Genomic DNA, 70,243 nt, shown 5'->3' on the forward strand with positions numbered 1-70,243 from the left:
TGACCCATGTGAATTGAGGTTGCACATAAGATACGGAGTACCACTTGGTAAAATCTCAGTGAAAAAAAAAAAAATCACAGCCAGCAATTTTCTATGAAAAATATCACGATACAGCTATTTACTAAGCTCCTCTTCGTGAAGCTATCATAGGGCAAAAAAAACCAACCCTCATTAGCACATTATTGCATGATGAATGCAGCAACTTTGAACCAGCACAGCAAAAAACTTCTTGGGAGTTCAGACTATTTAACACCTGAGTGCTGCTGTGAACAGAACTGGTTAAATTTGACAACAGAAGCCACAGCAGCAAATAACTCTTTGGTGAGGCCCCTGGCAGCTGGGGATATTTGAATCTGCCCTGTTTTTAAGTATTATTTCTGTTATTACTTTTGAAGGGACAGATTGATTTTCTCCAAAATTCTGTGATAGGTTTGCCCCACTGCCGTTACTGAGCATTGTTCCTATGTACATTTTTGAATGGAAGCAATTTTTCCCCACCAGTTAAGCACTTCAGTGACAAAACTGCCTGTGCAGAGCAGCACAGATAGAGAGGAGCACCAGCAAGGAGGGACAGGAACATCACTAATCAAGGCTTATCCCGACCTTGAGCATCAGGTTGAGTTTTCACTCCTGAAATAAATCACACAACTGTTAAGGCTGGAAAGGACCTCTGGAAATCATCCAGTCGCAGCCCCTGCCAAGGCACAGTCACCCAGAGCAGGTGACACGGGAACATGTCCAGGTGGGTTTGGAATGGCTCCAGAAGAGTCGGGACATGTCTCCACGCCCTCCCTGAGCAGACTCTTTCAGTGTTGTGCCACCCTCATGGAAAGTTCTAATGTAAAATCATAAAAATACAATTTGATGGGCTAACACCTTCATCTCAAACCGACGGAGCCGTGCCGGCATGAGGCCCCCGGCAGCAGCTGTGGCGTGCCAGAGCCGGGCCCGGCTCTGTGCCACCAGCAGCCCTGCCAGGGAACCCGCCTGTGCCGAGTCCTGAGCCGCCCGTGCCGAGGCAGGAGCCACTCCTGCATCGCCCCGAGGGCGGCCAGAGCTCTGGACAGCCGCTGCGGGTCACCCCGGGGTGCTGCGCCCGGGTGCGCGGCCAGCCCCGAGCCCGCCCCGGCCGCGATGTGCCCGTGTCACAGACCGGGGCAGGGCCGCCCTGGCACCGGGGCCTCGGCTCCCGACCCACTCCCGGCAGAGCCGCGGGTGAGGGAGCGGGCGGGAGCGGCCGGGACAGGGCCCGGGAAGGCTCAGCCCCTCGCCAGGTGATGGTGCTCGATGGAAACGACGGCCCCGAGCAGCCCCCGGGCCCCCCGGCACGGGCTAGGCCGCTAAGGCACTTCCACCTACTTCCTAAGGGATTTTCTTCACCTTTCGCCCCTCGGTGCGAGCTCAGTTCCCGCTGCCGCCCTCTCGGTGCCGGGGTAGGGCCGAGTCCTCCCAGCCCCGGTGCCGGGGGGTGTCCCCCGGCCAAGGTCCCCCCGGCCCCGGCAGTGACGTACCTGGCACTGGCGGCTCCCGGGGGCGGCACTTCCGGACCTTCCAGTGAGCCTGGAGGAGAGCGAGGGAGAACGGGGGGATAAGGCATCGATGAGGGGAATAAGGACAATGAACCGGGCCTGCGGCAGAGGCGGCGAAGAAGCCGGGCCGAGGCTCCCGCGCCCGCTCGTACGGGCCCTTCAGCTCAGTCCCGCCGCCCCCACCCTCTCCCCAGCGCGCCCCGACCCCGCGGCCGCTCCCGCGCCCCCCCCCAGCCCCGCGGCCGCCGCCCGGCCCCGCCACCCCGGTACTTGCGGGACCCGGATGGAGTCGCGGCCGCTGCGGCCGCCGCTCCCGCGGCATCACGGGAAGGGCGCCGCGCCCCGCCCGCCGCAGCCACCGCCCGCCCGTCCATCACTCGGCGCCTCCCATGCCCATTGGCTGTGGGGCCGCGAGGGCCCGCCCCCGACCGGGAATACAGCTCCTCATTGGTCAGCTATGAACAGGGCTCCGCCCCCCTCCGCCATTTATTTCAGGCGCGTTCAGCTACGCTCCTGTAATGGCGCCCCCGGCGGCCGCCGCGCCGCGCCGCGCCAGCCCCGGGCCGCGCCCGCCCTTCCCCGCCTCCACCTCGGCCCTGCCCTGCCCGCCTGTGCCGGGTGTGCGCCCCGCGGCCCGGCCCGGCCCTGCCCTGCCCGCCTGTGCCGGGTGTGCGCCCCGCGGCCCGGCCCTGCCCTGCCCGCCTGTGCCGGGTGTGCGCCCCGCGGCCCGGCCCGGCCCTGCCCGCCTGTGCCCCGGGGCCCTGCCCGCCTGTGCTCGGCCGTTGTGTGGAGCTTTAGCGCCATCACCGGCCTTAGGGGCCAAGGCCTCCCCGTGGCCCATGGCACAGAATCGGAGAATCATCAAGGGGGAAAGAGCCTTTTAATGTCGCCCAGCACTGACACTGTGATCCCTAAAGCACCCAGCGCCACACGCAGACACCTTTTGCACACCTGCAGGGATGGCGATTCCCCCGCTGCCCTGGGCAGCCCCTCCAATGCCCGAACACCCGAACAGTGAAAACCATCTTCTGACATGTGAATCTCCTCTGTCTCAGCTCACATTTCCTGTGATCCTCTCACTGCACAGCACCACCTCACTGAGGTCCAAAAAACCTTTTCTGGTTACACTCCTGATGGGTTTTTGTAACGTTTGGGGAATGCACGGGGTCTGTAAAGAGCATCAGAGCCTTTCAGAGGAGGAGAAGTGGTCCTACACCTTCTTAGTGTGTCTGCAATATCACGCTCATCAGGACTAATACAAGCTCAGGGAGAGAAATGCTGTGTTTAAAATTGAACTTCAAACATAGCATTTGTTTTCCATGTCTCTTAATTTTCACAGGAGTTTTGGGTTCTTGATTTTATGGGAGGATCTTGATTCTAATTGTATATAACTATATATATAATTATTTTCAGTGTAACGTATTGAAGTAAATAAATAAAACTGGGTGAATGCACAATGTATTCTTGTCAGAATTTTTCAAGAAATTTTTTAAATTATGAAACTTGTCAGGTCTTAACAGTTTCTAAAAAGTTTATAGAGTTGGAATTATGAAGTTTCTGTGTGCCTTGTGTCCTGCCCCCACTTCAAAAGTAGTAATTTTTATCCCAGATTCAGAAAGGGAACGTGTGCCTTGGCGGTGGTCAGGACAGCAACGAACAGACGCAATGATGACCCAGCTACTGACTGGATAAGGCAGACGCTTTTCATGTTGAACAAACTAAATCGTGATGCCTCAAGGGCTGCATTGCAATTTTTAATCTTGCGGAGGTAAAGCTTGATGAGGTGAATTCAGCTGAGGGCTGCACTGTGTGTCGCCCGTGATGTGGCGTGTCTGTTGCCTCTCTCAGGGCGAGGAGCCGAGAGGAGCCCGGGCCGGCGGCTGCACTTTCCCTGGAGCTCCGGGGATGGGCCTGGGGCCCTGCTGCTCACACCCCGCTCGGAACCATCGCTGCCTCACAGGCACAATTGACGTGGAGGAATTAAAACGGAGCATTTGCCAGGAGTCCTGCTCCGAAAAGGGCAGATGTTTTTCCTTTCAGCCATCATTTTGGAATAAACTTCTGTACCTTGATGCTTTTTTTTTTATTATTATAATAACTTCGATATTAAAAGTATAAATATATATATGAAATATAAAATATATAGAGTAAGGACTTTGTGAGGTATTGATTAACAACTAGGATGGCCAATAAATACATTTTTTACTTAGTAGGGAGTTAGCAATTATAGGATAGAACGTGTGCAGATAACTAAAATAAAAAGAGACATGCATAGCAAAATTATGTTTTCTCCATGTTCTTTAAAGATAAAGGATGACTGTCTTTTTCCCTGAGTACAGATTTTTCAAGCTCAATTTTAAATTTCCCTGGTGTACCTTCAATTACACTATTTCATACCAGGTCAGCAGGTTCCTCCATCCCTCAAATAAATTATTTACAAAGGAAATAATACTTAAAATAGTTTGAGTGATGCAGGAACACTTTATTTCTGTGAAAATTCAATGTAATGTAGAAAAACACTTGGCTGAGAGTTGAATAGTTATCAAGACAGTACATTTTGGATACTACTTTTAGCAAGGGGTATAGAAACCATGTGAATCATTCCTCGTCTATTTTAAATACACCATGTGTTGTACAGCAGCTAGGAAATTAGAGTGAATACATTTATGACTGAAAGAAAAGTAGGTAACTGGACAGGTGTAATCTTGAGCAACTGCATGACCTGTGCCCACACACATTGATCAGACATTGTTTGTGGGGATGACAAGGCCTGGTTGTTATGTCAGTCATGCCCCAAAACCGAGCACTGAGCACACAGCTAACATTTGGTGTCAGCGTGACAGGGAAGCTGCTGCCTGCAATAGTAGGAATCACCAACATGAGCTGAATTTGGGACTTGACATTGCTATTGCAGGTAGAACCATGAAATGTCTCATTTGTCCAATGTCATATAACTCAATTCTTGTGAAGAAAAACAGACAGGCAGGATATAGCTGCCTGGCAGGACATGCTCTCCTTACTGGGAGGGCACCTCTTCAGATCCATTCCCACAAAATCTTGCCCCAACCTTGAGCTCACAATAGGCTCTGAGGTGACAGCAGGCTCAGGTCACAGCAGACTGAAGTCAGAGCAGGCTCTGAGGTCACAGCAGGCTGAGCTGACAGCAGGCTCTGAGGTCACAGCAGGCTCTGAGGTCACAGCAGGCTCTGATGTCAGAGCAGGTTCTGAGGTCACAGCAGGTTCTGAGGTCACAGCAGGCTCAGAGGTGACAGCAGGCTCTGAGGTTGCAGCAGGCTCTGATGTCATGGCAGGCTCTGAGGTCACAGCAGGCTCTGAGGTCACAGCAGACTGAAGTCAGAGCAGGCTGAGCTGACAGCAGGCTCTGAGGTCACAGAGGCCCCAGAGCCTCGTGGTTACAAAGCACCACAAGGACCCAGCAGTCAGTCCCTGACCACAACTGCTGTGGCAGCAGCGGCGGCGGCAGCAGCAGCGGTGCTGACATTGGGACAGCGGTGTCAGGACAGTGGTGGCAGCAAGAGCTGGGAACTGGCACAGGGCAAGGCACCATGGCCCTTGCTCTGCGCCTCTTCCTCCTGCTCCTGCTGGCAGTGGCCCTGCCTGCCAGGGCAGCCCAGGCTGCTCCATGGCCAGCGCGGGGAGCAGGTGAGCCGGGGCCTGGCTCCCCTTTCCCGGGACAGCGCTCCCTTCTCCTTGGGACGCCTTGGGGATGGTTTTCCCCAGGCTTTAAGGGTGGGTTTCCTCTGGGAGGCAGAGAGATCCAATGGGGCCTGGCCTGCTCCAGTTTTGTCTCCAGGGATGCTGTACAGGGGCTGCAATGAGTGTGGAGAGTGAGCAGAGGCAGCCCAGAGCTCCCCAGGCCCCTGGGCAGCTTTGGCCATGTCCATTGACATCTGCCTCCCACGGCCTGACACGACCCCCTTGCAGTGCCCATTTCCCTATGGCAGAGGGGGATCCCAGAACACCATGGAAATGGTTCTGATCTCTGCTCCCTTCTAGACTGGGATCACAACATGGAATATCTGGAAACCCTGGCTCACAACCATTTTCAATTCTTGGAAGATGCTGAAGGCAAGTTCAGAGGGTGCCTTTCCTGACAGAATAATCCGTGTCAGTGTGGCAAGAGCTCACTCATGTGCCATTGCCCTTATCATGATCTCTGGGTTGAAGGATTCTGGAATTTTTGCCCTGCTCCCTTCTGGAGCCCTGAGTGATCCCACAGCATGGCTGTCAGGGGCAGGAAGGAGCATTTAGCTGTCAATGCTCTTGCCGTGTGCAATGCCAGGGTGTCCTTCCGTGTGCTCTGTGCAGCCACGGAGAAGAGCAGAGAGGGAAGGGGCCGGGCCCAGGGCTGTGCCCCGGGGCTGTGCCTTGGGCAGCTCCTTTGGCAGCCCCAGGGAGCCTGAGGATCTCCTGCAGTGCCACGGGAGCTCTTCTCTCCTGCCTTTCTTTGCAGCCAAGTCCCTTCGCCAAGGTGATCTGGCTTCCGAAGCTATGTCCAAGACTGAGCCTGTAGGAGATGCTGAGGGTAGGTCAAGGCTTTTCCTTTTGGAAGAGCTGCCACCTCAGAGCCCAAAAGTCAGCCAGTAGAGCAGAGGTGATAGAAGCTTCTGTGGCCGTTCAGTTACAGGTGTGTCCACAGGGAAGACTTCTGCAGCTCCTTTGGTGGATGCTGCAGGCAAGTCCAGCTCCCGTCGCAGGGGTGAGTCAAGTTTCCCTGCTGACCCCACAGGCTGAGCCCCGGGTCTGTGGGATCTCTTCCTGGAAAATGGAAATACTTTGCCTTAAGGTCCTCCAACAGGGAAGTACAAATCTATGGGACCCAAGAGACCCCAGGAGTCACCTGAACTCATGAGGCAAACATTGAAGGAAATGCTGCAGGGAGGACCAGGTGGGTGCATGTCCCTGAGCCTTCCCCTGACACTCAGCACCCACGGCCTTTCTCTGCACATCTGGACACACCGTGCCTGGCACAGTGGGAAGGGATCCATGGCAGCCTCGCTGCCCCACTGCTGCTTTCACACCCTGCAGGGCTGTTTCCCAGCCTGGCCTGGCTGCAGCTTCTCCCCAGCTCAGCAGGAAGGCATTGGGCATCAGCTGACAGGGAGCCCAACCTGCACCATGGGCCATGCACACCCTGAGATCCCTGCAATTTCCGGGGCCCCAGGAAGATAGGAAGGGTGGCTGTTTCAATGAGGGATAGTCTTTGGTCTGCCTGAAGATCCTGGGAGTCTTCCTGATCCTTATCAGTGTCTTTGACAAGCATTGCCTCCTGAAGATGCCCCCTGTCCAATGGGGAGCACCTCCATCTGATCCGGCTGTGCTTTTCCTTCCTCCAGAAGTGGACAGAGAGGATGTGCTGAAGGCAAGGTCTCCCGGAGGAAGCAGTGGCTCCGTTCCAGCCTCTGCTGCAGGAAGGGAGGCGATGCCAGGCACAGGCACAGGAGGTAATTGCTGCTCTGGGCCTGAGCCCTGCTGAAGCTTGAGCTGGCACCTCTGCTGCTTGGTAGTGCCTGCCCTCCAGGGATGCTGCACAGGGGCTGCAATGAGTGTGGAGAGTGAGCAGAGGCAGCCCAGAGCTCCCCAGGCCCCTGGGCAGCTTTGGCCATGTCCATTGACATCTGCCTCCTATGGCCTGACACGACCCCCGTGAAGTGCCCATTTCCCTAAGGCAGAGGGGAATCCCAGAACACCATGGAAATGGTTCTGATCTCTGCTCCCTTCTAGACTGGGATACTGGGAATGTTTTTTCAGAACCTTGGCTGGAAGATAGTTTGGATCCAGTGAGACCTCCCACAGGTAAGAAATCTATGTTCCTCCATGGAATAGTGATTGACAACCTAGCAGGAACTACGTAACAGAAGATTCTGTGGCTGTTGAGTTACAGTTGTGACGGCAGGGAAAACACTTCCAGCTCCTTTGGTGGATGCTGCACACAAGCCCAGCTCCCATCGCAGGGGTGAGTTGTGTGTCCCTGCTGACCCCACAGCCTGAGCCCTGGGTCTGTGGGATATGTTCCTGGGAAATGGAAATATTTTCTGTTAAGGTCCTCCAACAGGGAAGAACAAACCTAGAGAAGAAAATAGATCTCTGAAGCCTTCTGAACTTCTGGACCAGATGCTTACTGATCTGGAGAGACATCGTGGTAGGTGCATGTCCCTGAGCCTTCCCCTGACACTCAGCACCCACGGCCTTTCTCTGCACATCTGGACACACCGTGCCCGGCACAGCGGGAAGGGATCCATGGCAGCCTCGCTGCCCCACTGCTGCTTTCACACTCTGCAGGGCTGTTTCCCAGCCTGGCCTGGCTGCAGCTTCTCCCCAGCTCAGCAGGAAGGCATTGGGCATCAGCTGACAGGGAGCCCAACCTGCACCACGGGCTAGGCACACCCTGAGATCCCTGCAATTTCCTGGGCCCTGGGTAGATCAGAAAGGACAGCTTTTTGGAGATGGATGGTTCTGGCCAATCCAAAAAGTTTATAGGGATTCCTGATCCTTATCCATGTCTTTGACAAATACTGCCTCCTGAAGATGCCCCCTCTCCAATGGGGAATACTTCAATCTGACAGAGCTGTCCTTTCTTCCAGAAGTGGACGGAGAGGATGTGTTGAGAGCGGCGTTTCCTGGAGGAAGCAGTGGCTCTGTTCCAGCCTCTGCTGCAGGAAGGGAGGCGATGCCAGGCACAGGCACAGGAGGTAATTGCTGCTCTGGGCCTGAGCCCTGCTGAAGCTTGAGCTGTCACCTCTGCTGCTTGGTAGTGCCTGCCCTCCAGGGATGCTGCACAGGGGCTGCAATGAGTGTGGAGAGTGAGCAGAGGCAGCCCAAAGCTCCCCAGGCCCCTGGGCAGCTTTGGCCGTGTCCATTGACATCTGCCTTCCACGGCCTGATCCAACCCCCTTGCAGTACCCAGTTCCCTAAGGCAGAGGGGCATCCCAGAACACCATGGAAATGGTTCTGATCTCTGCTCCCTTCTAGACTGGGATCACGACATGGATTATCTGGAAACCCTGGCTCATAACCATTTTCAATTCTTGGAAGATGCTGAAGGCAAGTTCAGAGGGTGCCTTTCCTGACAGAATAATCCGTGTCAGTGTGGCAAGAGCTCACTCATGTGCCATTGCCCTTATCATGATCTCTGGGTTGATGGATTCTGGAATTTTTGCCCTGCTCCCTTCTGGAGCCCTGAGTGATCCCACAGCATGGCTGTCAGTGGCAGGAAGGAGCATTTAGCTGGCAATGCTCTTGCCGTGTGCAATGCCAGGGAGTCCTTCCGTGTGCTCTGTGCAGCCACGGAGAAGAGCAGAGAGGGAAGGGGCCGGGCCCAGGGCTGTGCCCCGGGGCTGTGCCTTGGGCAGCTCCTTTGGCAGCCCCAGGGAGCCTGAGGAACTCCTGCAGTGCCACGGGAGCTCTTCTCTCCTGCCTTTCTTTGCAGCTGAATCTTTTCATCAAGGTGATCTGGCTTCCAAAGCCATGTCCGGGACTGAGGCTCTGGGATCGAGGAGTGATCCTCTGGGAGATGCTGAGGGTAAGTCAAGGCTTTTCCTTCTAGGAGATCTGCCAGCTCAGACCTCAAAGTCAGCCTCTGGGAAAGGGCACTGGTGCCCAAGGTCCCTCCTGATGCCAAGGGGTGGCAAGGTGCCTGCAGGCCCCAGCTCTGGGGGAAACAGAGAACGTCCTGCCCATGTGCACTGTGCTGCCAGCTCAGCAGTTGGGCACAGCACGGCCTCACGCTCCCCATTGCTCCCACAGATGCAGCCCTCACCACAACACGTGTTCCCGACTCCCAGAAGGGCATTTTAAGCGGTGTCTGTCAGGGAACACGGTGTTTGCTTGAGTTAATGGCCATTGTGGCTGGTGGGGAGCTCGTCATCATTTTGTGCTGTGTTGGAATCTGGTATTGCTGGAAGAGGAAACGGTGAGTGTTTTGTTCATCTGTCCCTCAAACAGCTTCTTTTGAAAGTCTACTGTAGGCAGGAAACATTCCCAGTTGAGAATGCTGTGGAGTTGTGGATAGTCAGTGGTTGTCCAAATAACTGCTGACGGTTCTGCTGCTGCCCAGTGCTTTCATCGGCCTTTTAATTGCTGGGCCTTGTCCTGGGGAGCCCGCTGGGGCTGTAGCCTCTGCTGGCTCCCACTGAGGCTGCCTGGCCAAGAGCAGCCCCAGGGGCAGCGGGCAGAGGCAAAGCAAGGTGGGCAGGAGAAAGAGCAGGGCCCAGATTGCCCTGGAAAGGCAGAGGCGCTCTGGGGCCCGCTCCTGGCCAGGGACCCTGCCCAGAGCCATCCCCTGCTGGCCGGGGCCTTGAGGGGCAGCTGTGCAGCTGGGCCAAGCTGTGCCAGCAGCTGCAGCCATGCTGGGGAGCTCTGCCAGCCCTGGGCCCTGCTGTGCAGGAGGGTCCCTGTGTGCCAGCACCAGCTGAGGCTTCAGACACCTCCTCTCTTCACAGACACCTCCTTGAAGAAAAGCTGAAAGCTGGTGGCTGGTCCCGAGATCTCTACAGCCAGAAGAGCTACAGCAGCAGCTCTGAGTCTGACCAGCTTATATTTGCACCTCCAAGCTCTGTGGTTCTTTGAGGCCACAGGCCCAACCTTCCATCCAGGGCCGAAGGTGAAACCCCCAGGAAAGGATTTGGATGCGTTCAACTGAACCTCGACTGAGAGCTTCCAGGATCAGCTCTTCTGTTCCAATAAAGACATGGAGTTGCTACCCCAGTGTCCGTGTGCTGCCCCCAGCAAATCCTAGAGGACCCCGGCACTGGCTGAGCTCCATGCCCGGGAGCAGCCCACGGTGTGGGCAGGCAGGAGCCAGGCAGGGGCTGCTGTGACCAGCGGCGGGGCCCCGAGGGGCTGGGGGAGCCTGTGCTGAGTGTGCCTGAGCTGAGGGTGTTGGAAAGAGGGAGACTGACTCAACCGATGCTGATCAATCAGGCTCAATTTTATTTGTTTCCTCGCTTACATTTATATTCTAAGTAATCAGCTCATACATATTGCAAAAGCCAACCTCCTGATTGGTGGTGACTAAACAATAGCTTACTTCATCTTATATCAGCATATAGCGACAGTTGTATTGCCTTGTAATGTTCAGTTCCTCTTTTCTCATGATATCAGTTTCTCTCCCTCATCCTATTCTTTTCTAACAGTTCTGCCAGGAACATGCTGGCCTTGTCCTAGCTTCTAATTACAAGATTAATCTGAGAGCTATTGTGTCCCTTATCCTCTAACCATTCCTCAGCTATCTCCTCTACAGTTCCCCCTTTTTCTTTAATGGTTGCAAGCACTTGGGACTGATGACGAAAAAAGCAAGCAAACACCAATCTCAAGCATAGAATAACAATTAAAATCATAAGCAAAAATCGTAGCTCTTCTTTCAAAAGCTGAGTTAGCCATGGTGTTAGACCAAAAGTCTGGGTTAGCCAGTCATCTAGGGGATTTTGTGAAAGTTTAATCTCTGTCGTGTGCCTTTTTAACCAGTCCAGTTGCACATGTATTGATTGGCTATGATCGGATAAATTAAAGCAACACATCCCTTTGAACTCTGAACACCCATGTCCTTGGGCAAGAAGAAGAAAATCGATCGCAGCTCTGTTTTGAAGGACCGCGTGTCTCAGGCTGTTTACATCCTGAGTGAGTGCTGATATGACCTCCGTAGTAACATTTGCCTGCTTTATAGCCCAACATGCAAGTTTATTAAGTGACACCAATGCATGAGCTGTGCCAACTCCAGGGGTTATAGATGCAAAAATACGAGCTGCAGGACCCCATAATTCTACTTTGTCATTACAATTCTTATCAAGGGCCCGTAAAGATCGTCGTTGCTGTACCTGAGTGCTATTGATCAAAGAGGGCAGTGCGTGGCAGTCAGGGGCAAATAATGTAAGCTGACCTAGATAACAGGGACCTCCTATAACTGCTTTAGGTATTCCTTGCCATGCTCTATCCCCACAGATCAGGAAAATTCCTGCTGGCAATTCTTTCGCCGTATTATTGTTCCAAATCCTGTTTCTGTTACTGTTGGCTATTACACCATATGCCCCAAGCCCTTGGTGATCACTCTTGTTACCACAGTACCCATTTCCTTGATAGCTGTATCCCTGAACATGGGAGGACACATTGGTCCGGGTTGACCGATTGATGTTTTTGAAAGGGTTCTGCTTTTGTTGAATATTACCAAATACAAAGCATGTTTGGGTCCAACCTTCAGTATCATTTCCAATTGCTATCGATCCTAACAAGTCTATTTCCTGTGGGTCCCAAGGCAAACTGGTATTTAAATTGCTAATAATGCAGGCAGCAATTTGACTGCTGTAACCTTGAGTACAACGGGCAAGTTTACTGTAATTGCTAAACAATCCTTTGCCCTTTGGATTAGTAAGATTAAGGGGTAACCTTTCAGGCAGGTTTTGAAAGGCTGTGAGACACTGGCTAATGACAAACAAAAAGTATTAGTCCTGGTTGCATTTGCCCAAGTAACCCACACATTATCATTTTCACAAATTGGAGGCATTGTGTCTACCCCGCTTTCTCTTTTTAGATTTATGCCCCATCCTAGCAAACGAGCACAAAGATCATCCCAGTCATTTTCTGGAATTGCCCACCTTCTGGGGACACCTACTGTTTTACCACAGCAAGTAGCACAAATTTTTGAGTGTGCAGCAGCAAGCAAGCGTACAGCGTGATGCTTTATCTCCCACCGTACTCCGGCTATTATTCTTTGTTCCGGAGACTCAAACAACTGGCTTGCCAAGTGGGCGGGAAGCCCTGTATCTTTTTCTAGTGCAGTAACGGGTGTCTCCCTGCGGTACCGGTCAAAGCACAAGTAACAAATTCGATCAAACAATACCACTTGGTTAACCCACACCCTACGACCGCATCCAGCACAGTCCAACAACAACCAAGAGGTACACTTCCAATCTTTACAAATTAGGCAATGTTCTGTCGTACTTGTTCTGTCAAAGGTAGATGAGAGGACCCACTGCAGTTCTCCGATCCCTCCAGGGGATGTAATTTGATTTATAGCTTGGTCTACCCGCTCATTTATTTGTCCTTTGAGGCTATCCAATATCGGTCTCAGCGTGATTAATATCATTCTCTCGTAGTCCTCCGACTGCTCATTCAGAAATTCTGCCATAATATGGCCTGGCATTTCTTGCTGGGATCCACTGTGAGCCTGTAGGGGTAGAAACACACAGATAACCACGCTCCCAGAACAGCACTTTTGCTGGTTCCAACCAAATGCCTGTTTTAGGATCTTTGTATTTAACCCATACATTGGTTTGATATTCCTTATCTGGGCCTTTAGCATGCCTCACGGCTGCTGGCTCCTTTAAATCTCCAAACACACACAAATGATTTATTACAAATAACACAGTGGTCAATCTCTGCTGTAAATCTGTCACTGTCTCCTGTTTCTTTAAATATGCTTTAAGCATTCTATGTGTGTGCTCTACCACAGCCTGCCCAGTGGGTGAGTGAGGAATGCCTGTTTTATGTTCCACCCCCCAAGTTCGCAGGAAGGTTGTGACACGAGAGCTAGTATATGAAGGGCCATTATCAGTTTTTATTGTCTTCGGCACTCCCATGACTGCAAAGCAGGCAGTAAGATGTTGAAGTACATGACTGGCCCATTCTCCTGCCTGAGCTGTAGCCCATACATACTTGCTGTATGTGTCCACTCTAACATGCACATATTTTAGTCTACCAAATGATGGAATATGAGTAACATCCATTTGCCATATTTCATTTGGTCCCTGTCCCCGGGGGTTGACTCCCACTCCTATACCGACCCCTCCATTGTGGTAACTACAAATGGGACAAGCTCTTACTATATCAGTAGCCTCTGTTGAGGTTATCTTAAATGCTCGCATCAACCCCTTGGCATTCTGATGGAATATAGCGTGTGACTCCCTAGCTTGGTTCTGGGGGGGCAGGGGTGGTGTTCCTGCTACTGCAACCAGCTTATCAGCTCTATCATTTCCTTCACCTAACCCAATGTCCCACTTATGACTGCGAATGTGAATAACTGCATAGGGGTGTGTTCTTGTCTGAATTGCCAATCTTAACTGAATGAGAAGGTTCCCTAGTCTCTTGTTATCTATTTGTCTTATTTCTGAACCCTCAATTCTCTGCACTATCCCAGCAACATATAACGAATCTGTAACAATGTTCACTGGTTCTGACAAATTTGTCATGACCCATACAACAGCTGACAATTCCAAAGTTTGTAAAGAATCCCCCTCTTCAGCAGGCAATATTACTTCTTGCCATTCATTTCCCTGCTGCCATGTAATAGCAGCTTTTTGTGACCTTTTCCCAGCATCTGTGAAAACCGTGATTGCTTCTGGGATGGGCTGTTCACTCCGCAGAGGTTTGCTCAGCCACTATTGTTCTCCCACCCATCGCAAGGGTAGGACCACTTTACCGTTGTCACAACTGTGGCCCCTCCTCCCAGCAGAGCAAGGCCCACCTCCTCATGATTTTCAATGTACCACTGCAGTATATCTCGAGCTATTGGCAACAGAATAGTGCCTGGTTCATTCCCCGTAATCTGTCGTGCACGCTGTCTGCCTTTATGGATAAGGACTGCCAACATTTCTGATTTTTGAAAAACAGTTTTACATTGTTGTATGGGTGGCTGTAACCATTCTAATACCCGAATGTCTTTCTCCTCTCCCCTATTTTCCCCCCTTTTCTTTAATTGCTGAACAAGGGCTCCAAGAAGATAGCGTTTCTCGAGCCATATAGCCAAATCAATAGGCAGGAGAGGATCACAGCGAGAAGTACTGCCTTGCTGAATGATTTCAGCAAACCAAGAGCAATATTCCCGTTCTGCTGTTGTCTCATTTTGCCAATGAGAAACGTAACTTTTCCACACTTCCCTCGCACATTCTTGTTTTCCAATTAAACAAGTGCGAAATGGATTGGAAGGCGTGGCAGGTGATAAATACAAACTATCTTGACCAGATTGATTAACCCAAGTGACCCACATGTTTTGCCTTTCGTCTATTTTTGGTAGCTCTGTGAGCCCAGCGGCGACAACACACATCCCAATCAGCAGGATCCACCTGATGCATATGAGGTATTCCCACCCCATATTTGCAGGTTGTCTGCAATATGCAAGTAGTCTTTTGTGCCAACAGGCGGCACACCTCTCTTTCTAATAAAAATACCAATTCCAGCCTATCTCTTTGACCTAAATCCTGAACAAGGTTTACTGCTTCTGGCACAGTACTGCACCCTGTATAATTTTTTATGGCGGTCTGCCAATTATAATGATGCCAATAAAAGGAGTACCGTGGGCACCATGGCTGTGCAAGCTGCTGTTGAAAGACCCACCACTGTCTGCAACAAGCCCCACAATATATTTTTACCCAAGCACCACAGTTAGGCTTGCCGCAGTGCAGACAGAACTCTTAATTAATCGTAGTCAGGTGCTTTGTAGTTCATGCAACAATGTTAGTACATCAGTTCTATTTTCTACTACTAGAGGATTAGGCCACACTGGCTGGAGCCGAGCTATCACAGGTTGAAGGATCAGGAGCAGGCGATGCTGCTCTCGTTCTGCTGGACTGCTGGGTGCTGTCATTCACTGCTCGCGTCCAGCGGCTGGGAATCCACACAGGACCTGTGGGTGTAAGCACACACGTGACCTCAACCAATATATTGTACTTCAGCGGGCCCAGTGTTAAGAATGCTGATCTTCCCATAGAGTCAAAACCATAGTATCCTCTTTGTGTTTCCGAGCGATGTCCCGGAGCCAAGGTCGAAAATGGTAACAATTGAGCTATCCAGGTGCCAGCTGGAATGAGCACTGGAGGATACAGTGCCCAGGCTAAAATACAAATCTCGCCCGTGAAATCAGCATCAATAAATCCCACAGCAATATGTCCAATCCTTTTAAAAAAGTAGAAGATCATCCCAAAAGTAAAGCAGGAACCGACTGTCCCTGATAGGATACTGGTTCCTTTACTCCAGTGGGAACTGGCACAGAGCGATTGTCCTTATGTTGTGGTTTGAAAGCAAAATGAATGAGAGGCTCCAAGTCAGAGATATAATTTAATAAGAAGAAAGGTAAAAAGGTAAAAGTAAAATAAAATAAATACAATAACACAAAGGATCACTGACAGAGTCAGAATACAACCTGAGCAGGATGGTGGAAGCAGTCCAGGTGAGGTGCTCTTCCTGAAGCAGTGATTCTGTAGAAAGGTCTGGGAGCTCTGGTCCTCTGGGAATCCAGTGGATAAGTGCTACTTGCACTGTCCCAAATCCCAGCTTATATCCAGGTGAGAATGCTTGGCTCCTCTCCCTGGGCAGAGCATCTCACAATAGCATGAGAAGTGTGAAATGGGTCCTTGATGGCCCATTAACAGAGATAACCCCTGGAGGGAGTTACCTGTGACTCATGGGCCATTAGCAGAAGACATCTCAAAAGTCATTAGCAGAAAAACACCCCAAATGCGTTAATGGGCCATTAGCAGAAAAAGGCAGGGGGCTTGGGAAAACACTAGCCCACCTGGTTTCAACAGTTCATGAAGATGGTGATAGAATAAATACTTTGTGTACATCCTACACTGCAACCCAAGGGCACCTTAATAGATATGTCCACTGTGGCTGCCAAGTCCAGTCCGGCTGATCCTGAGGTGTAGGCACGAAGAGAGGAGACAGGGCGAAGAGACTGGTGACTCCTGTTGCTAGGGCTGCTGTCCACAATGAAAGCAGGTTATCTTTCTGGCTGGAGCTGGTCCAGTTCTCGCTGTACTTGCTGCTCGCAGCGGTGCCAGGGCGGCCAATACCTGTGTTTGCTGCTCCTGCCCTCCTCGCAATGCCTCCCCTTATTGCTTAACAGCTTCCACTGACTCTTTCACTGCCTCAACTAACATAGCCTGGGGCCCAACAGGGACTCTACTCATCCGCTCCAGCATCTCCTCAATAGATGCATTACCTGGGAGCGAGGCCAAAATTGTCCTAGTGGCCGGATTACAGTTTTGCAACAAGCACTGTCTTAATAAGGCACGTTTCATCCACTCCTGCACATCTGGAGTCTGATCTATGGCAGCTGACACCTTATCCACAAATTGAGCAAATGATTCTTCCCTGCCTTGTTTAATATTTATGTAGGTGGGCATCCCTACTGTTATTTTAACTCTCCCCAATGCTTCTAAAGCAAGTTGCAAGGCCTCCCTCAGCTTATCAGGACCTCACAGAGCTTGAAGATCTGAATTAGAAAATGGTCCAGTTCCCATCAGCTCCTCAGCAGTGACCCCAAATAAGGGATGTCCCTGCCTTCTTTGTGCATTAGCACTAGTAATACACAAGTCTTGCCAGTGAGCTTGCCAAAGCAATTGCTGAGACTGGGTCAAAATCATTTTCATAATGGTTCGAATATCATTTTGTAACAAAACATTAGCACCCCAGATATAATTTAGTAACTGTTTAGCAGGCTCACTACGAATACCCGAGTCATTCACCGTAGCACGCAGTTGGGTAAGAATTTTCCAATCCAGGGCAGTAATAGTACCCTGTGTCAATACTCCCAGTGGGGTCTGTTGTTGGGTATAAGTGACTGGAAAGGCCTGAGCTACTGCTTCATGCAGGACTCCGGCAGCTTGCATATCTGCATATCTCCAGCAAGAACTGCCTCTCGGTGAATGACATGCAACATAAAGCCCTTTTTTTTTTTTTTTTTTTTCCTCTGGGGTAGATGTATGCAGGAGGCAAGGGAACGTCTGACTCTGATGAATATGTCAGATTCTTTCTCTGGGCTGCTACTGCCTGCTGAGCTGCTCATTTTTCTACTTGGTGTTGCAGCAGAGCATTATGTACTGCTCGCCACTGTTTCCCTAACTTCTTAGCTGTTTTATCATCATCTAAACTCGCCTCCCATATCTTATCCTCAAATTTTTGCCATTCAGAAAGCTCATGTACTGTATGGGGGTTCATAAAGCACCCCTTAGCATACCCATTTGCTAGCACGCCTGGCAACTCTTTTTTAATATCTATACCCTGGCCTTGCCATTTTTCTAGCATACAAGCAAATAAGTCATATGCTGCTTGCCTCTCCATGTTAGTCAGCTGTGCAGCTACCCAAGGTCTCGGCAGCACGTATCAGCCGGCCTCACCGATGTGAGCACCGGGGCGCGGAATTTCTTCTTTCGCCGTCCCTCTGCTTGCAGGACCTGAACTCCTACTCCTGCAACCGTGGTGCGGTATCACGTCCTGGGGTCACCATTTGTTGGAAAGAGGGAGACTAACTCAACCGATGCTGATCAATCAGGCTCAATTTTATTTATTTCCTCGCTTACATTTATATTCTAAATAATCAGCTCATACATATTGCAAAAGCCAACCTCCTGATCGGTGGTGACTAAACAATAGCTTACTTCATGTTATATCAGCATATTGCAAAAGTCATATTGCCTTGTAGTGTTCAGTTCCTTTTTTCTCATGATATCAGTTTCTCTCCCTCATCCTGTTCTTTTCTAACAGTTTTGCCAGGAACATCCTGGCCTTGTCCTAGCTTCTAATTACAAGATTAATCTGAGAGCTATTGTGTCCATTATCCTCTAACCATTACTCAGCTATCTCCTCCACAGGGGGCATGACCTGGACAATTTGGAGGGCTGGACAATCACCAACTCAGTGAAGTTCAACAAGGGAAAGTGCTGGGTTCTGCACCTGGGATCGGGCAACTCTGGCTGTGTGGACAGGCTGGGGAATGAGATGCTGAAGAGCAGGAAAGGGACCTGGGAATCCTGATGGATGGGAAGTTGGATACGAGTCAGCACTGCCCTGGCAGCCAGGGGTGACACCCCTCTCCTAGGGGGCACCAGGCCCAGCAGGACCAGTGGGGCCAGGGATGGGATTGTCCCACTCTGCTCTGCACTGGGGCAGCCCCACCTCAAATAATGTCAGAAGTTTTGGTCACTGCAGTATGAGCAAGAGTGTTCAAAGGAGGGCAGTGAAGATGGGGAAGGGCCTAAGGGGAAGCTGTGTGAAGAGGGGCAGAGGGCTCTCTGCCTCTTCTGCCTGGAGGAGACTGATGGGAGACCTCATTGAGGTCTCTGACTTGCTCTTGACAGGAAGAGGAGAAGCAGGCACTAATCTCTTTGTATTGTCCCCAGTGATAGGGAGTGGCCTGTAGTTGTGCCAGGGGAGATTTAGGTTGGGTAACAGAAAAAGGTTTTTATGCAGAGGATGGCTGGGCACTGAAACAGGCACCTCAGGGCAGCACCAAGTCTGAGAAAGCTCAAGCTGCATTTGGACAATACTCTCAAGCACATGCTGTGACTCTTGAGGACGCTCCTGTGCAGGGCCAGGAGTTGGACTTCATGATCCTTGTGAGTCCTTCCAACTCAGCTTATTCTGTGATACAATGATTCTGTTTATTACAGTAGACTCTCTGGTCATGGGTCTTCTCAAAAAGGATATCCAGGAAAAGAGGGAAGCCATGAAGAGCATTTCCAGGGGCACAGCCTGACCAGCAATGTCAGCAGGCAAAACAAAGGTTTTGCTAAGCCATGGCCCTTTGATGAAGCCAAACAGTTACAATCAAGGCAACCTATTAGTACAGATGGCGCTACACACTGCGAGTACAGCCAAGGCCATGAGGTCACAGCAGGCTCTGATGTCGCAGCAGGCTGAGCTGACAGCAGGCTCTGAGGTCACAGAGGCCCCAGAGCCCCGTGGTTGCACAGCACCACAAGGACTCAGCAGTCAGTCCCTGACTACAACTGCTGTGGCAGCAGCGGCGGCGGCAGCAGCGGTGCTGACATTGCGGACAGCAGTGCTGACATTGGAGACAGCGGTGCTGACATTGGGACAGCGGAGTCAGGAAAGCGGTGAAGGACAGCGGTGGCAGCAAGAGCTGGGAACTGGCACAGGGCAAGGCACCATGGCCCTTGCTCTGCGCCTCTTCCTCCCGCTCCTGCTGGCAGTGGCCCTGCCTGCCAGGGCAGCTCAGGCTGCTCCATGGCCAGCGCGGGGAGCAGGTGAGCCGGGGCCTGGCTTCCCGTTTCCTGGGACAGCGCTCCCTTCTCCTTGGGATGCCTTGGGGATGGTTTTTCCCCGGGCTTTAAGGGAGGGTTTGCTCTGGGAGGGAGAGAGCTCCAAAGGGGCGAGGACTGCCCCTGTTTTGTCTCCAGGGATGCTGCACAGGGGCTGCAATGAGTGTGGAGAGTGAGCAGAGGCAGCCCAGAGCTCCCCAGGCCCCTGGGCAGCTTCGGCCATGTCCATTGACATCTGCCTCCCACAGCCTGACCCGACCCCCTTGCAGTGCCCAGTTCCCTAAGGCAGAGGGGCATCCCAGCACACCATGGAAATGGTTCTGACCTCTGCTCCCTTCTAGACTGGGAACGTGATACCGATTATGTGGAAGCCCTGGTGAAGAATGGTTTGCAGTTCTTTCAGGATATTGAAGGCAAGTTCAGAGGGTGCCTTTCCTGACAGAATAATCCGTGTCAGTGTGGCAAGAGCTCACTCATGTGCCATTGCCCTTAACATGCTCTCAGGGTTGAAGGATTCTGGAATTTTTGCCCTGCTCCCTTCTGGAGCCCTGAGTGATCCCACAGCATGGCTGTCAGTGGCAGGAAGGAGCATTTAGCTGTCAATGCTCTTGCCGTGTGCAATGCCAGGGAGTCCTTCCGTGTGCTCTGCGCAGCCACGGAGAAGAGCAGAGAGGGAAGGGGCCGGGCCCAGGGCTGTGCCCCGGGGCTGCGCCTTGGGTGGCTCCTTTGGCAGCCCCAGGAGCCTGACGATCTCCTGCAGTGCGACAGGAGCTCTTCTCTCCTGCCTTTCTTTGCAGCCAAGTCCCTTCGCCAAGGTGATCTGGATTCCGAAGCTATGTCCAAGACTGAGCCTGTAGGAGATGCTGAGGGTAGGTCAAGGCTTTTCCTTCTGGAAGAGCTGCCACCTCAGAGCCCAAAAGTCAGCCAGTAGGGCAGAGGTGATAGAAGCTTCTGTGGCCGTTCAGTTACAGGTGTGTCTGCAGGGAAGACTTCTGCAGCTCCTTTGGTGGATGCTGCAGGCAAGTCCAGCTCCCGTCGCAGGGGTGAGTCAAGTTTCCCTGCTGACCCCACAGACAGAACCCTGAGTTTGTGGGATCTGATCCTGGAAAATGGAAATACTTTCTGTTAAGGTCCTCCAAAACGAAAGACCCAAGATATTGGAGCCAAAATGCCTCTTGAGTCAAGCAAATTCCTGAGAGAAACACAGAAGGAAGTGCTGCAGGGAGGACCAGGTGGGTGCATGTCCCTGAGCCTTCCCCTGACACTCAGCACCCGGGGCCTTTCTCTGCACATCTGGACACGCCGTGCCCGGCACAGCGGGAAGGGATCCATGGCAGCCTCGCTGCCCCACTGCTGCTTTCACACCCTGCAGGGCTGTTTCCCAGCCTGGCCTGGCTGCAGCTTCCCCCCAGCTCAGCAGGAAGGCATTGGGCATCAGTTGACAGGGAGCCTAATCTGCACCATGGGCCATGCACACCCTGAGATCCCTGCAATTTCCCGGGCCCCAGGAAGATAGGAAGGGTGGCTGTTTCAATGAGGGATAGTCGTTGGTCTGCCTGAAGATCCTGGGAATCTTCCTGATCCTTATCAGTGTCTTTGACAAGCATTGCCTCCTGAAGATGCCCCCTGTCCAATGGGGAGCACCTCCATCTGATCCGGCTGTGCTTTTCCTTCCTCCAGAAGTGGACAGAGAGGATGTGCTGAAGGCAAGGTCTCCCGGAGGAAGCAGTGGCTCCGTTCCAGCCTCTGCTGCAGGAAGGGAGGTGATGCCAGGCACAGACACAGGAGGTAATTGCTCCTCTGGGCCTGAGCCCTGCTAAGGCTTGAGCTGCCACCTCTGCTGTTTGGTAGAGCCTGCCCTCCAGGGATGCTGCCCAGGGGCTGCAAAGAGTGTGGAGAGTGAGCAGAGGCAGCCCAGAGCTCCCCAGGCCCCTGGGCAGCTTTGGCCATGTCCATTGACATCTGCCTCCCACGGCCTGATCCAACCCCCTGGCAGTGCCCAGTTCCCTAAGGCAGAGGGGCATCCCAGCACACCATGGAAATGGTTCTGATCTCTGCTTCCTTCTAGACTGGGATACTGGGAATGTTTTTTCAGAACCTTGGCTGGAAGATAGTTTGGATCCAGTGAGACCTCCCACAGGTAAGAAATCTATGTTCCTCCATGGAATAGTGATTGACAACCTGGCAGGAACTACGTAACAGAAGATTCTGTGGCTGTTGAGTTACAGTTGTGACGGCAGGGAAAACACTTCCAGCTCCTTTGGTGGATGCTGCACACAAGCCCAGCTCCCATCGCAGGGGTGAGTTGTGTGTCCCTGCTGACCCCACAGCCTGAGCCCTGGGTCTGTGGGATATGTTCCTGGGAAACGGAAATATTTTCTGTTAAGGTCCTCCAACAGGGAAGAACAAACCTAGAGAAGAAAATAGATCTCTGAAGCCTTCTGAACTTCTGGACCAGATGCTTACTGATCTGGAGAGACATCATGGTAGGTGCATGTCCCTGAGCCTTCCCCTGACACTCAGCACCCAGGGCCTTTCTCTGCACATCTGGACACGCCGTGCCCGGCACAGCGGGAAGGGATCCATGGCAGCCTCGCTGCCCCACTGCTGCTTTCACACCCTGCAGGGCTGTTTCCCAGCCTGGCCTGGCTGCAGCTTCTCCCCAGCTCAGCAGGAAGGCATTGGGCATCAGCTGACAGGGAGCCCAACCTGCACCACGGGCCATGCACACCCTGAGATCCCTGCAATTTCCGGGGCCCTGGGTAGATCAGGAAGGGCAGCTCTTTGGAGAAGTGAGGCCCAGCCCCAAGAACCTCGGCCTTTCCTGATCCTTATCAGTGTCTTTGACAAGCACTGCCTCCTGAAGATGCCCCCTGTCCAATGGGGAGCACCTCCATCTGATCCGGCTGTGCTTTTCCTTTCTTCAGAAGTGGACAGAGAGGATGTGCTGAAGGCAAGGTCTCCCGGAGGAAGCAGTGGCTCCGTTCCAGCCTCTGCTGCAGGAAGGGAGGCGATGCCGGGTACAGACACAGAAGGTAATTGCTCCTCTGGGCCTGAGCCCTGCTAAGGATTGAGCTGCCACCTCTACTGCTTGGTAGTGCCTGCCCTCCAGGGATGCTGCACAGGGGCTGCAAAGAGTGTGGAGTGTGAGCAGAGGCAGCCCAGAGCTCCCCAGGCCCCTGGGCAGCTTTGGCCATGTCCATTGACATCTGCCTCCTATGGCCTGACACGACCCCCTTGCAGTGCCCAGTTCCCTAAGGCAGAGGGGCATCACAGCACACCATGGAAATGGTTCTGATCTCTGCTCCCTTCTAGACTGGGATCGTTATACAGATTATGTGGAAGCCCTGGTGAAGAATGGTTTGCAGTTCTTTCAGGATATTGAAGGCAAGTTCAGAGGGTGCCTTTCCTGACAGAATAATCCGTGTCAGTGTGGCAAGAGCTCACTCATGTGCCATTGCCCTTAACATGCTCTCAGGGTTGAAGGATTCTGGAATTTTTGCCCTGCTCCCTTCTGGAGCCCTGAGTGATCCCACAGCATGGCTGTCAGGGGCAGGAAGGAGCATTTAGCTGTCAATGCTCTTGCCGTGTGCAATGCCAGGGTGTCCTTCCGTGTGCTCTGTGCAGCCACGGAGAAGAGCAGAGTGGGAAGGGGCCGGGCCCAGGGCTGTGCCCCGGGGCTGTGCCTTGGGCAGCTCCTTTGGCAGCCCCAGGGAGCCTGAGGAACTCCTGCAGTGCCATGGGAGCTCTTTTCTCCTGCCTTTCTTTGCAGCCAAGTCCCTTCGCCAAGGTGATCTGGCTTCCGAAGCGATGTCCAAGATTGAGCCTGTAGGAGATGCTGAGGGTAGGTCAAGGCTTTTCCTTCTGGAAGAGCTGCCACCTCAGAGCCCAAAAGTCAGCCAGTAGGGCAGAGGTGATAGAAGCTTCTGTGGCCGTTCAGTTACAGGTGTGTCCACAGGGAAGACTTCTGCAGCTCCTTTGGTGGATGCTGCAGGCAAGTCCAGCTCCCGTCGCAGGGGTGAGTCGAGTTTCCCTGCTGACCCCACAGGCTGAGCCCCGGGTCTGTGGGATCTGTTACTGGATAATGGAAATACTTTGCCCTAAGGTCCTCCAACAGGGAAGTACAAATCTATGGGACCCAAGAGACCCCAGGAGTCACCTGAACTCATGAGGCAAACATTGAAGGAAATGCTGCAGGGAGGTCCAGGTGGGTGCATGTCCCTGAGCCTTCCCCTGACACTCAGCACCCAGGGCTTTTCTCTGCACATCTGGACACGCCGTGCCCGGCACAGCGGGAAGGGATCCATGGCAGCCTCGCTGCCCCACTGCTGCTTTCACACCCTGCAGGGCTGTTTCCCAGCCTGGCCTGGCTGCAGCTTCTCCCCAGCTCAGCAGGAAGGCATTGGGCATCAGCTGACAGGGAGCCCAATCTGCACCACGGGCCATGCACACCCTGAGATCCCTGTAATTTCCCAGGCCCTGGGTAGATCAGGAAGGGCATCAGTTTGGAGAAGACAGTACTCTGTCCCAGCCCCAAGATCCTGGGCCTTTTCCTTATCCTTATCCATATCTTTCACAAATTTTGCCTCCTGACAACGCCACCACCCCAATGGCGAATGTTTCCATCTGATCCAGCTGTGTTTTTTTCCTTCTCAAGGTATGGATCAGAAGGTGGTGCAGAAGGAAGAACTTCCCAGAGAAAGCAGTGGCTCGGTGGCAGCCCATGCTGCAGGAAGGGAGGAGAACGGAGACACAGAGAGAGAGACAGACACAGGCACAGACAGGGACACAGATGCCGAGATGGACATGGACATGGACACAGGCATGAAAACAGACCCAGACACAGTTACAGAAGGTAATTGCTGTGCCAGGCTCAGCCTTCTCTGGGGCTGTGTGGCAGCAGCTCTTCCCCCAGCACCCACCCTTGCATGGCCCCGCAGCAGCCAAAGCTGGAGGCTCCTGGGCTTGGAGGTCTCTGGAGCTTGTTCGCAGCCCCTGGGAAAGGGCACTGGTGCCCAAGGTCCCTCCTGCCACCAAGGGGCGGCAAGGTGCCCGCAGGCCCCAGCTCTGGGGGAAACAGAGAATGTCCTGCCCGTGTGCACTGTGCTGCCAGCTCAGCAGTTGGGCACAGCACGGCCTCATGCTCCCCATTGCTCCCGCAGATGCAGCCCTCACCACAACACGTGTTCCCGACTCCCAGAAGGGCATTTCAAGCGGTGTCTGTCAGGGAACACGGTGTTTGCTTGAGTTAATGGCCATTGTGGCTGGTGGGGAGCTAGTCATCATTTTGTGCTGTGTTGGAATCTGGTATTGCTGGAAGAGGAAACGGTGAGTGTTTTGTTCATCTGTCCCTCAAACAGCTTCTTTTGAAAGTCTACTGTAGGCAGGAAACATTCCCAGTTGAGAATGCTGTGGAGTTGTGGATAGTCAGCGGTTGTCCAAATAACTGCTGACGGTTCTGCTGCTGCCCAGTGCTTTCATTGGCCTTTTAATCGCTGGGCCTTGTCCTGGGGAGCCCGCTGGGGCTGCAGCCTCTGCTGGCTCCCACTGAGGCTGCCTGGCCAAGAGCAGCCCCAGGGGCAGTGGGCAGAGGCAAAGCAAGGTGGGCAGGAGAAAGAGCAGGGCCCAGATTGCCCTGGAAAGGCAGAGGCGCTCTGGGGCCCGCTCCTGGCCAGGGACCCTGCCCAGAGCCATCCCCTGCTGGCCGGGGCCTTGAGGGGCAGCTGTGCAGCTGGGCCAAGCTGTGCCAGCAGCTGCAGCCATGCTGGGGAGCCCTGCCAGCCCTGGGCCTTGCTGTGCAGGTGGGTCCCTGTGTGCCAGCACCAGCTGAGGCTTCAGACACCTCCTCTCTTCACAGACACCTCCTTGAAGAAAAGCTGAAAGCTGGTGGCTGGTCCCGAGATCTCTACAGCCAGAAGAGCTACAGCAGCAGCTCTGAGTCTGAACAGCTTATATTTGCACCTCCAAGCTCTGTGGTTCTTTGAGGCCACAGGCCCAGCCTTCCATCCAGGGCCGAAGGTGAAATGTGGTAGTGCTAGGACTCAGTCCCAGTTGAACTTTTTGCAGTCCCAGTTCGGTTTTATAAGTTGTATTCAATGGTTGTTTGAATTTACATTTATTCCTATTGTTCAAGATGGCCTCCCCTTCCCTCACACCTTCCCGCCAATTCTTGGTTGTCCCGGTAACCCCATCCCATAATAGTTGTTTACCCGATTTCTGTTAAATGTCAATCTTTTGGTTATGTAACTTCCCCACCCCCTCGTTATGCATTCCTCCTCCTCCAGTTACTTGTTATTGGTCCAAAGTTTGTTCACCCCCTCGTTACAAGTTTGAAAAAGTTTATGATTGGTCCCACTCGTTCCCACCCCCTGTAACCCACTCAATAAAGAGCCGTGGCTTTTCTGGGTAGGTGTCTCTCGGGAGCACCACCTAGGAGGTTACGCAACCCCTTAGTTGGCTATCCTGAGAGTCCCGCCTTTCCTTTCTGCGACGTATCCGCACCGTGGTTGGGTTGGCTCACTCCTCTAGCTAAGTGGCCCCCGGGTTGTGGTGGCGGCAGGGCTGGCCGGAGCCGCACCCTTGGCAGCCGACCACCGCAGTGAAACCCCCAGGAAAGGATTTGGATGCGTTCAACTGAACCTCGACTGAGAGCTTCCAGGATCAGCTCTTCTGTTCCAATAAAGACATGGATTTGTTACCCCAGTGTCCGTGTGCTGCCCCCAGTAAATCCTAGAGGACCCCGGCACTGGCTGAGCTCCATGCCTGGGAGCAGCCCACGGTGTGGGCAGGCAGGAGCCAGGCAGGGGCTGCTGTGACCAGCGGCGGGGCCCCGAGGGGCTGGGGGAGCCTGTGCTGAGCGTGCCTGAGCTGAGGGCACATTTCCTTCAGTGGCATCACCTGGGCATGGAGCTCCTGCAGTGGCACAGCCCAGAAAAGAGGGAAGGCATCAAGGGCATCTCCAGAGGCACAGCCTGACCAGCAATGGCAGCAGGCAAAACAAAGCTCCTCCTTCTTAATTAACACACACTCGATCGGACCGAACTGATGGGCCATCAGCAATCCAGGGTGCTGCACAGGGTCTGCTCCTCTGGGCCAGGGGCAGGACGGAAGGGATGAGGAAGAGCCACGGGGCCCGACAGGGCTAATGAACAGCGCCGGAGGCACAATAGCCCAGCTGCAACTACATTTGATTTCCAGGTCAAAACACTCGGCATAGCTGGGCTGGGCTGGGCTGGCGTTCCCTGTAAGGCGCCTGGGGGCTTTGGAGTCCCCCATGAGGTGCACGGGGGCTGGGGTCCCTTGTGAGACACACAGGGGTATTTTAGTTCCCTCTGAGGTATGGAGGGCACTGGGGGTCCCCTGTAAGGCATGCAAGGGATTTGGAATCCTGTGTGAGGCATGCAGGCGGTTTGGGATCTCTCCCAAGCTGTGCAGGGTGCTGGGGTCTCTCCTGAGGCACATGAGGGGGGCTTGGGGCTCTCATTTCACATGTGGAGAGGGCTGTGGACTCCCATAAGCGCGCCGGTGCTTTGGTCCCTCCCGCTGCTCGCAGCGAGGACTGGAGTCTTTTCTGAGGCCCGCAGGGGACGGGGTCCCTCCCCGGGCTCTCTCCGGGTCCCTGAGGGGCCCGGCGGGCTCGGCGCTGCCGCCGTGCCGGCCCGGTGAGGGCCCAAGGCGACGCTGCCCCGCCGGGCCCCGCTGCACGGGCACGGCACGGGCGGTGCTGAGCGCCGGGCAGGCGGCCCCCGAGCCCCCGGCCCTGCCTCCATCGGAGCACGGACAGCCCCGCAGGCAGCGCCCGGGAATGGCAGAGGAGCCGTGGGGAGCCGCGCTCTGCGCCGCGCTCTCCCCACAGAACGAGGCTCCCAGGGAGCACCCGCCTCCTGCGCGGCCTTGGCAACGCCCAGCGGGATTCGGGGAACTCAACTTGCCAGGGAGAAAAACAATTCAGAGGACACTTGTTCAGGCCTTTTAAAAGGTTAATTGAGAAACATCTTAAAATCCCAGGCTAAATCGTGTGGTTTAATGTGTGTTCTCCTTGAAGACGCTTTGATTGTAACTCCCAGTGGTGCCGGGCCGTGTCCCAGCCAGCACCCACACCCAGGAGCTCCCATGTCTGCAGCACGGCTGAATTTGGGACTTGACATTGCTATTGCAGGTAGAACCATGAAATGTCTCATTTGTCCAATGTCATATAACTCAATTCTTGTGAAGAAAAACAGACAGGCAGGATATAGCTGCCTGGCAGGACATGCTCTCCTTACTGGGAGGGCACCTCTTCAGATCCATTCCCACAAAATCCTGCCCCAACCTTGAGCTCACAATAGGCTCTGAGGTGACAGCTGGCTCAGGTCACAGCAGACTGAAGTCAGAGCAGGCTCTGAGGTCACGGCAGGCTCAGAGGTGACAGCAGGCTCTGAGGTGACAGCAGGCTTTGAGGTCACGGCAGGCTCAGAGGTCAGAGCAGGTTCTGAGGTCACAGAAGGTTCTGAGGTCACGGCAGGCTCTGAGGTTGCAGCAGGCTCTGAGGTTGCAGCAGGCTCTGATGTCGCAGCAGGCTGAGCTGACAGCAGGCTCTGAGGTCACAGAGGCCCCAGAGCCCCGTGGTTGCACAGCACCACAAGGACCCAGCAGTCAGTCCCTGACCACAACTGCTGTGGCAGCAGCGGCGGCGGCAGCAGCGGTGCTGACATTGGGACAGCGGTGCTGACATTGGGACAGCGGTGTCAGGACAGTGGTGGCAGCAAGAGCTGGGAACTGGCACAGGGCAAGGCACCATGGCCCTTGCTCTGCGCCTCTTCCTCCTGCTCCTGCTGGCAGTGGCCCTGCCTGCCAGGGCAGCCCAGGCTGCTCCATGGCCAGCGCGGGGAGCAGGTGAGCCGGGGCCTGGCTCCCCTTTCCCGGGACAGCGCTCCCTTCTCCCTGGGACGCCTTGGGGATGGTTTTCCCCAGGCTTTAAGGGAGGGTTTCCTCTGGGAGGGAGAGAGCTCCAATGGAGCGAGGGCTGCCCCAGATTTGTCTCCAGGGATGCTGCACAGGGGCTGCAATGAGTGTGGAGAGTGAGCAGAGGCAGCCCAGAGCTCCCCAGGCCCCTGGACAGCTTTGGCCACGTCCATTGACATCTGCCTCCTATGGCCTGACACGACACCCTTGCAGAGTCCAGTTCACTATGGCAGAGGGTCATCCCCGCATACCATGGAAATGGTTCTGATCTCTGCTCCCTTCTAGACTGGGAACGTGATACAGATTATGTGGAAGCCCTGGTGAAGAATGGTTTGCAGTTCTTTCAGGATATTGAAGGCAAGTTCAGAGGGTGCCTTTCCTGACAGAATAATCCGTGCCAGTGTGGGAAGAGCTCACTCATGTGCCATTGCCCTTAACATGCTCTCAGGGTTGAAGGATTCTGGAATTTTTGCCCTGCTCCCTTCTGGAGCCCTGAGTGATCCCACAGCATGGCTGTCAGGGGCAGGAAGGAGCATTTAGCTGTCAATGCTCTTGCTGTGTGCAATGCCAGGGTGTCCTTCCGTGTGCTCTGCGCAGCCACGGAGAAGAGCAGAGAGGGAAGGGGCCGGGCCCAGGGCTGTGCCCCGGGGTTGTGCCTTGGGCGGCTCCTTTGGCAGCCCCAGGGAGCCTGAGGAACTCCTGCAGTGCCACGGGAGCTCTTCTCTCCTGCCTTTCTTTGCAGCCAAGTCCCTTCGCCAAGGTGATCTGGCTTCCGAAGCTATGTCCAAGACTGAGCCTGTAGGAGATGCTGAGGGTAGGTCAAGGCTTTTCCTTTTGGAAGAGCTGCCACCTCAGAGCCCAAAAGTCAGCCAGTAGGGCAGAGGTGATAGAAGCTTCTGTGGCCGTTCAGTTACAGGTGTGTCCACAGGGAAGACTTCTGCAGCTCCTTTGGTGGATGCTGCAGGCAAGTCCAGCTCCCATCGCAGGGGTGAGTCGAGTTTCCCTGCTGACCCCACAGGCTGAGCCCCGGGTCTGTGGGATCTGTTACTGGATAATGGAAATACTTTGCCCTAAGGTCCTCCAACAGGGAAGTACAAATCTATGGGACCCAAGAGACCCCAGGAGTCACCTGAACTCATGAGGCAAACATTGAAGGAAATGCTGCAGGGAGGACCAGGTGGGTGCATGTCCCTGAGCCTTCCCCTGACACTCAGCACCCGGGGCCTTTGTCTGCACAGCTGGACACGCCGTGCCCGGCACAGCGGGAAGGGATCCATGGCAGCCTCGCTGCCCCACTGCTGCTTTCACACCCTGCAGGGCTGTTTCCCAGCCTGACCTGGCTGCAGCTTCCCCCCAGCTCTGCAGGAAGGCAGTGGGCATCAGCTGACAGGGAGCCCAATCTGCACCACGGGCCATGCACACCCTGAGATCCCTGCAATTTCCCGGGCCCCAGGAAGATAGGAAGGGTGGCTGTTTCAATGAGGGATAGTCTTTGGTCTGCCTGAAGATCCTGGGCATCTTCCTGATCCTTATCAGTGTCTTTGACAAGCATTGCCTCCTGAAGATGCCCCCTGACCAATGGGGAGCACCTCCATCTCATCCGGCTGTGCTTTTCCTTTCTCCAGAAGTGGACAGAGAGGATGTGCTGAAGGCAAGGTCTCCCGGAGGAAGCAGTGGCTCCGTTCCGGCCTCTGCTGCAGGAAAGGAGGCGATGCCAGGCACAGACACAGGAGGTAATTGCTCCTCTGGGCCTGAGCCCTGCTAAGGCTTGAGCTGCCACCTCTGCTGCTTGGTAGTGCCTGCCCTCCAGGGATGCTGCCCAGGGGCTGCAATGAGTGTGGAGAGTGAGCAGAGGCAGCCCAGAGCTCCCCAGGCCCCTGGGCAGCTTTGGCCATGTCCATTGACATCTGCCTCCTATGGCCTGACACGACCCCCTTGCAGTGCCCAGTTCCCGAAGGCAGAGGGGCATCCCCGCACACCATGTTAATGGCTCTGATCTCTGCTCCCTTCTAGACTGGGATACTGGGAATGTTTTTTCAGCACCTTGGCTGGAAGATAGTTTGGAACCAGTGAGACCTCCCACAGGTAAGAAATCTATGTTCCTCCATGGAATAGTGATTGACAACCTGGCAGGAACTACGTAACAGAAGATTCTGTGGCTGTTGAGTTACAGTTGTGACGGCAGGGAAAACACTTCCAGCTCCTTTGGTGGATGCTTCACAGAAGCCCAGCTCCCATCGCAGGGGTGAGTTGTGTGTCCTGCTGACCCCACAGCCTGAGCCCTGGGTCTGTGGGATATGTTCCTGGGAAATGGAAATATTTTCTGTTAAGGTCCTCCAACAGGGAAGAACAAACCCAGAGAAGAAAATAGATCTCTGAAGCCTTCTGAACTTCTGGACCAGATGCTTACTGATCTGGAGAGACATCGTGGTAGGTGCATGTCCCTGAGCCTTCCCCTGACACTCAGCACCCGGGGCCTTTCTCTGCACATCTGGACACGCCGTGCCCGGCACAGCGGGAAGGGATCCATGGCAGCCTCGCTGCCCCACTGCTGCTTTCACACCCTGCAGGGCTGTTTCCCAGCCTGGCCTGGCTGCAGCTCCCCCCCAGCTCAGCAGGAAGGCATTGGACATCAGCTGACAGGGAGCCCAACCTGCACCACGGGCCAGGCACACCCTGAGATCCTTGCAATTTCCTGGGCCCTGGGTAGATCAGAAAGGACAGCTTTTTGGAGATGGATGGTTCTGGCCAATCCAAAAAGTTTATAGGGATTCCTGATCCTTATCCATGTCTTTGATAAATACTGCCTCCTGAAGATGCCCCCTGTCCAATGGGGAATACTTCAATCTGACAGAGCTGTCCTTTCTTCCAGAAGTGGACAGAGAGGATGTGTTGAGAGCGGCATTTCCTGGAGGAAGCAGTGGCTCCGTTCCAGCCTCTGCTGCAGGATGGGAGGCAATGCCGGGCACAGACACAGGAGGTAATTGCTCCTCTGGGCCTGAGCCCTGCTGAAGCTTGAGCTGCCACCTCTGCTGCTTGGTAGTGCCTGCCCTCCAGGGATGCTGCCCAGGGGCTGCAAAGAGTGTGGAGAGTGAGCAGAGGCAGCCCAGAGCTCCCCAGGCCCCTGGGCAGCTTTGGCCATGTCCATTGACATCTGCCTCCCACGGCCTGACCCGACCCCCTTGCAGTGCCCAGTTCCCTAAGGCAGAGGGGCATCCCAGCACACCATGGAAATGGCTCTGATCTCTGCTCCCTTCTAGACTGGGAACGTGATACAGATTATGTGGAAGCCCTGGTGAAGAATGGTTTGCAGTTCTTTCAGGATATTGAAGGCAAGTTCAGAGAGTGCCTTTCCTGACAGAATAATCCGTGTCAGTGGGGCAAGAGCTCACTCATGTGCCATTGCCCTTAGCATACTCTCAGGGTTGAAGGATTCTGGAATTTTTGCCCTGCTCCCTTCTGGAGCCCTGAGTGATCCCACAGCATGGCTGTCAGTGGCAGGAAGGAGCATTTAGCTGTCAATGCTCTTGCCGTGTGCAATGCCAGGGTGTCCTTCCGTGTGCTCTGCGCAGCCACGGAGAAGAGCAGAGAGGGAAGGGGCTGGGCCCAGGGCTGTGCCCCGGGGCTGTGCCTTGGGCGGCTCCTTTGGCAGCCCCAGGGAGCCTGAGGATCTCCTGCAGTGCCACGGGAGCTCTTCTCTCCTGCCTTTCTTTGCAGCCAAGTCCCTTCGCCAAGGTGATCTGGCTTCCGAAGCTATGTCCAAGACTGAGCCTATAGGAGATGCTGAGGGTAGGTCAAGGCTTTTCCTTCTGGAAGAGCTGCCACCTCAGAGCCCAAAAGTCAGCCAGTAGGGCAGAGGTGATAGAAGCTTCTGTGGCCGTTCAGTTACAGGTGTGTCCACAGGGAAGACTTCTGTAGCTCCTTTGGTGGATGCTGCAGGCAAGTCCAGCTCCCGTCGCAGGGGTGAGTCGAGTTTCCCTGCTGACCCCACAGGCTGAGCCCCGGGTCTGTGGGATCTGTTACTGGATAATGGAAATACTTTGCCCTAAGGTCCTCCAACAGGGAAGTACAAATCTATGGGACCCAAGAGACCCCAGGAGTCACCTGAACTCATGAGGCAAACATTGAAGGAAATGCTTCAGGGAGGACCAGGTGGGTGCATGTCCCTGAGCCTTCCCCTGACACTCAGCACCCACGGCCTTTCTCTGCACATCTGGACACGCCGTGCCCGGCACAGTGGGAAGGGATCCATGGCAGCCTCGCTGCCCCACTGCTGCTTTCACACCCTGCAGGGCTGTTTCCCAGCCTGGCCTGGCTGCAGCTTCCCCCCAGCTCAGCAGGAAGGCATTGGGCATCAGCTGACAGGGAGCCCAATCTGCACCACGGGCCATGCACACCGTGAGATCCCTGCAATTTCCCAGGCCCTGGGTAGATCAGGAAGGGCAGCTCTTTGGAGAAGACAGTACTCTGTCCCAGCCCCAAGATCCTGGGCCTTTTCCTTTTCCTTATCCATATCTTTCACAAATTTTGCCTCCTGTCAACGCCACCATCCCAGTGGCGAATGTTTCCATCTGATCCAGCTGTGTTTTTTGCTTTCTCAAGGGATGGATCAGAAGGTGGTGCAGAAGGAAGAACTTCCCAGAGAAAGCAGTGGCTTGGTGGCAGCCCATGCTGCAGGAAGGGAGGAGAACGGAGACACAGAGAGAGAGACAGACACAGGCACAGACAGGGACACAGATACCGAGATGGACATGGATATGGACACAGGCATGAAAACAGACCCAGACACAGTTACAGAAGGTAATTGCTGTGCCAGGCTCAGCCTTCTCTGGGGCTGTGTGGCAGCAGCTCTTCCCCCAGCACCCACCCTTGCATGGCCCCGCAGCAGCCAAAGCTGGAGGCTCCTGGGCTTGGAGGTCTCTGGAGCTTGTTGGCAGCCCTTGGGAAAGGGCACTGGTGCCCAAGGTCCCTCCTGCTGCCAAGGGGCGGCAAGGTGCCTGCAGGCCCCAGCTCTGGGGGAAACAGAGAACGTCCTGCCCATGTGCACTGTGCTGCCAGCTCAGCAGTTGGGCACAGCACAGGCTCACGCTCCCCATTGCTCCCACAGATGCAGCCCTCACCACAACACGTGTTCCCGACTCCCAGAAGGGCATTTTAAGCGGTGTCTGTCAGGGAACACGGTGTTTGCTTGAGTTAATGGCCATTGTGGCTGGTGGGGAGTTAGTCATCATTTTGTGCTGTGTTGGAATCTGGTATTGCTGGAAGAGGAAACGGTGAGTGTTTTGTTCATCTGTCCCTCAAACAGCTTCTTTTGAAAGTCTAGTGTAGGCAGGAAACATTCCCAGTTGAGAATGCTGTGGAGTTGTGGATAGTCAGTGGTTGTCCAAATAACTGCTGACGGTTCTGCTGCTGCCCAGTGCTTTCATTGGCCTTTTAATTGCTGGGCCTTGTCCTCGGGAGCCCGCTGGGGCTGTAGCCTCTGCTGGCTCCCACTGAGGCTGCCTGGCCAAGAGCAGCCCCAGGGGCAGTGGGCAGAGGGAAAGCAAGGTGGGCAGGAGAAAGAGCAGGGCCCAGATTGCCCTGGAAAGGCAGAGGCGCTCTGGGGCCCGCTCCTGGCCAGGGACCCCACCCAGAGCCATCCCCTGCTGGCCGGGGCCTTGAGGGGCAGCTGTGCAGCTGGGCCAAGCTGTGCCAGCAGCTGCAGCCATGCTGGGGAGCCCTGCCAGCCCTGGGCCTTGCTGTGCAGGAGGGTCCCTGTGTGCCAGCACCAGCTGAGCCTTCAGACACCTCCTCTCTCCACAGGAGCGCCCCACAAGAGCATTTGGAGGGCAGTGGCTGGAGATCATATCTGGAGAGCTTAAGCAGCTCCTCCAGCAGTAATGAGGGCCTGTGCAACCCTTTCAAGATCTTCACAAAGAGGACCCCAGAGCAGTCTTCGACAAAGGGAAACTTTGTATTCCTGTAGAATCCCACTGCCACTTCCTCCCCTCATAGGTATCCCCAAACTGCCTTCACTCCCTTCTTTGATTTCACTCTGTCCTGTCCCAGCCCATTCCCTAGTTCTTCTAGAGACCCCAGGACCAAGCCAGCATGCTCCAGCCTCAGCTGAGACCAACATGGCCCTTCCCTCTGCACCTGTGCCCTCTGGTCCTGCCCTCTAAATGACACTGAAGGTGACCTCCCCACACCCCACCCAGCGTAGACGACGGCCTCTTCTTCTGTTCCAATAAAGACATGGAGTTGCTACCCCAGTGTCCGTGTGCCGCCCCCAGCAAATCTTAGAGGACCCCGGCACTGGCTGAGCTCCATGCCCGGGAGCAGCCCACGGTGTGGGCAGGCAGGAGCCAGGCAGGGGCTGCTGTGACCAGCGGCGGGGCCCCGAGGGGCTGGGGGAGCCTGTGCTGAGCGTGCCTGAGCTGAGGGCACATTTCCTTCAGTGCCATCACCTGGGCATGGAGCTCCTGCAGTGGCACAGCCCAGAAAAGAGGGAAGGCATCAAGGGCATCTCCAGAGGCACAGCCTGACCAGCAATGGCAGCAGGCAAAACAAAGCTCCTCCTTCTTAATTAACACACACTCGATCGGACCGAACTGATGGGCCATCAGCAATCCAGGGTGCTGCACAGGGTCGGCTCCTCTGGGCCAGGGGCAGGACGGAAGGGATGAGGAAGAGCCACGGGGCCCGACAGGGCTAATGAACAGCGCCGGAGGCACAATAGCCCAGCTGCAACTACATTTGATTTCCAGGTCAAAACACTCGGCATAGCTGGGCTGGGCTGGCGTTCCCCGTAAGGCACCTGGGGGCTTTGGAGTCCCCCATGAGGTGCACGGGGGCTGGGGTCCCTTGTGAGACACACAGGGGTATTTTAGTTCCCTCTGAGGTATGGAGGGCACTGGGGGTCCCCTGTAAGGCATGCAAGGGATTTGGAATCCTGTGTGAGGCATGCAGGCGGTTTGGGATCTCTCCCAAGCTGTGCAGGGTGCTGGGGTCTCTCCTGAGGCACATGAGGGGGGCTTGGGGCTCTCATTTCACATGTGGAGAGGGCTGTGGACTCCCATAAGCGCGCCGGTGCTTTGGTCCCTCCCGCTGCTCGCAGCGGGGACTGGAGTCTTTTCTGAGGCCCGCAGGGGACGGGGTCCCTCCCCGGGCTCTCTCCGGGTCCCTGAGGGGCCCGGCGGGCTCGGCGCTGCCGCCGTGCCGGCCCGGTGAGGGCCCAAGGCGACGCTGCCCCGCCGGGCCCCGCTGCACGGGCACGGCACGGGCGGTGCTGAGCGCCGGGCAGGCGGCCCCCGAGCCCCCGGCCCTGCCTCCATCGGAGCACGGACAGCCCCGCAGGCAGCGCCCGGGAATGGCAGAGGAGCCGTGGGGAGCCGCGCTCTGCGCCGCGCTCTCCCCACAGAACGAGGCTCCCAGGGAGCACCCGCCTCCTGCGCGGCCTTGGCAACGCCCAGCGGGATTCGGGGAACTCAACTTGCCAGGGAGAAAAACAATTCAGAGGACACTTGTTCAGGCCTTTTAAAAGGTTAATTGAGAAACATCTTAAAATCCCAGGCTAAATCGTGTGGTTTAATGTGTGTTCTCCTTGAAGACGCTTTGATTGTAACTCCCAGTGGTGCCGGGCCGTGTCCCAGCCAGCACCCACACCCAGGAGCTCCCATGTCTGCAGCACGGCTGAATTTGGGACTTGACATTGCTATTGCACGTAGAACCATGAAATGTCTCATTTGTCCAATGTCATATAACTCAATTCTTGTGAAGAAAAACAGACAGGCAGGATATAGCTGCCTGGCAGGACATGCTCTCCTTACTGGGAGGGCACCTCTTCAGATCCATTCCCACAAAATCCTGCCCCAACCTTGAGCTCACAATAGGCTCTGAGGTGACAGCAGGCTCAGGTCACAGCAGACTGAAGTCAGAGCAGGCTCTGAGGTCACAGCAGGCTGAGCTGACAGCAGGCTCTGAGGTCACGGCAGGCTCAGAGGTGACAGCAGGCTCTGAGGTGACAGCAGGCTGAGCTGACAGCAGGCTTTGAGGTCACGGCAGGCTCAGAGGTCAGAGCAGGTTCTGAGGTCACAGCAGGTTCTGAGGTCACGGCAGGCTCTGAGGTTGCAGCAGGCTCTGAGGTTGCAGCAGGCTCTGATGTCGCAGCAGGCTGAGCTGACAGCAGGCTCTGAGGTCACAGAGGCCCCAGAGCCCCGTGGTTGCACAGCACCACAAGGACCCAGCAGTCAGTCCCTGACCACAACTGCTGTGGCAGCAGCGGCGGCGGCAGCAGCGGTGCTGACATTGGGACAGCGGTGCTGACATTGGGACAACGGTGTCAGGACAGTGGTGGCAGCAAGAGCTGGGAACTGGCACAGGGCAAGGCACCATGGCCCTTGCTCTGCGCCTCTTCCTCCTGCTCCTGCTGGCAGTGGCCCTGCCTGCCAGGGCAGCCCAGGCTGCTCCATGGCCAGCGCGGGGAGCAGGTGAGCCGGGGCCTGGCTCCCCTTTCCCGGGACAGCGCTCCCTTCTCCCTGGGACACCTTGGGGATGGTTTTCCCCAGGCTTTAAGGGAGGGTTTCCTCTGGGAGGGAGAGAGCTCCAATGGAGCGAGGGCTGCCCCAGATTTGTCTCCAGGGATGCTGCACAGGGGCTGCAATGAGTGTGGAGAGTGAGCAGAGGCAGCCCAGAGCTCCCCAGGCCCCTGGACAGCTTTGGCCACGTCCATTGACATCTGCCTCCCATGGCCTGACACGACACCCTTGCAGAGTCCAGTTCACTATGGCAGAGGGTCATCCCCGCATACCATGGAAATGGTTCTGATCTCTGCTCCCTTCTAGACTGGGAACGTGATACAGATTATGTGGAAGCCCTGGTGAAGAATGGTTTGCAGTTCTTTCAGGATATTGAAGGCAAGTTCAGAGAGTGCCTTTCCTGACAGAATAATCCGTGCCAGTGTGGGAAGAGCTCACTCATGTGCCATTGCCCTTAACATGCTCTCAGGGTTGAAGGATTCTGGAATTTTTGCCCTGCTCCCTTCTGGAGCCCTGAGTGATCCCACAGCATGGCTGTCAGGGGCAGGAAGGAGCATTTAGCTGTCAATGCTCTTGCCCTGTGCAATGCCAGGGTGTCCTTCCGTGTGCTCTGCGCAGCCACGGAGAAGAGCAGAGAGGGAAGGGGCCGGGCCCAGGGCTGTGCCCCGGGGCTGTGCCTTGGGCGGCTCCTTTGGCAGCCCCAGGGAGCCTGAGGAACTCCTGCAGTGCCACGGGAGCTCTTCTCTCCTGCCTTTCTTTGCAGCCAAGTCCCTTCGCCAAGGTGATCTGTCTTCCGAAGCGATGTCCAAGACTGAGCCTGTAGCAGATGCTGAGGGTAGGTCAAGGCTTTTCCTTCTGGAAGAGCTGCCACCTCAGAGCCCAAAAGTCAGCCAGTAGGGCAGAGGTGATAGAAGCTTCTGTGGCCGTTCAGTTACAGGTGTGTCCACAGTGAACACTTCTGCAGCTCCTTTGGTGGATGCTGCAGGCAAGTCCAGCTCCCGTCGCAGGGGTGAGTCGAGTTTCACTGCTGACCCCACAGGCTGAGCCCCGGGTCTGTGGGATCTGTTACTGGATAATGGAAATACTTTGCACTAAGGTCCTCCAACAGGGAAGTACAAATCTATGGGACCCAAGAGACCCCAGGTGTCACCTGAACTCATGAGGCAAACATTGAAGGAAATGCTGCAGGGAGGACCAGGTGGGTGCATGTCCCTGAGCCTTCCCCTGACACGCAGCACCCACGGCCTTTCTCTGCACATCTGGACACGCCGTGCCCGGCACAGCGGGAAGGGATCCATGGCAGCCTCGCTGCCCCACTGCTGCTTTCACACCCTGCAGGGCTGTTTCCCAGCCTGACCTGGCTGCAGCTTCCCCCCAGCTCAGCAGGAAGGCATTGGGCATCAGCTGACAGGGAGCCCAATCTGCACCATGGGCCATGCACACCCTGAGATCCCTGCAATTTCCCGGGCCCCAGGAAGATAGGAAGGGTGGCTGTTTCAATGAGGGATAGTCTTTGGTCTGCCTGAAGATCCTGGGAATCTTCCTGATCCTTATCAGTGTCTTTGACAAGCATTGCCTCCTGAAGATGCCCCCTGTCCAGTGGGGAGCACCTCCATCTGATCCGGCTGTGCTTTTCCTTTCTCCAGAAGTGGACAGAGAGGATGTGCTGAAGGCAAGGTCTCCCGGAGGAAGCAGTGGCTCCGTTCCAGCCTCTGCTGCAGGAAAGGAGGCGATGCCAGGCACAGACACAGGAGGTAATTGCTCCTCTGGGCCTGAGCCCTGCTAAGGCTTGAGCTGCCACCTCTGCTGCTTGATACTGCCTGCCCTCCAGGGATGCTGCCCAGGGGCTGCAATGAGTGTGGAGAGTGAGCAGAGGCAGCCCAGAGCTCCCCAGGCCCCTGGGCAGCTTTGGCCATGTCCATTGACATCTGCCTCCTATGGCCTGACACGACCCCCTTGCAGTGCCCAGTTCCCTAAGGCAGAGGGGGATCCCAGCACACCATGTTAATGGCTCTGATCTCTGCTCCCTTCTAGACTGGGATACTGGGAATGTTTTTTCAGCACCTTGGCTGGAAGATAGTTTGGAACCAGTGAGACCTCCCACAGGTAAGAAATCTATGTTCCTCCATGGAATAGTGATTGAAAACCTGGCAGGAACTACGTAACAGAAGATTCTGTGGCTGTTGAGTTACAGTTGTGACGGCAGGGAAAACACTTCCAGCTCCTTTGGTGGATGCTGCACAGAAGCCCAGCTCCCATCGCAGGGGTGAGTTGTGTGTCCTGCTGACCCCACAGCCTGAGCCCTGGGTCTGTGGGATATGTTCCTGGGAAATGGAAATATTTTCTGTTAAGGTCCTCCAACAGGGAAGAACAAACCCAGAGAAGAAAATAGATCTCTGAAGCCTTCTGAACTTCTGGACCAGATGCTTACTGATCTGGAGAGACATCGTGGTAGGTGCATGTCCCTGAGCCTTCCCCTGACACTCAGCACCCACGGCCTTTCTCTGCACATCTGGACACGCCGTGCCCGTCACAGCGGGAAGGGATCCATGGCAGCCTCGCTGCCCCACTGCTGCTTTCACACCCTGCAGGGCTGTTTCCCAGCCTGGCCTGGCTGCAGCTTCTCCCCAGCTCAGCAGGAAGGCATTGGACATCAGCTGACAGGGAGCCCAACCTGCAGCACGGGCCAGGCACACCCTGAGATCCTTGCAATTTCCTGGGCCCTGGGTAGATCAGAAAGGACAGCTTTTTGGAGATGGATGGTTCTGGCCAATCCAAAAAGTTTATAGAGATTCCTGATCCTTATCAGTGTCTTTGACAAATACTGCCTCCTGAAGATGCCCCCTGTCCAATGGGGAATATTTCAATCTGACAGAGCTGTCCTTTCTTCCAGAAGTGGACGGAGAGGATGTGTTGAGAGCGGCGTTTCCTGGAGGAAGCAGTGGCTCTGTTCCAGCCTCTGCTGCAGGATGGGAGGCGATGCCGGGCACAGACACAGGAGGTAATTGCTCCTCTGGGCCTGAGCCCTGCTGAAGCTTGAGCTGCCACCTCTGCTGCTTGGTAGTGCCTGCCCTCCAGGGATGCTGCCTAGGGGCTGCAATGAGTGTGGAGAGTGAGCAGAGGCAGCCCAGAGCTCCCCAGGCCCCTGGGCAGCTTTGGCCATGTCCATTGACATCTGCCTCCTATGGCCTGACACGACCCCCTTGCAGTGCCCAGTTCCCTAAGGCAGAGGGGGATCCCAGAACACCATGGAAATGGTTCTGATCTCTGCTCCCTTCTAGACTGGGATCACGACATGGATTATCTGGAAACCCTGGCTCATAACCATTTTCAATTCTTGGAAGATGCTGAAGGCAAGTTCAGAGGGTGCCTTTCCTGACAGAATAATCCGTGTCAGTGGGGCAAGAGCTCACTCATGTGCCATTGCCCTTATCATGATCTCTGGGTTGATGGATTCTGGAATTTTTGCCCTGCTCCCTTCTGGAGCCCTGAGTGATCCCACAGCATGGCTGTCAGGGGCAGGAAGGAGCATTTAGCTGTCAGTGCTCTTGCCCTGTGCAATGCCAGGGTGTCCTTCCGTGTGCTCTGTGCAGCCACGGAGAAGAGCAGAGAGGGAAGGGGCCGGGCCCAGGGCTGTGCCCTGGGGCTGTGCCTTGGGCGGCTCCTTTGGCAGCCCCAGGGAGCCTGAGAATTTCCTGCAGTACCATGAGAGCTGTTCTCTCCTGCCTTTCTTTGCAGCTGAATCTTTTCATCAAGGTGATCTGGCTTCCAAAGCCATGTCCGGGACTGAGGCTCTGGGATCGAGGAGTGATCCTCTGGGAGATGCTGAGGGTAAGTCAAGGCTTTTCCTTCTAGGAGAGCTGCCAGCTCAGACCTCAAAGTCAGCCTCTGGGAAAGGGCACTGGTGCCCAAGGTCCCTCCTGATGCCAAGGGGCGGCAAGGTGCCTGCAGGCCCCAGCTCTGGGGGAAACAGAGAACGTCCTGCCCATGTGCACTGTGCTGCCAGCTCAGCAGTTGGGCACAGCACAGGCTCACGCTCCCCATTGCTCCCACAGATGCAGCCCTCACCACAACACATGTTCCCGACTCCCAGAAGGGCATTTTAAGCGGTGTCTGTCAGGGAACACGGTGTTTGCTTGAGTTAATGGCCATTGTGGCTGGTGGGGAGTTAGTCATCATTTTGTGCTGTGTTGGAATCTGGTATTGCTGGAAGAGGAAACGGTGAGTGTTTTGTTCATCTGTCCCTCAAACAGCTTCTTTTGAAAGTCTAGTGTAGGCAGGAAACATTCCCAGTTGAGAATGCTGTGGAGTTGTGGATAGTCAGTGGTTGTCCAAATAACTGCTGACGGTTCTGCTGCTGCCCAATGCTTTCATTGGCCTTTTAATTGCTGGGCCTTGTCCTGGGGAGCCCGCCGGGGCTGCAGCCTCTGCTGGCTCCCACTGAGGCTGCCTGGCCAAGAGCAGCGCAAGGGGCAGTGGGCAGAGGGAAAGCAAGGTGGGCAGGAGAAAGAGCAGGGCCCAGATTGCCCTGGAAAGGCAGAGGCGCTCTGGGGCCCACTCCTGGCCAGGGACCCCACCCAGAGCCATCCCCTGCTGGCCGGGGCCTTGAGGGGCAGCTGTGCAGCTGGGCCAAGCTGTGCCAGCAGCTGCAGCCATGCTGGGGAGCCCTGCCAGCCCTGGGCCTTGCTGTGCAGGAGGGTCCCTGTGTGCCAGCACCAGCTGAGGCTTCAGACACCTCCTCTCTCCACAGGAGCGCCCCACAAGAGCATTTGGAGGGCAGTGGCTGGAGATCATATCTGGAGAGCTTAAGCAGCTCCTCCAGCAGTAATGAGGGCCTGTGCAACCCTTTCAAGATCTTCACAAAGAGGACCCCAGAGCAGTCTTCGACAAAGGGAAACTTTGTATTGCTGTAGAATCCCACTGCCACTTCCTCCCCTCATAGGTATCCCCAAACTGCCTCCCCTCATAGGTATCCCCAAACTGCCTTCTTTGATTTCACTCTGTCCTGTCCCAGCCCATTCCCTAGTTCTTCTAGAGACCCCAGGACCAAGCCAGCATCCTCCAGCCTCAGCTGAGACCAACATGGCCCTTCCCTCTGCACCTGTGCCCTCTGGTCCTGCCCTCTAAATGACACTGAAGGTGACCTCCCCACACCCCACCCAGCGTAGACGACGGCCTCTTCTTCTGTTCCAATAAAGACATGGAGTTGCTACCCCAGTGTCCGTGTGCCGCCCCCAGCAAATCTTAGAGGACCCCGGCACTGGCTGAGCTCCATGCCCGGGAGCAGCCCACGGTGTGGGCAGGCAGGAGCCAGGCAGGGGCTGCTGTGACCAGCGGCGGGGCCCCGAGGGGCTGGGGGAGCCTGTGCTGAGCGTGCCTGAGCTGAGGGCACATTTCCTTCAGTGGCATCACCTGGGCATGGAGCTCCTGCAGTGGCACAGCCCAGAAAAGAGGGAAGGCATCAAGGGCATCTCCAGAGGCACAGCCTGACCAGCAATGGCAGCAGGCAAAACAAAGCTCCTCCTTCTTAATTAACACACACTCGATCGGACCGAACTGATGGGCCATCAGCAATCCAGGGTGCTGCACAGGGTCTGCTCCTCTGGGCCAGGGGCAGGACGGAAGGGATGAGGAAGAGCCACGGGGCCCGACAGGGCTAATGAACAGCGCCGGAGGCACAATAGCCCAGCTGCAACTACATTTGATTTCCAGGTCAAAACACTCGGCATAGCTGGGCTGGGCTGGGCTGGCATTCCCCGTAAGGCACCTGGGGGCTTTGGAGTCCCCCATGAGGTGCACGGGGGCTGGGGTCCCTTGTGAGACACACAGGGGTATTTTAGTTCCCTCTGAGGTATGGAGGGCACTGGGGGTCCCCTGTAAGGCATGCAAGGGATTTGGAATCCTGTGTGAGGCATGCAGGCGGTTTGGGATCTCTCCCAAGCTGTGCAGGGTGCTGGGGTCTCTCCTGAGGCACATGAGGGGGGCTTGGGGCTCTCATTTCACATGTGGAGAGGGCTGTGGACTCCCATAAGCGCGCCGGTGCTTTGGTCCCTCCCGCTGCTCGCAGCGGGGACTGGAGTCTTTTCTGAGGCCCGCAGGGGACGGGGTCCCTCCCCGGGCTCTCTCCGGGTCCCTGAGGGGCCCGGCGGGCTCGGCGCTGCCGCCGTGCCGGCCCGGTGAGGGCCCAAGGCGACGCTGCCCCGCCGGGCCCCGCTGCACGGGCACGGCACGGGCGGTGCTGAGCGCCGGGCAGGCGGCCCCCGAGCCCCCGGCCCTGCCTCCATCGGAGCACGGACAGCCCCGCAGGCAGCGCCCGGGAATGGCAGAGGAGCCGTGGGGAGCCGCGCTCTGCGCCGCGCTCTCCCCACAGAACGAGGCTCCCAGGGAGCACCCGCCTCCTGCGCGGCCTTGGCAACGCCCAGCGGGATTCGGGGAACTCAACTTGCCAGGGAGAAAAACAATTCAGAGGACACTTGTTCAGGCCTTTTAAAAGGTTAATTGAGAAACATCTTAAAATCCCAGGCTAAATCGTGTGGTTTAATGTGTGTTCTCCTTGAAGACGCTTTGATTGTAACTCCCAGTGGTGCCGGGCCGTGTCCCAGCCAGCACCCACACCCAGGAGCTCCCATGTCTGCAGCACGGCTGAATTTGGGACTTGACATTGCTATTGCAGGTAGAACCATGAAATGTCTCATTTGTCCAATGTCATATAACTCAATTCTTGTGAAGAAAAACAGACAGGCAGGATATAGCTGCCTGGCAGGACATGCTCTCCTTACTGGGAGGGCACCTCTTCAGATCCATTCCCACAAAATCCTGCCCCAACCTTGAGCTCACAATAGGCTCTGAGGTGACAGCAGGCTCAGGTCACAGCAGACTGAAGTCAGAGCAGGCTCTGAGGTCACAGCATGCTGAGCTGACAGCAGGCTCTGAGGTCACGGCAGGCTCAGAGGTGACAGCAGGCTCTGAGGTGACAGCACCTCAGAGCCCAAAAGTCAGCCAGTAGGGCAGAGGTGATAGAAGCTTCTGTGGCCGTTCAGTTACAGGTGTGTCCACAGTGAACACTTCTGCAGCTCCTTTGGTGGATGCTGCAGGCAAGTCCAGCTCCCGTCGCAGGGGTGAGTCAAGTTTCCCTGCTGACCCCACAGGCTGAGCCCCGGGTCTGTGGGATCTGTTACTGGATAATGGAAATACTTTGCCCTAAGGTCCTCCAACAGGGAAGTACAAATCTATGGGACCCAAGATGTGGGTGTTTCTGAGTTTTGTGTATTTTACAGTTTTCTGTACCCCAGTTCAAAATGGCCTCCAAGTTCTTTTCCCCTGACTTCCATCTTGTTGTTTATCTCCCTCCTGATTATTTTTAGCATACAGTTGTTACATTTACCTCTGCTAGCCCTTGGAGACTACTCTCCATTGGTTAGCTTTTCCCGCCACCCATCCTGTCCATCACCCCTACCCTCCCACGCCAATCACTCTGAGGCCTGGGCCTAGGGATTGGCTGGGTCCTGACCCTCTCTCTTCCCCAGTTCTGATGGTTGGTTCTGTTCATATGTTGGCCACTCCTTATTTCCACCCCATTGGCTGTGTTGTTCATCCCCTCCCCGGTTTTGCACGGTATAAGAGCTCATGTTCTGGCTAGCTCGGGGTCTCTCGTCCCGAAACTCCGAGCAGAGAATAAAGCTTTCCCTGTTCCACCTCTACGAGAGTCCCTTCTGTCCTTTACCGACCCCTTTGCGATCGCCCTCGGAGTGGAGCGTGGGTCAAGACCCCACGGAACACGAGGCTGTTCAGTGTGCCGGGGCTGGCCAGGCGAAGAGGCGCGCTGCGACAGGAGTGGCGTCCAATGTGGGGCCCCACTGCCTTTACTCGAGAGCGACTCGTGGTGTAGGACCCAGCGGCTGGATCCTCGGATCCACTCGGATATAAAGTTTTTGGGAGACCGCCAGGGGTCCGAACTTTCTGTGGTTCTACACACCACCGGTCGAAGCAGCCACACATTGGTGCGCTCCCGGTGGAAGAAGAGGACAGCTCCAGCGCCGGGAGTCCTCTTTGGGGTCGGTGCCTGAACTTCGTCCCCTTGTTTCTGCGACTGGACCAGGTAAGTGAAAGCTTACCGGCGGGGAGTGGCCCTTTTTCCAGGTGGGAGGGGGAACTCCCAACTCAGGGAAGGGGCTCTGAGCAAAAACTCAGACGCCTCAGGCTGCGCAGCCCCCGGGGAGAGCGGGTGGAGTTTTTGGGTTGTTGGTTTTCAGCTCTCCTTTTCCTCCCCGGGTTCGGAGGGGTCCTGTCGCTTTTATTTTGAGTTGTAACGTGAGATCTGTGTTTGGAATTTGGAGTTTGAGTTTTTGCCGCTCCCGGTGACGAGGTTGGTGGCCTGGCCGGGTTCTTAAGTGCGGTGTGTGTGGCTTTTTTGTTGCTTCTGTGGTACGAGGTTCAGGCTTGGGTGGTACAAATAACATCGAGTCATGGGCGCACGATTCAGTACCACCCAGAGAGAAGTTTACATTCAAGTTAAAGGGTTTCTTATTGTGGTTAATTTTAAGTTCTCTAAAAGAGAGCTTAGAGAATTTATACGGTTTCTCTTCCTCCACTTCCCCAAAGCGTCCTCCCGATTGACGGACACCGTTCTATTTTGGAGTGCGGTGTATGTAAAATTTTCTAATTTGGCCAAGTCGGGAGATAAGGAGGCAGCCAAATTTCTTAATTGGGTTCAGCAGATTCGATCTGCGTGCTTAAAAATACAGGGAGTGGAGAAAGGGACCACTGATGGTTGTTCCCCCGGTTTAAGCTGTTCTCGTCCTAGTCCCCCTGCCCGACCCCCTCTTCCCAGATCTGGCATCCTTAAGGGGTCCGCCAGCCCTGTCCCCTCGGGAACCAGAAAATCCCCCCGCCCAGGCAGTCCTGGCCAGACTGCTTGGGATTCCCAAAGCGGGCTCACTCCACTCGCCCGGGAAACTTTTCTTCCCCAAACCCTCCCTAGTTCTAAGCCCAAAGTTAGGTTTTCGTTCGCTGAACTCCTTGGTGCACAAAATGGCGTCCCAGACCCCTCTCTCCAAAATGGCGGCGGCCACATGGCACGCTCGTCGTCCCTCTTCTCCATTTTCCCTTCCCGTTCTGTCCCTTCTTCTCCTAAACACCCGCGCCAGTGCACCAACCCCTTCCTTCCCATAACTCCTCCCCTTTCCCACAAAGAGTCTCCTCCCTTCCCTCCGCCCTCCTACCACACCCCCTCTCAATCTCCTCCCCTTAAGTCACCGCCCACAATGACCTCATTCCCCAGCGCCCCGCCCTCGGACTGGTCCGAGCCCTGCCCCTCTTCCGGTTCCCACGCCCCGCCTTCCGGTTCCCACGGTTGGAGTCCGGAAGAGGGGGGCCCGGAAACCGGAAGCCCCGATCCAGATAGCATCCCTGCCCTGACTCCAGTAACATACAGGGGGAATAGGGCGGGGAGAAACAACGCGGCTACCTGGAGGCCATTGCCCCAGGGGTTGATCAAGGATCTGATGAAGACCCTGAAGGAGTACGGACGGGATAGTCCGTACTTCCAGGGAATGTTGGCATCTTCGTTAGCGGGTCAAGTGGTAGTCCCTTACGACCTAAAGCAGCTCTTCCGTTGCCTGTCAAATAAGACTGAGTATAAGTTGTGGCTGGCAACGTGGAGAGACTTGCTTGGACGTACCCTACCCAGCTTGTTAAAAGATCCTACAACCTCCATGGACAATGGCGGGGACCCCATCACATTAGATCATTTGATGGGGGAGGAGGATTGGAAGAGTGCCTCGGACCAGGCAGAAAACATCCTGGAGGGCGTCCTAGAAATTATAAAAGAAAAGGCACAATTAGCATTCTGTGACATGCGGCCTGCAGGGCCATTAACACCTTATGCCCAGATTTTTCAGGGACCTGCGGAGCCTTTTGTAGGTTTCGTAGAGCGCTTGACCACTGCCATCGAACAGCAAGTCCCGAGGGTACATGCCAGAGAGGAGATCCTGGAGGAAATGGTCTCCACCCATGCTAATGAGGTGTGTCGGGAGATCATCCTCCGGATCCCCAAACAGCCCGGGGAGTACCCAACGCTGGACGAAATGCTGCGGGCGGTCAGCGCAGTGGCAGCGGCTCCAAGGATGAGGCCACAACTGGAGAGAAGGAAAGGGGGCCCGAAGGTCGCAATGGTCCAACACGGGGAAGAGGACAAAACACCAAAAACACCGAGAAGGGCGCCAGGAGACAGGCCCTGTTTCCTGTGTGGAAGAAAAGGACACTGGTCCAGCCAGTGCCCGAAAAGAAAAGACTTTGATGACTTTTTGAAACGGGAGGGAGGGGGAGAGAGGAACAAAGGGCCCGCGAAGCAAAAAAACTAGCTGCAGAGCGCGGAGCCCCCCGGCGTGACGACGACAACTGGGAGGGTGAGGCCGTCGGGGTGAGTGACAAAAAAACAGAGCCCTCAAACGCTTTTGATTCTATTTTTCAGACTTCAAAGCCGGACATGACTACAAACCTGACACAGACCAACCTGCCAGAAATTCCTCCTCAGGACATGACTGCAAAGGACCTGGTGCTGCCTGAGCCGGAGGGATCCCTGACGACGACCTCAAGGTATGAGCCCTTTCGGCTCCAATTGGCCGAGCCTCTTCACCTGCGGGATCGCGATTGGCATACAGCCGTGGTCTCAAGGGAGAGAGGTACGTGGGGTCTGATTGATAGCAAGTATGTCGTCGTGGGGGATTGCAAGTATACACCTCAGGACATACATATCGCGCCTGGGACAATAACAGCAGACCCGGAGCGATTTGTCTTATGGCTGCACACAGACGACCCACCCACATTCTTACCAAAGGGACAAATTATTGCACAGCTCATCCCGAACCCCTTGCTCAATGACCTGCGAGCAAACGGGGACGAAGAGCAGACGACGGGAGGAGACTGTGCAGAAGAGTCACCTAATGTCCTAGCGGTAAGAAAGATTACACGGCACAAACCAACGGACACGCGTAAAGTTAGTGTGGGTGGGGAATCCAAACTGATAAAAGGAGTCTGGGACACGGGGGCGGATGTGACGGTCATTCCGGAGAGTTTGTGGCCGTCACATTGGGAGTTACAAAACGTGGCAAAGCACGTCTCTGGAGTAGGCGGGCTTCAATTGGCACGACAATCTAAGGACGTGGTGCAAATTGAGGGGCCGAATGGGCAATTGGCTTCTCTTCGCCCATTCGTTTTGGATTATGACACACCCCTGTGGGGGAGAGACCTAATGACGCAGTGGGGGTCACAATTGGCTTTCCTGACCCACCCAGAGTTAATACAGTGACCATTGAAGAGCGTCCCACCATCAAACTAAATTGGCTGTCAGACATTCCGGTTTGGGTGGAGCAATGGCCACTTTCAAAACAAAAATTGAAAGCGCTCAACGAGCTCGTGGAGAAGCAACTAAAAAAGGGACACATCGTGGAGTCCACCTCGCCGTGGAACTCCCCGGTGTTTGTCATTCAAAAGTCAGATAAACCCAAATGGCGGCTCCTTCACGACCTCCGCAAAATTAACGAAGTCATGGAAGACATGGGGTCTCTCCAACCAGAGATGCCATCCCCAACCGTGCTCCCCCAAAATTGGAATGTGGCGGTAATAGATATTAAGGACTGTTTCTTCCAAATTCCGCTACATCCGGACGATGCCCCGCGTTTTGCCTTCTCGGTACCTACCATCAACCGAGAAGCCCCAAGGAAGAGGTACCATTGGCGAGTTTTGCCCCAGGGCATGAAAAACTCTCCAGTGATATGCCAATGGTATGTCTCTTCCTTGCTCGCCCCTGTCCGTGCAGCCGCGCACCAAGCCATTGTCCATCATTATATGGATGATGTCTTGGTGTGTGCCCCCACAGACGACCTGTTGGCCCACGCGCTTGACCTGACAGTGGCTTCACTGGTTGCTGTAGGGTTCGAGCTGCAAGAGTCCAAAATTCAGAAGATGGCCCCCTGGAAATACCTGGGGCTTGAAATCAGTCGGCGGACCATTGTGCCGCAACAATTGGCGATTAAGACCGAAATTAAGACTCTCGCGGATGTCCAACAGCTGTGTGGGACTTTGAATTGGGTGAGGCCTTGGCTGGGTCTCTCTACCGAGGACCTAGCCCCTTTTTTCAGTTTACTGAAAGGGGGAGAGGAGGGGCTTAGTTCCCCTAGGTTGCTCACCCCAGAGGCAAAACAAGCCCTGAAAAGGGTTCAAGAGATCATGTCCACTAGGCAGGCACACAGATGTAGGCCTGACCTGCCATTCCGATTTATAATCTTTGGGAAATTGCCACACCTCCAAGGGATGATCTTTCAATGGGACGAGGTCGTCCAAAAGACACCTAGAAAGGATCGAGGCGGAAATGATCCTCTCTCAATAACAGAGTGGGTCTTCCTTAGCCACCAAAGATCCAAAAGGTTGACGAAGCCACAAGAGCTGATGGCGGACTTGATCCGGAAGGCTAGGCTCCGTCTTAGGGAACTAGCCGGCTGTGACTTCGAATGCATACACGTGCCAATTCGGCTTAATTCGGGCCAAATTACGAAAGCGATGTTAGAACACCTCCTTCAAGAGAACGAATCCTTACAATTCGCGCTGGACAACTACTCGGGACAAATCTCTATATTTAGGCCTGCCCACAAAATTTTTAATTCGGACTCTCCATTCCAATTGGAACTTAAGAGTGTTCAGAGTAAAGAGCCACTCAATGCTCTGACAATTTTTACGGACGCGTCCGGGAGATCGCACAAGTCAGTGATGACTTGGAGGGATCCCAAGACTCAGCAGTGGGAATCAGATGTGGCTGAGGTGGAAGGCTCCCCTCAGGTTGCTGAGTTGGCCGCTGTCGTTAGAGCATTTGAGCGGTTCTCTGAACCATTCAATTTAATTACAGATTCGGCCTATGTAGCAGGAGTGGTTTCCAGAGCGGAAAATTCCATCTTACAGGAGGTGGATAACATTGCACTGTTTGAGTTGCTTTCGAAATTGGTAAAGCTGATTTCCCGTCAAAAGCAACCGTTCTACGTGATGCATGTCAGGTCACACATGGACCTGCCAGGAGTTATCGCGGAGGGAAACAGGAGAGCGGATGCTCTCACTGCCCCTGTCGAGGTAGCTCCTTTGCTGAACATCTTTGAGCAGGCCAAGCTCAGCCATCAGCTCCACCACCAGAATGCGCCGGGGTTGGTCCGGGAATTTAATCTGACCTGGGACCAAGCCAAGGCGATAGTGGCAACATGTCCCACCTGTCACCAGTATTCAGTCCCCCATATGTCCACTGGGGTGAATCCCCGTGGGCTATCGAGCTGTGAGGTGTGGCAGACAGACGTCACGCACTTCGCTCCGTTTGGGAGACAGAAGTACGTGCACGTCTCGGTGGACACCTTCTCGGGTGCTGTCTTTGCCTCTGCCCACACAGGGGAGAAATCGACAGATGCCATCCGGCATCTTGTGCTCGCTTTCTCCTTTCTGGGCGTCCCGAAGTCGCTCAAGACCGATAATGGCCCTGCGTACACCTCCAGGGAATTCTGCAGCTTCCTGCAGCAATGGGGGATAGGACATAAAACGGGCATCCCCTATTCTCCCACAGGTCAGGCGATCGTGGAAAGGACTCACCAGAACATCAAGAGAGTCCTGAGCCAACAGAGCCCAGTATTAAAGAACGAGACACCATCAATCAGACTTGCGCGTGCCCTGTTTACATTGAATTTCCTAAATTGCTCCTTTGAGACCATGAACCCGCCGGTGACCAGGCATTTTCGAGGGAGCACACGGTTAGCGCCCCACGAAAGGCCAAAGGTCCTCATTCGGGATCCAGAGACTTTGAGGACACAGGGACCTCACGATTTAATCACCTGGGGGCGCGGGTACGCCTGCGTCTCCACAGACACCGGTTTGCGGTGGATCCCATCCCGAAATGTGAGACCCTATGTCCCCAAACCCTCCAAAACAGGCCAGGCGGCGCAGGTAGCAGTAGCCTCCTGGAGGAGGAAGAAGAAACTAGGGCCGAAGTCAAGCTGGCAGAAAACAGATCCGGCACTGAGGGCATGGTACCGTACCACCGGCACACTCCCCGATTGGATGTTCCCTTCAGAGAGAGAGGGAGAAGACCCTTTTCCCCCTGATCCCTTGAGCAGCACAGCCATCCCTGAGTGGCTTTTTTAATTAATTATGTATGTTTTCAGTTCCATTTTAGGAGGCCAAATGGGCCGGACCAGAAAAAACACCATCGACAAAGCCTTCTGCAGCACCCTGTTCCTTCGAGGGATGCTGTTTGCCAGCCTCCTGGGATCGGCCTGGGCATGGATTGTCCCCCAGCCCAAGGTCAATGTTTGGAAGACTCTTGCAAAGACCTTGGGCCAAGATCACATCTGCCTTTCCTCAACAGCAGCAGGGGATCCGTTGTCATCATGCCTCGTGGGGATCCCGTTTGAGGAGAAGGACTACCCCCCCGCTCTCCTCAGGATGAAACAAAGTTACAATCGTAAGCCCGTGGTAATATCCCACTTTACTGAGTTGAATCATGCCTCCGCCCTAGTTAAGAACCCCCTGGCTTTTTGGAAGGAGTGGACCTTCCATCTCCCTGCTCTTCCCCAGGAGCCGCAGGAGCTGGATCTCCTCGGCTCCTCCCCTTCCTCTTTCTGTATACATTTTACCTACACTCTCCCAGAAAGCCAGAAGAAATTGTACCACAACATTAAACAAATCAAGGACGCCTACTGGGCCAGCTCGTGGTGCTCTGCCCTAGCCCATGTTGCTGTACCCAGCACGGCGGGAATGAAACCCCTTGCCCTCCCTACTAGGTCGTTTCTAATTTGTGGAGATAGGGCTTACGCCGGCATCCCCTCTCGTATGATCGGAGGCCCATGTACACTGGGAAAGTTGGGGCTGTTCACCCCCAACAAAACTCAAATTATGGATTGGGTACGCAAAAACGCCACACGCCACGCACCAGTCCAAAAGAGAGACCTTGCAAGTCTCGACCCGGACTGTGATTCGGACATTGTGCATTGGTCCAGGGCCAAGGCTACGGCCGTAACAGTTTTTCTGCCCTGGGTTTCCATTGCCAAAGCTATGGGGGAATTAGGCAGATTGGAATGCTGGGTGGTGAAGCAAGCGAATTTAACAACCAACGCCCTGACGGACCTCCTATCAGACGAGCAAATAACGAGGCAGGCCACCCTGCAAAACAGGGCGGCCATCGATTATCTGCTGCTGTTACATGAACACTCATGTGAGGAATTCGAAGGATTATGTTGTTTTAATTTAACATCAAAGGCAGAGAACGTCAGACAGTCCATCGCCCAGATCCGTAAGATGGTGAACGACATCAAAAAAGAGACGGGAGGTTGGCTGGACAACCTTTTCGAGGGATGGGGGCTGTCGTCCTGGTCCGGCTCCATTGTTAAAACCGTTGGACTTATCGTCTTTATTCTGTTTCTGATTTGTGTTGCTTTTGCTTTAGTTAAAAGGCTTTTGTCTAAGTTACTTTCAGAGACCACAACCCCCGTGATTAATCGAGTAAGCATGGAGGACATCGAGCTCCAGGAACTGGAAGAAGCCCTAAGAGAACTGGACGCAGCTCGAGAACAATTATAGGCATTCACGGACACTTGTTTTTATATAATACAAAAGGGGGAGTTGTGGGTGTTTCTGAGTTTTGTGTATTTTACAGTTTTCTGTACCCCAGTTCAAAATGGCCTCCAAGTTCTTTTCCCCTGACTTCCATCTTGTTGTTTATCTCCCTCCTGATTATTTTTAGCATACAGTTGTTACATTTACCTCTGCTAGCCCTTGGAGACAACTCTCCATTGGTTAGCTTTTCCCGCCACCCATCCTGTCCATCACCCCTACCCCCCCACGCCAATCACCCTGAGGCCTGAGCCTAGGGATTGGCTGGGTCCTGACCCTCTCTCTTCCCCAGTTCTGATGGTTGGTTCTGTTCATATGTTGGCCACTCCTTATTTCCACCCCATTGGCTGTGTTGTTCATCCCCTCCCCAGTTTTGCACGGTATAAGAGCTCATGTTCTGGCTAGCTCGGGGTTTCTTGTCCTGAAACTCCGAGCAGAGAATAAAGCTTTCCCTGTTCCACCTCTACGAGAGTCCCTTCTCTCCTTTACCGACCCCTTTGCGATCGCCCTCGGAGTGGAGCGTGGGTCAAGACCCCACGGAACACGAGGCTGATCAGCGTGCCTGGGCTGGCCGGGCGAAGAGGCGCGCTGCGACACCAAGAGAACCCAGGAGTCACATGAACTCATGAGGCAAACATTGAAGGAAATGCTGCAGAGAGGACCAGGTGGGTGCATGTCCCTGAGCTTTCCCCTGACACTCAGCACCCGGGGCCTTTCTCTGCACATCTGGACACGCCATGCCCGGCACAGCGGGAGGGGATCCATGGCAGCCTCGCTGCCCCACTGCTGATTTCACACCCTGCAGGGCTGTTTCCCAGCCTGGCCTGGCTGCAGCTTCTCCCCAGCTCTGCAGGAAGGCATTGGGCATCAGCTGACAGGGAGCCCAATCTGCACCACGGGCTATGCACACCCTGAGATCCCTGCAATTTCCGGGGCGCTGGGTAGATCAGAAAGGGCAGCTCTTTGGAGAAGTGAGGCCCAGCCCCAAGAACCTCGGCCTTTCCTGATCCTTATCAATGTCTTTGACAAGCATTGCCTCCTGAAGATGCCCCCTGTCCAATGGGGAGCACCTCCATCTGATCCGGCTGTGCTTTTCCTTTCTCCAGAAGTGGACAGAGAGGATGTGCTGAAGGCAAGGTCTCCCGGAGGAAGCAGTGGCTCCGTTCCGGCCTCTGCTGCAGGAAGGGAGGCGATGCCGGGCATAGGCACAGGAGGTAATTGCTCCTCTGGGCCTTAGCCCTGCTGAGGCTTGAGCTGCCACCTCTGCTGCTTGGTAGTGTCTGCCCTCCAGGGATGCTGCCCAGGGGCTGCAAAGAGTGTGGAGAGTGAGCAGAGGCAGCCCAGAGCTCCCCAGGCCCCTGGGCAGCTTTGGCCATGTCCATTGACATCTGCCTCCCACGGCCTGATCCAACCCCCTTGCAGTGCCCACTTCCCTAAGGCAGATGGGCATCCCAGCATACCATGGAAATGCTTCTGATCTCTGCTCCCTTCTAGACTGGGATCGTGATACAGATTATGTGGAAGCCCTGGTGAAGAATGGTTTGCAGTTCTTTCAGGATATTGAAGGCAAGTTCAGAGGGAGCCTTTCCTGACAGAATATTCCGTGCCAGTGTGGCAAGAGCTCACTCATGTGCCATTGCCCTTAACATGCTCTCAGGGTTGAAGGATTCTGGAATTTTTGCCCTGCTCCCTTCTGGAGCCCTGAGTGATCCCACAGCATGGCTGTCAGGGGCAGGAAGGAGCATTTAGCTGTCAATGCTCTTGCCGTGTGCAATGCCAGGGTGTCCTTCCGTGTGTGCTCTGTGCAGCCACGGAGAAGAGCAGAGAGGGAAGGGGCCGGGCCCAGGGCTGTGCCCCGGGGCTGTACCTTGGGCAGCTCCTTTGGCAGCCTCAGGGAGCCTGAGAATCTCCTGAAGAGCCACGGGAGCTCTTCTCTCCTGCCTTTCTTTGCAGCCAAGTCCCTTCGCCAAGGTGATCTGGCTTCCGAAGCTGTGTCCAAGACTGAGCCTGTAGGAGATGCTGAGGGTAGGTCAAGGCTTTTTCTTCTGGAAGAGCTGCCACCTCAGAGCCCAAAAGTCAGCCAGTAGGGCAGAGGTGATAGAAGCTTCTGTGGCCGTTCAGTTACAGGTGTGTCCACAGGGAAGACTTCTGTAGCTCCTTTGGTGGATGCTGCAGGCAAGTCCAGCTCCCGTCGCAGGGGTGAGTCGAGTTTCCCTGCTGACCCCACAGGCTGAGCCCCGGGTCTGTGGGATCTGTTACTGGATAATGGAAATACTTTGCCCTAAGGTCCTCCAACAGGGAAGTACAAATCTATGGGACCCAAGAGACCCCAGGAGTCACCTGAAGTCATGAGGCAAACATTGAAGGAAATGCTGCAGGGAGGACCAGGTGGGTGCATGTCCCTGAGCCTTCCCCTGACACTCAGCACCCACGGCCTTTCTCTGCACATCTGGACACGCCGTGCCCGGCACAGTGGGAAGGGATCCATGGCAGCCTCGCTGCCCCACTGCTGCTTTCACACCCTGCAGGGCTGTTTCCCAGCCTGGCCTGGCTGCAGCTTCTCCCCAGCTCAGCAGGAAGGCATTGGGCATCACCTGACAGGGAGCCCAACCTGCACCACGGGCCAGGCACACCCTGAGATCCCTGCAATTTCCAAGGCCCTGGGTAGATCAGGAAGGGCAGCTGTTTGGAGAAGACAGTACTCTGTCCCAGCCCCAAGATCCTGGGCCTTTTCCTTTTCCTTATCCATATCTTTCACAAATTTTGCCTCCTGACAACGCCACCACCCCAGCGGCGAATGTTTCCATCTGATTCAGCTGTGTTTTTTTCTTTCTCAAGGGATGGATCAGAAGGTAGTGCAGAAGGAAGAACTTCCCAGAGAAAGCAGTGGCTTGGTGGCAGCCCATGCTGCAGGAAGGGAGGAGAACGGAGACACAGAGAGAGAGACAGACACAGGCACAGACAGGGACACAGATCCCGAGATGGACATGGACATGGACACAGGCATGAAAACAGACCCAGACACAGTTACAGAAGGTAATTGCTGTGCCAGGCTCAGCCTTCTCTGGGGCTGTGTGGCAGCAGCTCTTCCCCCAGCAGCAGCCAAAGCTGGAGGCTCCTGGGCCTGGAGGCCTCTGGAGCTTGTTGGCAGCCCCTGGGAAAGGGCACTGGTGCCCAAGGTCCCTCCTGCTGCCAAGGGGCGGCAAGGTGCCCGCAGGCCCCAGCTCTGGGGGAAACAGAGAACGTCCTGCCCGTGTGCACCGTGCTGCCAGCTCAGCAGTTGGGCACAGCACAGCCTCACGCTCCCCATTGCTCCCACAGATGCAGCCCTCACCACAACACGTGTTCTTGACTCCCAGAAGGGCATCTCAAGCGGTGTCTGTCAGGGAACACGGTGTTTGCTTGAGTTAATGGCCATTGTGGCTGGTGGGGAGCTAGTCATCATTTTGTGCTGTGTTGGAATCTGGTATTGCTGGAAGAGGAAACGGTGAGTGTTTTGTTCATCTGTCCCTCAAACAGCTTCTTTTGAAAGTCTACTGTAGGCAGGAAACATTCCCAGTTGAGAATGCTGTGGAGTTGTAGATAGTCAGTGGTTGTCCAAATAACTGCTGACGGTTCTGCTGCTGCCCAGTGCTTTCATTGGCCTCTTAATTGCTGGGCCTTGTCCTGGGGAGCCCGCCGGGGCTGCAGCCTCTGCTGGCTCCCACTGAGGCTGCCTGGCCAAGAGCAGCCCCAGGGGCAGCGGGCAGAGGCAAAGCAAGGTGGGCAGGAGAAAGAGCAGGGCCCAGATTGCCCTGGAAAGGCAGAGGCGCTCTGGGGCCTGCTCCTGGCCAGGGACCCTGCCCAGAGCCATCCCCTGCTGGCCGGGGCCTTGAGGGGCAGCTGTGCAGCTGGGCCAAGCTGTGCCAGCAGCTGCAGCCGTGCTGGGGAGCCCTGCCAGCCCTGGGCCTTGCTGTGCAGGAGGGTCCCTGTGCCAGCACCAGCTGAGGCTTCAGACATCTTCTCTCTCCACAGGAGCACCCCACAAGAGCATTTGGAGGGCAGTGGCTGGAGATCATATCTGGAGAGCTTAAGCAGCTCCTCCAGCAGTAATGAGGGCCTGTGCAACCCTTTCAAGATCTTCACAAAGAGGACCCCAGAGCAGTCTTCGACAAAGGGAAACTTTGTATTCCTGTAGAATCCCACTGCCACTTCCTCCCCTCATAGGTATCCCCAAACTGCCTTCACTCCCTTCTTTGATTTCACTCTGTCCTGTCCCAGCCCATTCCCTAGTTCTTCTAGAGACCCCAGGACCAAGCCAGCATCCTCCAGCCTCAGCTGAGACCAACATGGCCCTTCCCTCTGCACCTGTGCCCTCTGGTCCTGCCCTCTAAAAGACACTGAAGGTGACCTCCCCACACCCCACCCAGCGTAGACGACGGCCTCTTTGTGTTCCAATAAAGACATGGAGTGGCTACCCCAGTGTCCATGTGCTGCCCCCAGCAAATCCTAGAGGACCCCGGCAATGGCTAAGCTCCGTGCCCGGGAGCAGCCCACGGTGTGGGCAGGCAGGAGCCAGGCAGGGGCTGCTGTGACCAGCGGCGGGGCCCCGAGGGGCTGGGGGAGCCTGTGCTGAGCGTGCCTGAGCTGAGGGCACATTTCCTTCAGTGGCATCACCTGGGCATGGAGCTCCTGCAGTGGCACAGCCCAGAAAAGAGGGAAGGCATCAAGGGCATCTCCAGAGGCACAGCCTGACCAGCAATGGCGGCAGGCAAAACAAAGCTCCTCCTTCTTAATTAACACACACTCGATCGGACCGAACTGATGGGCCATCAGCAATCCAGGGTGCTGCACAGGGTCTGCTCCTCTGGGCCAGGGGCAGGACGGAAGGGATGAGGAAGAGCCACGGGGCCCGACAGGGCTAATGAACAGCGCCGGAGGCACAATAGCCCAGCTGCAACTACATTTGATTTCCAGGTCAAAACACTCGGCATAGCTGGGCTGGGCTGGCGTTCCCCGTAAGGCACCTGGGGGCTTTGGAGTCCCCCATGAGGTGCACGGGGGCTGGGGTCCCGTGTGAGACACACAGGGGTATTTTAGTTCCCTCTGAGGTATGGAGGGCACTGGGGGTCCCCTGTAAGGCATGCAAGGGATTTGGAATCCTGTGTGAGGCATGCAGGCGGTTTGGGATCTCTCCCAAGCTGTGCAGGGTGCTGGGGTCTCTCCTGAGGCACATGAGGAGGGCTTGGGGCTCTCATTTCACATGTGGAGAGGGCTGTGGACTCCCATAAGCGCGCCGGTGCTTTGGTCCCTCCCGCTGCTCGCAGCGGGGACTGGAGTCTTTTCTGAGGCCCGCAGGGGACGGGGTCCCTCCCCGGGCTCTCTCCGGGTCCCTGAGGGGCCCGGCGGGCTCGGCGCTGCCGCCGTGCCGGCCCGGTGAGGGCCCAAGGCGACGCTGCCCCGCCGGGCCCCGCTGCACGGGCATGGCACGGGCGGTGCTGAGCGCCGGGCAGGCGGCCCCCGAGCCCCCGGCCCTGCCTCCATCGGAGCACGGACAGCCCCGCAGGCAGCGCCCGGGAATGGCAGAGGAGCCGTGGGGAGCCGCGCTCTGCGCCGCGCTCTCCCCACAGAACGAGGCTCCCAGGGAGCACCCGCCTCCTGCGCGGCCTTGGCAACGCCCAGCGGGATTCGGGGAACTCAACTTGCCAGGGAGAAAAACAATTCAGAGGACACTTGTTCAGGCCTTTTAAAAGGTTAATTGAGAAACATCTTAAAATCCCAGGCTAAATCGTGTGGTTTAATGTGTGTTCTCCTTGAAGACGCTTTGATTGTAACTCCCAGTGGTGCCGGGCCGTGTCCCAGCCAGCACCCACACCCAGGAGCTCCCATGTCTGCAGCACGGCTGAATTTGGGACTTGACATTGCTATTGCAGGTAGAACCATGAAATGTCTCATTTGTCCAATGTCATATAACTCAATTCTTGTGAAGAAAAACAGACAGGCAGGATATAGCTGCCTGGCAGGACATGCTCTCCTTACTGGGAGGGCACCTCTTCAGATCCATTCCCACAAAATCCTGCCCCAACCTTGAGCTCACAATAGGCTCTGAGGTGACAGCAGGCTCAGGTCACAGCAGACTGAAGTCAGAGCAGGCTCTGAGGTCACGGCAGGCTCAGAGGTCACAGCAGGCTCTCAGGTGACAGCAGGCTTTGAGGTCACGGCAGGCTCAGAGGTCAGAGCAGGCTCTGAGGTCACAGCAGGCTCTGAGGTCACAGCAGGCTCTGATGTCACGGCAGGCTCAGAGGTGACAGCAGGCTCTGATGTCATGGCAGGCTCTGAGGTCACGGCAGGCTCTGATGTCAGAGCAGGTTCTGAGGTCACAGCAGGCTCAGAGGTCACAGCAGGCTGAGCTGACAGCAGGCTCTGAGGTCACGGCAGGCTCAGAGGTCACAGCAGGCTCTGAGGTCACGGCAGGCTCAGAGGTGACAGCAGGCTGAGCTGACAGCAGGCTCTGAGGTCACGGCAGGCTCAGAGGTGACAGCAGGCTGAGCTGACAGCAGGCTCTGAGGTCACGGCAGGCTCAGAGGTCACAGCAGGCTCTGAGGTCACGGCAGGCTCAGAGGTGACAGCAGGCTGAGCTGACAGCAGGCTCTGAGGTCACAGCAGGCTCAGAGGTCACAGCAGGCTCTGAGGTCACGGCAGGCTCAGAGGTGACAGCAGGCTGAGCTGACAGCAGGCTCTGAGGTCACAGAGGCCCCAGAGCCCCGTGGTTGCACAGCACCACAAGGACCCAGCAGTCAGTCCCTGAACACAACTGCTGTGGCAGCAGCGGCGGCAGCAGCAGCGGTGCTGACATTGGGGACAGCGGTGCTGACATTGGGACAGCGGAGTCAGGAAAGCGGTGAAGGACAGTGGTGGCAGCAAGAGCTGGGAACTGGCACAGGGCAAGGCACCATGGCCCTTGCTCTGCGCCTCTTCCTCCTGCTCCTGCGGGCAGTGGCCCTGCCTGCCAGGGCAGCCCAGGCTGCTCCATGGCCAGCGCGGGGAGCAGGTGAGCCGGGGCCTGGCTCCCCATTTCCAGAGAAAGCAGTGGCTTGGTGGCAGCCCATGCTGCAGGAAGGGAGGAGAACGGAGACACAGAGAGAGAGACAGACACAGGCACAGACAGGGACACAGATACCGAGATGGACATGGACATGGACACAGGCATGAAAGCAGACCCAGACACAGTTACAGAAGGTAATTGCTGTGCCAGGCTCAGCCTTCTCTGGGGCTGTGTGGCAGCAGCTCTTCCCCCAGCACCCACCCTTGCATGGCCCAGCAGCAGCCAAAGCTGGAGGCTCCTGGGCTTGGAGGCCTCTGGAGCTTGTTGGCAGCCCCTGGGAAAGGGCACTGGTGCCCAAGGTCCCTCCTGCTGCCAAGGGGCGGCAAGGTGCCTGCAGGCCCCAGCTCTGGGGGAAACAGAGAACGTCCTGCCCGTGTGCACCGTGCTGCCAGCTCAGCAGTTGGGCACAGCACAGCCTCACACTCCCCATTGCTCCCACAGATGCAGCCCTCACCACAACACGTGTTCCCGACTCCCAGAAGGGCATTTTAAGCGCTGTCTGTCAGGGAACATGCTGCTGGCTAGCGTTAACTATAGGCCTGCTTCTTCTAGAGCTTGTGTTCGTTTTAAGCTGCATTGGAATCTGCTGTTGCTTGAAGAGAAAATGGTGAGTGTTTGTTCACCTTTCCATCAAACAACTCCTTTTGAAAGTCTACTGTAGGTAGCACCAGCTGAGGCCTCAGACACCTCCTCTCTCCACAGGAGCTCCTCACAAGAGCATTTGAAGGGCAGTGGCTGGAGCTCACATCTGGACAGCTTCAGCAGCTCCTCCAGCAGTAATAAGGGCCTGGGCAGCCTTTTCAAGATCTTTGCAAAGAGGACCCCAGAACAGTCATTGAAAGAGGGAAACTTTGTATTCCTGTAGGATCCCACTGCCACTTCCTCCCCTCATAGGTATCCCCAAACTGCCTTCACTCCCTTCTTTGATTTCACTCTGTCCTGTCCCAGCCCATTCCCTAGTTCTTCTAGAGACCCCAGGACCAAGCCAGCATCCTCCAGCCTCAGCTGAGACCAACATGGCCCTTCCCTCTGCACCTGTGCCCTCTGGTCCTGCCCTCTAAAAGACACTGAAGGTGACCTCCCCACACCCCACCCAGCGTAGACGACGGCCTCTTTGTGTTCCAATAAAGACATGGAGTTGCTACCCCAGTGTCCGTGTGCCGCCCCCAGCAAATCCTAGAGGACCCCGGCAATGGCTGAGCTCCGTGCCCGGGAGCAGCCCACGGTGTGGGCAGGCAGGAGCCAGGCAGGGGCTGCTGTGACCAGCGGCGGGGCCCCGAGGGGCTGGGGGAGCCTGTGCTGAGCGTGCCTGAGCTGAGGGCACATTTCCTTCAGTGCCATCACCTGGGCATGGAGCTCCTGCAGTGGCACAGCCCAGAAAAGAGGGAAGGCATCAAGGGCACCTCCAGAGGCACAGCCTGACCAGCAATGGCAGCAGGCAAAACAAAGCTCCTCCTTCTTAATTAACACACACTCGATCGGACCGAACTGATGGGCCATCAGCAATCCAGGGTGCTGCACAGGGTCTGCTCCTCTGGGCCAGGGGCAGGACGGAAGGGATGAGGAAGAGCCACGGGGCCCGACAGGGCTAATGAACAGCGCCGGAGGCACAATAGCCCAGCTGCAACTACATTTGATTTCCAGGTCAAAACACTCGGCATAGCTGGGCTGGGCTGGGCTGGCGTTCCCCGTAAGGCACCTGGGGGCTTTGGAGTCCCCCATGAGGTGCACGGGGGCTGGGGTCCCTTGTGAGACACACAGGGGTATTTTAGTTCCCTCTGAGGTATGGAGGGCACTGGGGGTCCCCTGTAAGGCATGCAAGGGATTTGGAATCCTGTGTGAGGCATGCAGGCGGTTTGGGATCTCTCCCAAGCTGTGCAGGGTGCTGGGGTCTCTCCTGAGGCACATGAGGGGGGCTTGGGGCTCTCATTTCACATGTGGAGAGGGCTGTGGACTCCCATAAGCGCGCCGGTGCTTTGGTCCCTCCCGCTGCTCGCAGCGGGGACTGGAGTCTTTTCTGAGGCCCGCAGGGGACGGGGTCCCTCCCCGGGCTCTCTCCGGGTCCCTGAGGGGCCCGGCGGGCTCGGCGCTGCCGCCGTGCCGGCCCGGTGAGGGCCCAAGGCGACGCTGCCCCGCCGGGCCCCGCTGCACGGGCACGGCACGGGCGGTGCTGAGCGCCGGGCAGGCGGCCCCCGAGCCCCCGGCCCTGCCTCCATCGGAGCACGGACAGCCCCGCAGGCAGCGCCCGGGAATGGCAGAGGAGCCGTGGGGAGCCGCGCTCTGCGCCGCGCTCTCCCCACAGAACGAGGCTCCCAGGGAGCACCCGCCTCCTGCGCGGCCTTGGCAACGCCCAGCGGGATTCGGGGAACTCAACTTGCCAGGGAGAAAAACAATTCAGAGGACACTTGTTCAGGCCTTTTAAAAGGTTAATTGAGAAACATCTTAAAATCCCAGGCTAAATCGTGTGGTTTAATGTGTGTTCTCCTTGAAGACGCTTTGATTGTAACTCCCAGTGGTGCCGGGCCGTGTCCCAGCCAGCACCCACACCCAGGAGCTCCCATGTCTGCAGCACGGCTGAATTTGGGACTTGACATTGCTATTGCAGGTAGAACCATGAAATGTCTCATTTGTCCAATGTCATATAACTCAATTCTTGTGAAGAAAAACAGACAGGCAGGATATAGCTGCCTGGCAGGACATGCTCTCCTTACTGGGAGGGCACCTCTTCAGATCCATTCCCACAAAATCTTGCCCCAACCTTGAGCTCACAATAGGCTCTGAGGTGACAGCAGGCTCAGGTCACAGCAGACTGAAGTCAGAGCAGGCTCTGATGTCACGGCAGGCTCAGAGGTGACAGCAGGCTCTGAAGTGACAGCAGGCTTTGAGGTCACGGCAGGCTCAGAGGTCAGAGCAGGCTCTGAGGTCACAGCAGGCTCTGAGGTCACAGCAGGCTCTGATGTCAGAGCAGGTTCTGAGGTCACAGCAGGCTCTGATGTCATGGCAGGCTCTGAGGTCACAGCAGGCTCTGATGTCAGAGCAGGTTCTGAGGTCACAGCAGGCTCAGAGGTCACAGCAGGCTCTGAGGTCACGGCAGGCTCAGAGGTGACAGCAGGCTGAGCTGACAGCAGGCTCTGAGGTCACGGCAGGCTCAGAGGTCACGGCAGGCTGAGCTGACAGCAGGCTCTGAGGTCACAGAGGCCCCAGAGCCCCGTGGTTGCACAGCACCACAAGGACCCAGCAGTCAGTCCCTGAACACAACTGCTGTGGCAGCAGCGGCGGCAGCAGCAGCGGTGCTGACATTGGGGACAGCGGTGCTGACATTGGGACAGCGGAGTCAGGAAAGCGGTGAAGGACAGTGGTGGCAGCAAGAGCTGGGAACTGGCACAGGGCAAGGCACCATGGCCCTTGCTCTGCGCCTCTTCCTCCTGCTCCTGCGGGCAGTGGCCCTGCCTGCCAGGGCAGCCCAGGCTGCTCCATGGCCAGCGCGGGGAGCAGGTGAGCCGGGGCCTGGCTCCCCATTTCCAGAGAAAGCAGTGGCTTGGTGGCAGCCCATGCTGCAGGAAGGGAGGAGAACGGAGACACAGAGAGAGAGACAGACACAGGCACAGACAGGGACACAGATCCCGAGATGGACATGGACATGGACACAGGCATGAAAACAGACCCAGACACAGTTACAGAAGGTAATTGCTGTGCCAGGCTCAGCCTTCTCTGGGGCTGTGTGGCAGCAGCTCTTCCCCCAGCAGCAGCCAAAGCTGGAGGCTCCTGGGCCTGGAGGCCTCTGGAGCTTGTTGGCAGCCCCTGGGAAAGGGCACTGGTGCCCAAGGTCCCTCCTGCTGCCAAGGGGCGGCAAGGTGCCCGCAGGCCCCAGCTCTGGGGGAAACAGAGAACGTCCTGCCCGTGTGCACCGTGCTGCCAGCTCAGCAGTTGGGCACAGCACAGCCTCACGCTCCCCATTGCTCCCACAGATGCAGCCCTCACCACAACACGTGTTCTTGACTCCCAGAAGGGCATCTCAAGCGGTGTCTGTCAGGGAACACGGTGTTTGCTTGAGTTAATGGCCATTGTGGCTGGTGGGGAGCTAGTCATCATTTTGTGCTGTGTTGGAATCTGGTATTGCTGGAAGAGGAAACGGTGAGTGTTTTGTTCATCTGTCCCTCAAACAGCTTCTTTTGAAAGTCTACTGTAGGCAGGAAACATTCCCAGTTGAGAATGCTGTGGAGTTGTAGATAGTCAGTGGTTGTCCAAATAACTGCTGACGGTTCTGCTGCTGCCCAGTGCTTTCATTGGCCTCTTAATTGCTGGGCCTTGTCCTGGGGAGCCCGCCGGGGCTGCAGCCTCTGCTGGCTCCCACTGAGGCTGCCTGGCCAAGAGCAGCCCCAGGGGCAGCGGGCAGAGGCAAAGCAAGGTGGGCAGGAGAAAGAGCAGGGCCCAGATTGCCCTGGAAAGGCAGAGGCGCTCTGGGGCCTGCTCCTGGCCAGGGACCCTGCCCAGAGCCATCCCCTGCTGGCCGGGGCCTTGAGGGGCAGCTGTGCAGCTGGGTCAAGCTGTGCCAGCAGCTGCAGCCGTGCTGGGGAGCCCTGCCAGCCCTGGGCCTTGCTGTGCAGGAGGGTCCCTGTGCCAGCACCAGCTGAGGCTTCAGACATCTTCTCTCTCCACAGGAGCACCCCACAAGAGCATTTGGAGGGCAGTGGCTGGAGATCATATCTGGAGAGCTTAAGCAGCTCCTCCAGCAGTAATGAGGGCCTGTGCAACCCTTTCAAGATCTTCACAAAGAGGACCCCAGAGCAGTCTTCGACAAAGGGAAACTTTGTATTCCTGTAGAATCCCACTGCCACTTCCTCCCCTCATAGGTATCCCCAAACTGCCTTCACTCCCTTCTTTGATTTCACTCTGTCCTGTCCCAGCCCATTCCCTAGTTCTTCTAGAGACCCCAGGACCAAGCCAGCATGCTCCAGCCTCAGCTGAGACCAACAAGGCCCTTCCCTCTGCACCTGTGCCCTCTGGTCCTGCCCTCTAAAAGACACTGAAGGTGACCTCCCCACACCCCACCCAGCGTAGACGACGGCCTCTTTGTGTTCCAATAAAGACATGGAGTGGCTACCCCAGTGTCCATGTGCTGCCCCCAGCAAATCCTAGAGGACCCCGGCAATGGCTAAGCTCCGTGCCCGGGAGCAGCCCACGGTGTGGGCAGGCAGGAGCCAGGCAGGGGCTGCTGTGACCAGCGGCGGGGCCCCGAGGGGCTGGGGGAGCCTGTGCTGAGCGTGCCTGAGCTGAGGGCACATTTCCTTCAGTGGCATCACCTGGGCATGGAGCTCCTGCAGTGGCACGGCCCAGAAAAGAGGGAAGGCATCAAGGGCATCTCCAGAGGCACAGCCTGACCAGCAATGGCAGCAGGCAAAACAAAGCTCCTCCTTCTTAATTAACACACACTCGATCGGACCGAACTGATGGGCCATCAGCAATCCAGGGTGCTGCACAGGGTCTGCTCCTCTGGGCCAGGGGCAGGACGGAAGGGATGAGGAAGAGCCACGGGGCCCGACAGGGCTAATGAACAGCGCCGGAGGCACAATAGCCCAGCTGCAACTACATTTGATTTCCAGGTCAAAACACTCGGCATAGCTGGGCTGGGCTGGCGTTCCCCGTAAGGCACCTGGGGGCTTTGGAGTCCCCCATGAGGTGCACGGGGGCTGGGGTCCCGTGTGAGACACACAGGGGTATTTTAGTTCCCTCTGAGGTATGGAGGGCACTGGGGGTCCCCTGTAAGGCATGCAAGGGATTTGGAATCCTGTGTGAGGCATGCAGGCGGTTTGGGATCTCTCCCAAGCTGTGCAGGGTGCTGGGGTCTCTCCTGAGGCACATGAGGGGGGCTTGGGGCTCTCATTTCACATGTGGAGAGGGCTGTGGACTCCCATAAGCACGCCGGTGCTTTGGTCCCTCCCGCTGCTCGCAGCGGGGACTGGAGTCTTTTCTGAGGCCCGCAGGGGACGGGGTCCCTCCCCGGGCTCTCTCCGGGTCCCTGAGGGGCCCGGCGGGCTCGGCGCTGCCGCCGTGCCGGCCCGGTGAGGGCCCAAGGCGACGCTGCCCCGCCGGGCCCCGCTGCACGGGCACGGCACGGGCGGTGCTGAGCGCCGGGCAGGCGGCCCCCGAGCCCCCGGCCCTGCCTCCATCGGAGCACGGACAGCCCCGCAGGCAGCGCCCGGGAATGGCAGAGGAGCCGTGGGGAGCCGCGCTCTGCGCCGCGCTCTCCCCACAGAACGAGGCTCCCAGGGAGCACCCGCCTCCTGCGCGGCCTTGGCAACGCCCAGCGGGATTCGGGGAACTCAACTTGCCAGGGAGAAAAACAATTCAGAGGACACTTGTTCAGGCCTTTTAAAAGGTTAATTGAGAAACATCTTAAAATCCCAGGCTAAATCGTGTGGTTTAATGTGTGTTCTCCTTGAAGACGCTTTGATTGTAACTCCCAGTGGTGCCGGGCCGTGTCCCAGCCAGCACCCACACCCAGGAGCTCCCATGTCTGCAGCACGGCTGAATTTGGGACTTGACATTGCTATTGCAGGTAGAACCATGAAATGTCTCATTTGTCCAATGTCATATAACTCAATTCTTGTGAAGAAAAACAGACAGGCAGGATATAGCTGCCTGGCAGGACATGCTCTCCTTACTGGGAGGGCACCTCTTCAGATCCATTCCCACAAAATCCTGCCCCAACCTTGAGCTCACAATAGGCTCTGAGGTGACAGCAGGCTCAGGTCACAGCAGACTGAAGTCAGAGCAGGCTCTGAGGCCACGGCAGGCCCAGAGGTCACAGCAGGCTGAGCTGACAGTAGGCTCTGAGGTCACAGCAGGCTCAGAGGTCACAGCAGGCTCTGAGGTCACGGCAGGCTCAGAGGTGACAGCAGGCTGAGCTGACAGCAGGCTCTGAGGTCACGGCAGGCTCAGAGGTCACAGCAGGCTCTGAGGTCACGGCAGGCTCAGAGGTGACAGCAGGCTGAGCTGACAGCAGGCTCTGAGGTCACGGCAGGCTCAGAGGTGACAGCAGGCTGAGCTGACAGCAGGCTGAGCTGACAGCAGGCTCTGAGGTCACGGCAGGCTCTGAGGTCACGGCAGGCTCAGAGGTCACAGCAGGCTCTGAGGTCACAGCAGGCTCAGAGGTCACAGCAGGCTCTGAGGTCACGGCAGGCTCAGAGGTGACAGCAGGCTGAGCTGACAGCAGGCTCTGAGGTCACAGAGGCCCCAGAGCCCCGTGGTTGCACAGCACCACGAGGACCCAGCAGTCAGTCCCTGAACACAACTGCTGTGGCAGCAGCGGCGGCAGCAGCAGCGGTGCTGACATTGGGGACAGCGGTGCTGACATTGGGACAGCGGAGTCAGGAAAGCGGTGAAGGACAGTGGTGGCAGCAAGAGCTGGGAACTGGCACAGGGCAAGGCACCATGGCCCTTGCTCTGCGCCTCTTCCTCCTGCTCCTGCTGGCAGTGGCCCTGCCTGCCAGGGCAGCCCAGGCTGCTCCATGGCCAGCGCGGGGAGCAGGTGAGCCGGGGCCTGGCTCCCCATTTCCAGAGAAAGCAGTGGCTTGGTGGCAGCCCATGCTGCAGGAAGGGAGGAGAACGGAGACACAGAGAGAGAGACAGACACAGGCACAGACAGGGACACAGATCCCGAGATGGACATGGACATGGACACAGGCATGAAAGCAGACCCAGACACAGTTACAGAAGGTAATTGCTGTGCCAGGCTCAGCCTTCTCTGGGGCTGTGTGGCAGCAGCTCTTCCCCCAGCACCCACCCTTGCATGGCCCAGCAGCAGCCAAAGCTGGAGGCTCCTGGGCTTGGAGGCCTCTGGAGCTTGTTGGCAGCCCCTGGGAAAGGGCACTGGTGCCCAAGATCCCTCCTGCTGCCAAGGGGCGGCAAGGTGCCTGCAGGCCCCAGCTCTGGGGGAAACAGAGAACGTCCTGCCCGTGTGCACCGTGCTGCCAGCTCAGCAGTTGGGCACAGCACAGCCTCACACTCCCCATTGCTCCCACAGATGCAGCCCTCACCACAACACGTGTTCCCGACTCCCAGAAGGGCATTTTAAGCGCTGTCTGTCAGGGAACATGCTGCTGGCTAGCGTTAACTATAGGCCTGCTTCTTCTAGAGCTTGTGTTCGTTTTAAGCTGCATTGGAATCTGCTGTTGCTTGAAGAGAAAATGGTGAGTGTTTGTTCACCTTTCCATCAAACAACTCCTTTTGAAAGTCTACTGTAGGTAGCACCAGCTGAGGCCTCAGACACCTCCTCTCTCCACAGGAGCTCCTCACAAGAGCATTTGAAGGGCAGTGGCTGTAGCTCACATCTGGACAGCTTCAGCAGCTCCTCCAGCAGTAATAAGGGCCTGGGCAGCCTTTTCAAGATCTTTGCAAAGAGGACCCCAGAACAGTCATTGAAAGAGGGAAACTTTGTATTCCTGTAGGATCCCACTGCCACTTCCTCCCCTCATAGGTATCCCCAAACTGCCTTCACTCCCTTCTTTGATTTCACTCTGTCCTGTCCCAGCCCATTCCCTAGTTCTTCTAGAGACCCCAGGACCAAGCCAGCATCCTCCAGCCTCAGCTGAGACCAACATGGCCCTGCCCTCTGCACCTGTGCCCTCTGGTCCTGCCCTCTAAATGACACTGAGGGTGACCTCCCCACACCCCACCCAGCGTAGACGACGGCCTCTTTGTGTTCCAATAAAGACATGGAGTTGCTACCCCAGTGTCCATGTGCCGCCCCCAGCAAATCCTAGAGGACCCCGGCAATGGCTGAGCTCCGTGCCCGGGAGCAGCCCACGGTGTGGGCAGGCAGGAGCCAGGCAGGGGCTGCTGTGACCAGCGGCGGGGCCCCGAGGGGCTGGGGGAGCCTGTGCTGAGCGTGCCTGAGCTGAGGGCACATTTCCTTCAGTGCCATCACCTGGGCATGGAGCTCCTGCAGTGGCACAGCCCAGAAAAGAGGGAAGGCATCAAGGGCACCTCCAGAGGCACAGCCTGACCAGCAATGGCAGCAGGCAAAACAAAGCTCCTCCTTCTTAATTAACACACACTCGATCGGACCGAACTGATGGGCCATCAGCAATCCAGGGTGCCGCACAGGGTCTGCTCCTCTGGGCCAGGGGCAGGACGGAAGGGATGAGGAAGAGCCACGGGGCCCGACAGGGCTAATGAACAGCGCCGGAGGCACAATAGCCCAGCTGCAACTACATTTGATTTCCAGGTCAAAACACTCGGCATAGCTGGGCTGGGCTGGGCTGGCGTTCCCCGTAAGGCACCTGGGGGCTTTGGAGTCCCCCATGAGGTGCACGGGGGCTGGGGTCCCGTGTGAGACACACAGGGGTATTTTAGTTCCCTCTGAGGTATGGAGGGCACTGGGGGTCCCCTGTAAGGCATGCAAGGGATTTGGAATCCTGTGTGAGGCATGCAGGCGGTTTGGGATCTCTCCCAAGCTGTGCAGGGTGCTGGGGTCTCTCCTGAGGCACATGAGGGGGGCTTGGGGCTCTCATTTCACATGTGGAGAGGGCTGTGGACTCCCATAAGCGCGCCGGTGCTTTGGTCCCTCCCGCTGCTCGCAGCGGGGACTGGAGTCTTTTCTGAGGCCCGCAGGGGACGGGGTCCCTCCCCGGGCTCTCTCCGGGTCCCTGAGGGGCCCGGCGGGCTCGGCGCTGCCGCCGTGCCGGCCCGGTGAGGGCCCAAGGCGACGCTGCCCCGCCAGGCCCCGCTGCACGGGCACGGCACGGGCGGTGCTGAGCGCCGGGCAGGCGGCCCCCGAGCCCCCGGCCCTGCCTCCATCGGAGCACGGACAGCCCCGCAGGCAGCGCCCGGGAATGGCAGAGGAGCCGTGGGGAGCCGCGCTCTGCGCCGCGCTCTCCCCACAGAACGAGGCTCCCAGGGAGCACCCGCCTCCTGCGCGGCCTTGGCAACGCCCAGCGGGATTCGGGGAACTCAACTTGCCAGGGAGAAAAACAATTCAGAGGACACTTGTTCAGGCCTTTTAAAAGGTTAATTGAGAAACATCTTAAAATCCCAGGCTAAATCGTGTGGTTTAATGTGTGTTCTCCTTGAAGACGCTTTGATTGTAACTCCCAGTGGTGCCGGGCCGTGTCCCAGCCAGCACCCACACCCAGGAGCTCCCATGTCTGCAGCACGGCTGAATTTGGGACTTGACATTGCTATTGCAGGTAGAACCATGAAATGTCTCATTTGTCCAATGTCATATAACTCAATTCTTGTGAAGAAAAACAGACAGGCAGGATATAGCTGCCTGGCAGGACATGCTCTCCTTACTGGGAGGGCACCTCTTCAGATCCATTCCCACAAAATCCTGCCCCAACCTTGAGCTCACAATAGGCTCTGAGGTGACAGCAGGCTCAGGTCACAGCAGACTGAAGTCAGAGCAGGCTCTGATGTCACGGCAGGCTGAGCTGACAGCAGGCTCTGAGGTCACAGAGGCCCCAGAGCCCCGTGGTTGCACAGCACCACAAGGACCCAGCAGTCAGTCCCTGAACA

At 56.1% G+C, this 70,243-nt stretch overlaps 1 long non-coding RNA gene across 4 annotated transcripts in view; it reads right to left on the reverse strand.

The window, feature by feature from the left end:
- The window catches only part of LOC310913731, a 13,398-nt gene extending 11,799 nt beyond the window's left edge, over positions 1-1,599 (reverse strand). The window contains exon 1 of one of the 4 annotated variants that reach the window (XR_014590887.1): positions 1,512-1,599. This is a non-coding gene — a long non-coding RNA (uncharacterized lncRNA). Of the gene's footprint in view, positions 1-1,380; positions 1,492-1,511 lie in introns of those variants that run through there. The other 3 variants (XR_014590888.1, XR_014590889.1, XR_014590890.1) reach the window with 3 other exon arrangements.
- Between the last annotated feature and the right edge of the window lie 68,644 nt (positions 1,600-70,243).

The sequence above is a fragment of the Zosterops lateralis genome, assembly GCF_965231275.1.
Source record: "Zosterops lateralis genome assembly, chromosome: 11".
NCBI classification, from domain to species: Eukaryota; Metazoa; Chordata; class Aves; order Passeriformes; family Zosteropidae; genus Zosterops; species Zosterops lateralis.